At 45.0% G+C, this 72,089-nt stretch overlaps 1 protein-coding gene across 1 annotated transcript; it reads left to right on the top strand.

The window, feature by feature from the left end:
• The first annotated feature begins 13,149 nt into the window (after window positions 1-13,149).
• SIAH3 (siah E3 ubiquitin protein ligase family member 3) lies at window positions 13,150-56,876 on the top strand. The gene is made up of 2 exons (XM_068675064.1): window positions 13,150-13,878; window positions 50,844-56,876. Exons 1-2 carry the CDS (start codon window positions 13,444-13,446, stop codon window positions 51,435-51,437), a joined length of 1,029 nt encoding a protein of 342 aa, XP_068531165.1. The 5' UTR covers window positions 13,150-13,443; the 3' UTR covers window positions 51,438-56,876.
• The last annotated feature ends 15,213 nt before the right edge of the window (window positions 56,877-72,089 follow it).

Here is a 72,089-nt window from a genome sequence, read left to right on the forward strand (position 1 = left end):
AGCAGTGGGAAAGCAAGGGCATGGAAATGGCACAGAGGGAGGGCAGAAATATTGTATTGGCACAAAGCAAACACCCAACATATGGAAGATGAACAAGAGGTGGTGCCCATTCAGGTCTCCCTAAATAAACCTGCAATGCTTCTCCCAAGAGGAGAGCAGACAGATAAGCAGGAAACCTGCTTTGTCTTTCCACCCCACCAGAAGGTACTTTGAGCTGGGACTGAACTGGGCTGTCAGGGTGGGAAGCTTGTCCTGCTGTTAAATCTGCCAGGACAAGTCCTGCCAGATTCTCATTCACTTAGAAAACAGAGTTCAGACTGAGGAGGTGCTAAATGGTTAACCTTTCCATCAGACCACGGAGAGGCTCTGGCTGTGAAAACACCAGTAATTTACCTTCCATTAGGATTCTGCAGCTTCTCATCTATTTGAAGGCTGATGGAAATTGTTTTCGAAATAATAAGGCTTTCCCTGTAAAAAATACCATAGGTAATGGAAAGATTAAAACAAAAGTTGAGACAGGACCAATCTATATATTCAATCAATGCTGAATGCTGAATGCAGTCGTTCTCCTCTTCTGGACACATGCTACTAGGACCATACCCGAAAGCTCAGGAGAATTTCCAGGAATTGCTGCTATTTTAGTTTTCTTTTCTTTTTTTCTTTTTTTTAGTTCTTCTTTGAGGTCAAGAAGAGAATAATTGAAAGCTATCTAAATGATCTGAGGGACGGGTGGAAAATCTTGCAGAGCACCCACGGCTTTTCATTTACAATCTTAGCGCCACTTCCAGGCAAGCAGCACAGTTTTGGGGCCGTTCCTTTCACTTTCCAGGGTGGTTATAGAAAAAGCAAACTTTCGTAAAGGATCTGCTTGTTTCCGTGTGTAGCTGAAGCCCATCACTCCTCATTTCCCAAGACATCCCAAAGGGTCACCTCTTCATTACTGTCTTCTCTGAAGGGGAATATTACAGTTTTGTCTGGGCTGGTGATGGTACACTGCAATTTTCATAAAGAAAACATTTCTCCAGGGTAGACAGGTTTTGTCAGGAAGAAGCGAAGAAGCCCGGATAGGTCTACCCAGGATATACCCCAGTTTTACAAACTTTTTTTTCCCCACATGGTGTCTAGAAACTCAGGCGAGGGAAAAGAAACCTCTTTCTAACCCCTGCAGGTGGAGGTTGATCCCATGCTGCTGGTTGAAAAACCCATGAAATGCATCAAGGCCAGCACTGCACAGGAATGATGCATCTGTGTGTCAGAGGAGAGAGACAGAAATACCACTTAATGCCAGATTAACCCAATGCGATTTAATAATAAAGAGCAAAGGAACATAGCTGCCATTTGCCATTGGCTTTAAAATGCTTTGTGTTAACTGTATTTACTCCTCCATCCGATGTAAGCTCTGTTTAAACCCTCTTGGCATGTTCTCTCTCTTGGCATTTCCTACAGATCCCTGCTTCACTCCCCTCTTTCCTGGGCTTTTCCTTCCCTAACTTTGACTGAAGTGTGATGGGAGCAGAAAAATGGCCCAAAAGCTGCTGCATGGGGGTTCATTTCTCTTCATTCCCATTATTCTGTTAAGAACCTAGAGGCCTGGCCTCTAGGCACCAAGGCACCATAGGGCACCAAGTCATGTCCTCTGCCCAGTGCCCCACAGTGTAACCATTGCTTTATCTCATGATGAAGTAGGAGGGAGATTGCTCTGCCGGCTTAACCAAAACAAAACTTTTCCTTGCTAATAAAGCGAGCAGACAGGATGAGAAATCGTTCCTGGGTCCCATCTGCAGAGCTGTTTCTAGACTGCAGCCAGAGGTGATGGACTGACAATTTTTTCTCCACAGAATTAGGGACTTACGCTGTCTGTGCTGATGTTGTGCAGGTTTCTCCTTGAGAAACCCAGAGCCTGAGAAATAGAAACATTTTGGAGTTTCTTGCCAATGAAAGACTTTCAGATCACGGAAAATCGTTGAGAATAGCATGTAGTTGAAATTTTTATTGAGTGGAAATGCTGTTTTTCATTGGAAAATATCAGGGACAATTTTCTTCTCCACTCTAGCGGATCGAGTCGCACCTGAGCTTGAGTTCCTTTTCCACATGGCTTTGTTTCTGTTGATTTTGCCTCCTTTTCCCCAAAATGTCCCTGTTGCACTAAGGCTGGCAATGCCACGATGAGGCAGCAAGGGTGTTCACAGTGCTTTTAGTGCACAAGGGTGTTCAAGCAGCCCAGATAATGGTGTCATTTCGTGGTTCCCTGGTGTTGGGATGAAACCACCTAAACAATTCCTCATTTACTTCTTCGGTCTGAAATGCAGAGTGACCCAAATGACTGCAGGGAGCTGTGGACTGTCTTCCAGGCTGTCTTCCAGGGACCACCCAGGTTCTGCAGGCAGCAATAGCTCACGTACTCACCACCAAGCTGCCCCCATGCCCTCTTTGTCCCATGCACTGTCACTTAAAAAGTACCAGGACCTTCATCTGAAGTGTCATGACAGCATGGCTAGGGTACAGGTGGTCCCATTGCTCCTATCTCATTAAGATCCACCACCTAATGAAATTGCTATTTGCCACAGATGGCCACAGATTATTGCTTATTTACCTTACAAAATATACAAATAGGCTGGCAGGCAGAGGGTTAAGAGAAAGCAGCGGCTAAGTACTTGTAAATTGATGTAGTGGCCTGAGGGTATCTCTGCTGGTAATAAAGTGCATCTCATAAACAGATCTGACTCTGTGCTATAGTCCAGCAAAGCAAAGTGGAGTGGATCTGTCCCAAATTAACTGTGAATGAGACTGACACTCTAACACAAATCGAATGCCCCTAGGGCTCTGCTTACATTAATTACGAAGCCTTAGAAAATGATCTAGAAGGGCTTCCTCTTCTCCAGGAGAAGCTAATTGAAGGGATCTACAAGCAGTGGAAAAGGCAGCGGTGTGAAAAGCAAAAACCATTTAAATCCTCTTTCCTCATGCTTTCTCATGATGCACACCAGCAATATTAACAATTACTGCTAAGTGTGAATTCATCTGGGGGCTATTTTCCTCCTCTACAGCTCTCCCTGTCCAGACCTTCAAGAAGAAGTCCATCCAGAGCCAGAATTTACTTTTTTTTTTTCATTTTATTTTAAAGGAAATGAATCTGGCAGCCAGGGCAAGGTGAGGGGTCAGGGGTCATGACTCTTTCCCACACGGGTGGTGACACTGTGCCAGCATCACAGGGACAGCACAACCGTGCACGGCTGCATTCAAAACTGACCACAGGAAGAGTGGCAAAATGGGAAACATGAACTGGAGAGGTCCCTTACTATCATCTCAAAAGGTATAAAGCTGGGATAGATTTAAAAAGCCAAGAAAAGCCTCACAGCAACCCCAGCAGCCTGCCTTCAACAGCTGGGATACAGATGATATCTAGTGTAGTTATTTTTTCCCATGACATGGCATGATGGATGTCCTTTGGGATGGCTCTGAACCCACAAACCCGAAGTATAGAGGGATGAGCCAGCGGGGTTCTTGCAGATGATGAGGGTCAGAGAGCTCTGCCAAGGCACGGCGTCTGGTCCTGCTCCTCCGCCTGTGTTTTCTCCTACAAGACCTTACCGAGCATCACGAATCAGCAGAGGAATAACAGCTCAGTGCTTTGATTTACACACAGCTGCATGGACTTGCCAGATTCCTCCAAGCTGGTTTGACGACAACATTTAATGTTTTACGTGCTAAGCCACATGTGAATATTAACCATTTCGGAAATCTCCCCTTCAGCAGGCAGAAATGCCAACAAGGTGGAAACCTGTGGACTTCACACCCAGGGACTGAATGAGATTTGGAGCCAACATTTTCAAATAAAAAAAAAAAATCCTGATCTGAACTTCAGGATGGCAACTTGTCACTCTCTGTCCTTTTTTGTGATGGGCTCTTGAGGAGCCACAGGATGGTTTCTCATGTGCTTTGGCTCACCAAGCCACCGCATCAGCAGCAGAGGGTGGCTCTGTGCCTTTTTCTCCAGCTCTTGCATTTCTAATTTAATTCCAAAAACAAAGGATGGCATCTATTTTTTATGCTTTGTTAAGTAGCCTGTTAGGACTTTTATGATTCGACTAATATTTGTGTAGGTTTTTTTCATTGTAAGCATCAATCCAATGGTGACATTAAATAAAAAGTGCAGTCTCTTTATTGATTTTCTCTTAGTTAAAAACAAACATGTCATATATAATCGAGATGTACGCTGCCTGCAGACCGTAGAGGGCACATTTATAAAACCATCGAAAGAAATAATTAAACAGAATATATCACTGCCACCTTTCCAAATCATTTGAACAGGGATGTTACACACATAAAACGCTGATAGTCCTTCTGGCAAACTTTTAATACAATCATTTGGTTTGCACTTTAAATGTCTGGCATATTTTAACCCTGGAGATAAATTAATCTCAGTGGGATTGCTGAGTAATTAAGAAAAGTATCTCTGATGGGCTTGCTTCATACAGAGAGGTGAAATAACATGGGGGTATTCATTTGATGATTTGATATCTTTACATTAAAAGGAAAAAAAGGCAAACCCCGAGGCGTGCCATTGTCGCACAGAAATTGCTTTCAAACAAGTTGGGTTTTCAGCGTTGGGTGTATCACGGTTTTATAAATTACCATTTAAAATGTAAAATACCCTGCATCCTGAAATGAAGTCTCTGGAGACCCCCCGGAGATGGATGGTCTTTGATGTTTTGTATTGAGCTATCTGTATGCTATTTTGCTGGGCACTGAAGGCTCTGATTTTGGGGGGTAAAAAATGCCAAATTGAAATTTAAATACTGAGTCCTACCCCCGAGCCCGACCCACACACCCCCCTAAAAAAAAGAAATCAAACCTTGAATTACTGCCTGTCTCTGCGATGGGCCATGATCACTGCATGTGAGCAACACAAGTAATTTTATTCCCAGTGCTATTACACGCACATCACTCCGGGAACTCTTCCCAGGCTGTTACTGCTATCAGAGGGATACTTTCATAGCAAGGCATTTAATTCATTTAAGACATTTTTAGTTGGACTGGATGATCTTCATAGGTCTCTTCCAACTATCCTATCCTATCCTATCCTATCCTATCCTATCCTATCCTATCCTATCCTATCCTATCCTATCCTATCCTATCCCATCCCATCCCATCCCATCCCATCCCATCCCATCCCATCCCATCCCATCCCATCCCATCCCACTCCAAATAGCCGTTTTGCTGAAAATCCTCCTGAAGGGAGGCTGTGGGAGTTTCCACTTCAGCACCAAGCACCAGAGGTAAATCCCAGGCAGGGAGCAGTAGCGTTGATCTCTGCTGGCTGTGCTGATTTCAGGCTCTGCTTGCTTCTGGAGGGTTGGTTCCAGCACAGGATATGAAACATAGTCCTAGTTGAGATTTGAGACAATGATCTGGCTCTTGGTTTCAACTTGTGTCCTCCAGCATGAAAAGGATGCCAGGAAGTAGTAGGTGGATGTATCTGTAGAGAGGAAACCCATCTCATTATGAAAATAGTTCTCTGGAAAACAGACCTGAAATTAAGACATTAGGCAATTAGGACAGTCCCTTTACATGATTATTTTCAGCTAAAACACAGCGTTATTGCTGGCTGAGTAGTGGCTGCATGAACAGCCCCTTTGACTACAGTGTTTGAGAGCAGGGGTCAGAAGCTCCTGTTAATTGGCTATATAAATAAAATTAATTTAGTTAAATTTACAAAGAAAGGAAGAAAAAGCAATAAGGTCTGTTCCTGTGGCTTGCCCCAAAACAGAGGCAACGCCATCCATATTAAAACAGCTCTCCCCAGAGAGCCTGACAGTGCGATGTGGCTGCAAGTAATTATTTGTTTGTGGTCATTTCCAGTGCTACATATTTATAATTTATTTCAGGCTCTGTTGAGCCAAACACCTACATCAGTGAGCAATTACCTGCCCAGATGGAGCAGGTGGGGCCATGGGCTCACCACTACAAAGGCGAGTTATGTCCTCCCGCTCCGAGGAAATAGTGAATTAAGGGTCTGCAACCAAGGTTAATAACTCCAAATATATCCACCGCACCAGGAAGATGGATTATTTATAGGCACATATTCTGGATCCCAAACTCTCACCTCCTGCCCCTCCCCACTGCTCTGCCAGCATCCTCTGCCCTGTCCATGACTCCAACTGCATTTGAAGCAGGGCACAGCATCACTTTTCCACCTGCCATGTGAAGAAGCTGTACTTCAACAAACCTCCCCAGTGCTTCTCACCTCGGCGTTTGTTGTGTCAGCCAAGGCAAGCCCGATATCTAAGGGGACATCCTGGACATCACAGCCTGTTTCTAGCTCAAAAGTCATTTGTCCTGATGCAAAGAAAGTAAGCAGTGACTGTAGGACATAGCCCAGAGGGCTGGCCAGCTGGCAAGGGCAGGCATTGGTCTGCTTCATCTCTGCTGACATTAGCATAATTGCAAGGGTTTATTAGCCTGAGGCACAGCCCAAAAATCCACGTCAGGGAGGACTAGCCTCTTCTTTATTGATGAGAAGATCCTGAAGGTGAAATAAATGGGCTAAGAGTGAAATTCTGCCATCAGATACCTGTCTACAGCTGTCATTAGAGCACCATGTGTGGACATGGAAGGAGGATTTGGTGCTTAAGGTGAGACCCTTCTTGTTCAGTATCCTTCTTGTTCATGCTTTCTGAGCAAAAATATCTCCTGCACTGTCTCTGACCGAGGTGGGCTCAACCTCAACTATCTAAGGTCTGAAAAAATGCCACTCGCTGCCAGGGTGCCAAGTGTAGATGTGAAGGGAGGTGGTCCAGGCAGGCTGCACGCTGGTGCAGGCCATGAGGGATGGATGCCACTGAGGCCTGGTAATCACTGTAATAGAGCTTGGCGCCAGGTACTGCCTCCTGTCCACATCACTCTCTGAATCTCCATGCCATTAGCTAATTGGGCTTTGCAGCAATGCCTCAGCAGCCCTGGCATTGTCAGGCATGTTTTATAAATGAGTAAAGACAGATTAAGGAGAGCTGCATGTCCTGCCTGGCCTGTGGTTGTCAGTGGGGCTTGCGAGCCCTGAGATGGCAGCAAGTGGTGAAGTCCTTGGGTCATGGTGGTGGCTTCTGGACTCACCATGACCCCAGGAAAAGTTACTGCAGGTCTTCATCCTGGAGAATTCTGTCCCGGGGACTCTCATCTGGAGGGGACACAAAGGTGTTTACACCTTCTGTGCTGGGCGGGTGGCTGAGCACTGGCCCAGGCTGCCCAGAGAGGCTGTGGGGGCTCCTCCTGGCAGAGCGGCACAAGGCGCCAGCATGGGGCCCTGGGCACCCTGCACTGGGGGCCCTGCTGGAGCAGGGCTTGGGGACGGGGCCTCCAGAGCTCCCTGACAGCCTCAGCAATGCTGTGGTGCTGTGATTCTGTGATGCCACGGCTGGAGACTATGTACAACAAGCTTGACCCCTCTCAGAGCCTTCATCTCACCTGGTTACAGAAAGGAGCACGGCCTGTGAGAGTCGCAGATGTGCAGTCAGTGGAGGTGATTTGGTGGTGAGTCATCCAACCTACTTTAGACATCTGCTTTAACCTGAGATGCCCCAGACCTGCTTCTTCACTGTATCTCTGGAAGCACAGCCAGGTAACTAAGACATCAACATCTCTTAGAGGAAGACGCACGTCACCTCTGATAGCCGGAAAATATTCAGTGAACATCTTCTAAATCTGCCTGGACCGGATTTTGAAGACAGAAAATCTAAGGCTAGGAAAATGTGAACATAGGACCTGAAACTCTGAAGTGAGCCTGAATTATTCATTATTCTCATGACCCAGCAAATAAAAAATGCTCCATCCCTTAAAACCCACTCAGAGTTAGTGGGTGCAGCTGAACAAGCTGCTGGCCATGCAGATAAGAGGAGAAGGAGTCTCCTCCACCCCTCACCACTGGCTCCTGGTGCTTTTTCACTTCAGTACAGGGTGATGGAGGGGGCTGTGGTCCTTATGTCCTCTGCTCTGGCATGGCCCAACGCAGTAGGACTCTCCAGTGCATTAGGCTGGTGGTGGAAAGCAGTACGTCCTTTTGGTAATGTGGGCAGCAGGCAGCCACTCTGGATAGGAAATGATGGCAGTTACTTTATCTAATAACAGCACAAGAATGTAATGTGTCTTTATTGAGCTGCTGGCTTGCTGGTGAGAGCTGAAGGAGATGCTCTCTTGGGTATAGCATTTGCAGAGAGAAGTGACATGAGATATTGCCATAAACTCCCCTGCTAATAAGCAACGAGAGGCAAGGAGAACATACCAACTGCTGCAGTGTGAAGGGAAAAATTAAGAAGGTGGCGGCAGCAACCTCCTTCCCCAGGCAGCAGATGTCCCCCAGGGAGAAATTAAGAACTCCCCTCTTGACCCGGCGACTAGAAAACTCATGTACGACTAATAATAATGTAAGAAGGATGTCTTTGAAAGGAACCATAAAAAAAAAGCCTCTTGCCATATTATTGTCCTTCAGAGCCAGAGGGAAATGTAGGCTTCTGCAGAAGGAAGATTAGCGTGGAAAGCCCAGCTCAGCAGCTGTACACTGACCATGCTCTGCAAGCATCCATGGGGTGCAGGAAGGACACATCTGAGAGTGATGACCGCATGTGGCTGAAGGGGAAAAGAAAGGTCACGAAGAGCCTCAGCACTGTGAAATCGGTTCCAGTTCACCAGGTTCAGTTTCCTCCCTAGATCTGTAAAATTATCTGTGGCATTTATCACGGGCATTTTAATTGGCATGTTATTTAACTGCGTTAAGGACTGCTTCTGATACTTCTTGCCCTGTAAAAAATGGCCTTTTGAGAAAATGAAAATTGTTGCGTAGTTTAAGATCACCTTCTGATTGAAACTTGGCAAGTTCTCTAGGGTTCCCTGCTGGAGCAGGGGCTTTGGCCAGATGACCTGCAGAGATCCCTGCCAACCTCAACCTTTCTGTGATTTCGTGAAAGCATCCCTGCAATTCCAGTGCAGTTACTCTTTATATCTTCGTATAAAGCCTAAATGGATTTTTGAACACATATTTGGTAAAAGAATTCACTGCTAATAAGGTATTTTGGTAAAGCCAACAGATTTGGACAACACTTCGCTTTGGGAAAAAAAAAAAAAAAAAAAAAAAAAAAAAAAAGCAGGAAAAAACAAGTAATTTTTTAAAAGAAGAATAAAATAAATTTAATAAATTTGCTGATGCTCTTTTCCACCTCTCATCACTGTAGATACCAGGGAGGGTGAGAGGAGGGAATAACCAATTTGGGCATTTTCCAGGGAGGTTTTCAGTTGTCCTCAGGCAGGCAGCTCTGCCTCTCATGTGGTTGTGCTGAAGTGAGTGGGGTGAAGCCAAGGGGAGGTGTGGGAATGGGATCCATGGGAGCAGGACTTTGCACCCGTAGCCACGAAGCCCTGAGCTGGATGGGCCATTTTACTTCTGGATGCATCAGCTGGGAGGAGCGGGTCAGGCTCAGGGAGCAGTGATATGCAGAGAAAATGCATAGAGAAGCTGCAAGAGTGATCTGATCTCAGGTTGGAGGTGCTTTGTAAGGGAAACACTATCCACCTTTTGGTTTGTTCAAGGACAGCTCAGGCAAAAGCTGCACCTTCACATGAGGGTGTGTGGTGCCAGAGACTGCCTTAGCCCAGCAAGAGAAAGCACAAAGATTTTCTGTATATTATAGAAGCTTATGCAGGAAAATAATTCAAACCGGAGTTAGGATGCAAATTGTTAGTGGTGAAGATAAATCACCTTTGGAAGAACCTGCCAGGAGGTGCTGTGGGTCTCCTTCACGGGAAATTTCAAACCTAGGCTGTGTGGCAGAGATGGGCCTGCACAGCAGTCACGTGAAGTGACAAATGCTTTACAGGGGACACACGTTGGAGGGCTACAGCACTCCTTCCAGTTTTAAAAATTGGTTCTGCTTTGCTGATGATGTACCTTCCGAGGCACCAATTCAACAGCATTAAACGCTGGGGAAATACCAGGCAGGTGGTGGCCCTGGCTTATGTGCCAAACCAAAATGCCACCTCCTGCAGTCACTGCTGGGGACAAAGCACTGGGCAGGAGGGACCATTGCCCTGAGCCAGTGGGACATTTCTTAAATTCCTGCTTAAAATGCTGGGTGGACAGCAGAGGAAAATATTATCTAGCAGTGCAAACACCTCTCCTCAAAACCTGCCGTGAGACCCAGGAGAACAGATGGAGCTTCATACAGTAAGTTTGCATCCAAAGGATGAGGAGTGCTGCCTGATGTCCCGGCCAGCTCAGGGGAAATCCATCCTCAACATGTCCCATTCATCCAAAACTATAAAGGGAGCTGGGGTGATGCGCTCAGATGTAGACACTTACAGGAGAGGTGCCAAAGTGGCCTGAATCCTGCTTCTGCAGCTCCTTGCCAGGTGGAAAATGGACTTGGCTAGAAGTGGCCAAGGGCTTTTTTAAATAGCCAGCTAGCATCCCTAACAGGCAGGGCTGAGGGTGTAATAGGGATCATCCCGTGGATGTCGGTGTCTTGCACAGGTACAGGGATGGGAAGGAATTTGGGTTCACTGTGGCTGCAGTGTCTGGTGGGGCAGGAAGGGAGCAAGAACAGATTGTAGGAAGGTCACTATCCAGAAGTGCCCAGCCAAAAAAATAGACATCAGACTGAAACCAACTTAATGTTCAGTTTTGTGTCTCCTGGACTCTTGGCCTGAGAATTTGCGTGGTTCCTGGACACCTACAGGTGGTTCCCTTCCATCGTGGCAGCTCCAACCAAAAGCAAATTGGCAAAGTGGAAAGCTAGCTGCTGTGTCACTGGGCACATCTCCATCTCATGCTTCTTCTTTCTTTTCTTTCTCTCTCTCTCTCTCTTTTTTTTTTTCTTTTTTTTTTTTTTCTGGTGTCTCAGTGAACAAAAAATTTTAACCCTGACTTTCGAGATCCGCGAGATTTTTATGTCTAGTTGGTCCTATGAATATGTTAACAGCATGCAGCCGCACCAGTAGTTGAACTGTTGGAGGATTATAATCTCCCTCATATTATGATGATGTCCCTGGAGCTGCTAATTTGGCAAATCTGGGTCGTAGCAAGGATTTAGCCAAGGGTCTTTTGCTGTGCCACGCAACTCATATTACAGAATGAATGCCCTTGGAAATAAAGACTATAATCTCCAGAAAAGAGCAGTAAGCAGTTAAACAGGAGTTTAACTTCTGCACGGGGACTTGTTCTTCCTCTCCCTGGGTACACCAATGCAGATAAATAAAACCAACCTGGACCCAGACCTGATTTGAGGCCAGGTAGGGCAGCAGACCTTGCCTCCACCAGCCTGACTCAAACTGATGGAGTTATGCTGGCTGAGAGCTGCTTGGCAGTTCCTTCATGTACAAGCAGAAGAAGGACCTGAATTCACCATGCAGAGAACCAGGATGGCCGGGTGCCTCCCCACGACCTTTACAGCACCACCCAGCCCAGCAGACGTAGCCTCCAGCCTCTGACCTCCAGGTCTCTGAGGCTCTGGGTGAGAGCAGGAAGTCTTCTTCTAGGATGTCTTCTTTAGGATGTCTGAAGATGCACCCTAATGCAGCCAATATCTTGTTATTTTCTTTACAAGAAAAACATTTCTTATTTATTTTTTATTTATTTATTTATTTATTTATTTTGCAAACCCTCCCAGTGGCGACAATGACCAGAAATGCTGAGCACCTTTTGCTCATTCAGGACTTGAGGGGCAGAGTGCTTGCACCGATGATTTGTAGGCTGAAATTTACTGGTTTGAAGTGTTTGTGCAGCCACCAGCTACAGACTGGCAATAAATAAATAATAAACAGTCGGATGCCTGCAGTTACTTTGGGAACAGAGGAAAGGATACATTTAAGCAAATCAATTCGCTCGCTTGTCCGTAAGCCTGCCTGAAAATATTCTCCAAATCTCTTCCAACGCTGCAAAAATTATCTCCTCATCTACAAGTGAATGCTAAGAGCTGCGAGATCCATATTCCTCCCATCTTTAATGCTTTTGGGGGGAGGTTGTGTCGTCAGCTGTTCCGCTACTTGCAAAATCCCACTTATTTATCTGCCCGAGCCCCTTCTTTCTTCTTTTTATGTTATTTTATTGTTTTTACGCCCGGGCTCTCTGCAGTCTGGCAGAGCTGGTATTGCAGTATTGATTTAGGAGCTTGCAGTGGTGACAATCCGGTTCCAGGCTGAGACTGGTGCTGTACGTGGGCTGCTCTGTCCTGAGCAGAAACCTCACCCCCCAGAGCCGGGATCATGTTTAAAGAGAGGCAAAAGAAGAAAGGAAAACTACTTTTAGCTGCTTTGAAGAGGGGGGAAAGGATTACAAAGGCTAAATAAGCCATCTGAGTACTTAGCTAGCAATCCTAAATAGCACCCTAATAGGAAGTTCTGGCAGAGAGCTAATTAAATTAGCCTTCTTTGATTTATTAACAAGCAGAACAACACATCACACAGGATTGTCCCATGAAACAAATGTGCTTTCTGATTCCCTTGGCTGCTTCAGTGCTTTTGCCTCCTGGAAAACCTGGTCATGAGGAACCCCGTTTAATGAGACCCAGTGCCTTGAAAAGGATCCCTGCCCACCAACACAGACACACGCTGGTAACAATCCACAAAAGCATCTCATTTTCCTTGTCCTTCCCTAATTTATATATTTTTTTAATACCTAGGACAACCCAATGGCTAATTAGTCATTTCCCAGCCGCTGATACGCAGATGAATGACAAGCGAAAGCCTTCAGCATGTTTAATTATTCTGTTGATCCAGAAGCCACTTGTCCCCCTGTGCAAGTTCCTCTCCATGCGTGTGCCCTCATGCATCATGCATTTCATTATTTTGAGAAGCCAGCTCCGTGCCTTTCCACGCTCTTGCAGTTCCAGCATCCAGCAATCGCGTTCGGTGTCCAGCGGACCCGATGCAGCTGGCGTAAATCAGGGGGAATGTTGCTGACTTGGCATGGAGTTATACCAAGTTGCACCAGACCCCATACCTGATGTCTCCTATACTTTTTTTTTGGGGGGGGTGGGGGGGCGCATTGTCTGCGTGCTGGGAATGTCTCCGTTATGAAGCAGCAGAATGCAACATTTAGAAAGCATCAGAGTGATAAAAACCCAAAGCGAAGCCTGCAAATGCACAGGCGTGAATCTATTTATATAGCGAGCTCTACTTCTGCTTAACCCCTGCAAGGAGCTGCAACTCTCTCTGCATATTTGATTTTCCTCCCGGGCTGCAAAACGTAGCCTGCTCCATCTCGTTTCGCTACTTTCCAACAGTTTCGCTGGTGGGCTTCTTCCCTACCCCTTCCATTTAGCTCCGGCACGAGGGCGCTTGCTGCTAAATGAAGCCAATTAATAAATGGAGACGTTAAGCAATCAATTTCGCCTGCCTATCTCCCCAGCCTCCCGTACGCCCGGCTGTAATCGCAAGATAAATGCGATGTGCTGATGTATGGTAATGTTCAATAATACATTCTCCGCCAGGCTCAATTCATCAGGGACTTTCTGGAGGGGAGGCATTCGTTATTGGCTGTCTCCGGACCTCAAGGATAACATTCCTGTCCTTTCCATTGGCCGCCCCGCTGCTGCAAGCCTCTTCCCGTCTTGTTTTGATGATGAATATGAAGGCACGCTGAGCCGTGCCGGAGCGCAGCGCTCGCCCACCGCACTCCCTCCCCGGCCTCAAGGACTTCAGGGGCTGCCTGGCCGCTTCCCCTGCCCGCCGCCGGCAGCAGCAACGACCAAAGTTGTGATGCTTTTCTTCACCCAGTGCTTTGGGGCTGTCTTAGATCTCATCCACCTGCGGTTTCAGCACTACAAGGCGAAGAGGGTTTTCTCGGCCGCCGGGCAACTTGTCTGCGTCGTCAACCCAACGCACAGCCTGAAGGTGAGCCAAAGATGGTTTTTTTTCCCCTCTTCCCGATTTCTTCTCTCCCTAATCCCCAACCCCCCTCCCGCCGGCGTTTCTCTGCCCGGGGATTGAAATGATGCTCCGGCAGCAGAGGGAGAGTGCTGTTACCACCTCGCAGCCCTGGCGGAGGGGGTGTTTGCATTGTCCTTGCTGCAGGAGCCACTTCAGAGGGAAGGGAGAGCATCCCGCTGCTCAAAGCGGTCGCGGGAAGTCGCTGCTCCCCAAATCACCAAAGTTTCCCCGTTCCTTTCATCCCTGTGACAAGCAGGCATGTTGCGAGCCTTTGGGAAAAAAAGAGAGGAAAAAAAAAAAAAAGTTAGTTTGATGAATTAGCATTTTTTTTGTTAAAAGGGCTCTGGCACAGCCAGTGCTGCCGGTGGTGTGACAATGTGCTGCTGGTTAGCAGCAGGGAGCAGGGCAAGAGGCCCCCCACACACAGCCCAGGGGTCTCTGGCTGTTGGTCGTGCTCACTTTTGGGGCGAAAAAAAGCTGTTTTTGCTGCCGAGGGGAGGCTAAAGGCATTCCTGTGGTGTTGAAAGCCTCCTTCGTCCTTTGCAAGGTGAAGCTATTTTAAGGTGGGAGAATACATTTGCCTTAATGCAAAACTATTTATAGCCCCCATAAAACATTTCTCTCACTAGCACGGTTCTGGATTTTTACTGACAAAGTGTCAACAGCTCTGCCTATGCCAGAACACTGAGGCTTTCATGTAGCGGGGGGGGGGGGAAGAAAGTGACTGGGAGGCTTGAATTACTTTATGATGGTAGCAAAGAAACAACTTCACCAAAGTGAATCCTCTCTTGCTGGTAGCAGACCTGACTCGCAGAGCAGCTGATGCAAACTCAGGAGGGGATTTAAATCAGGAAAACTCATCTCTGGCTCTGCTTTTCTGCGCCGGGAAGTCTGCTGGTGGGGTAACTCCCGCCTCGGAGCAGCATCCCCCCGGTACAAACAGCAGCGCCCTCTAAAAAGCAGATTTCCAGAGTTATATCTGCAGGCTCAGGCAGGGAGAGGTGGTTTCCAGCACGACAGCAGCTTGGGGAGGATTTCCAGTGAGTGTTACCGGCCGGCAGGCGCTGTGAGGGGATGCTGGAGTGCAGGCTCGCCTCTGGTGTCATCACATCCTCGGCCACCACTGACATGAGCTGCTTAAAAATCCCGCAGCCCTGTCATTATCTTAAAGGGATCTGCCTGCCCAGATGGGTAAAGCACTTTGCAGAGAGACAGACCCGCCTTCCCGAGGGCACGGAGAGATTTGGTAAATGAATGCTTCTGTACTTGACCCCTTTTATGTGACTCTCCCGCTACTTTCATCTCTAATTTTAATTATGAGAAAAAAAAATATCTAAGCAGCAAATGGTTATTGAAGGTGACATTACAGTGTCTGTCGGATCAGACACCCCACAAGCACACAGAGGGGTGTCCATTGGTCTCTCCCCCGGTAACTAGGACAGGACCTGAATTTATCTGTTCACGTCCTCCCGAGTTGCAGATTCACTCCAGCAGAACCTGCAGCATTTTGCCAGGAAAAGTTGATGCTTCAGCATCAACTGTTAAACACATGGGGCTTTTCAGCACGTTAAAATCCCCGTGGCCAAGCTCTTCACTGCTGGGACTCAAAGCCCAGCAGAGAGATGAGCAGCCTCAGTACTGTTTTGGTGGCTCTTGAAAGCAGGCAGGTGGGACAATTTGACAAGAAACCTTGGTTGGAAAAATCAAAAATCAAAACTAAGGGAGCCACCTCCACATGAAGCAGTGACCCCATCTTCTCCTCCCTGGCCATAGAGAGGGGTCACCTCCAATGGGCAAAGTGTTTTGTCCAAAATTTGGTGTCACAGACCAGCCAGGTGACCCTGCTTCCACCCTGGGGTTGGACCTATCCCTCCGTGGTGGCTTGCAGTATTATGACTTCTTTGGTGTTTCAGAGTCTGTTATTTCTAGCCGGGTCATTTCATCTGTAACATTTTGTTGACAGCCCCCAAATCTATCTTAACAATTGACAAGTGGAGTGAAAACTGTATTAAGGTTTGTGGTCGATGAATACGAGCCTGCTAGGAAACGAGGGCCGGGAGCAATGTCATTCCTCTCCGTTCCCTTCAAGGCTTAAATGTTTGTGCTTACCCCAGAGCTGTGCTCTTTGTGAAGGGATCACCTTATCCTGGATTTCTGCAGTGCCCCAGTGAGGGTGCTCCGGGCTGACTTGGGTGAAAGCCCAGAGGGATGTGAACAGCAGGACCCCTGCTGCCCAGGGAGGTGCTCAGGAGGTGTGGTGGCATCCAGCTCCCACCAAGGACACCATGAGCATGCACCAAGGGATTTGGCATCAAGGAGAAGTGCCTGGTGAGCAGCAGAGGGCAGGGGAGCCCCCATCCATCCTGCACAACACAGGCTTGCAGTGCAGCCATGGCCAGTTGTCCCCACAGGACTCAAAGGAATTAATTAAGTTATGAGATGATGCATACGTGAAGGAGGGCATAAGCAGTTTAATCTTACACTTAAAAAGGTTTACAACGTGGTTTATTGGGGCAGTCTGTGTTCCAGGTGTTTTCTAAAGTCTGCGTTGAGTTAGGGGAACGGTTTGAATCCTGCCCTACCAGCTTGGCTCTGCACAGTGGCCAGCCAAATAGCGTTGTAATTCAGTTAATCCCCAGCAGCATTAAAGTGCTGTGGTGCATTATACCCCCATGAGACTTATTTATATATGTCCTCTAAGGGAGGAGACGGGCACTGAAACATGCGACTCACAACCCCCCGCCATCCTCCACCACCATCTCAGCACAGGTACAGATGCAGGGCTGGGATCTGGGGGCCTAGTGGCATTTCCCCATCTGAAACAATAAGATCCTGATAACTAGGGTGAGAGGGGCTTTGGCAGCCCCCTGAAGCCTGCAAGCCCAGGTTCCTGTCCCAGCTTGGGGGTAGGATTGTACGGATGCAGCAAGCAGCTGATGCTGGGTACTGGGAGCTCTCCCCTCCCCAAACCCACCGACCTGGAGCTCGCAGCCCCACACATGTACACCACACGGGGTCCACAGCACAGGGATCTGGTTGTAGGGTGGCACAGGCTTCCCTTCGAGCCTGTTGGAAAGCAGAGCAGCTTCAAGCTTCAGCATCAGAAACCACAAAATCTTCTGGGAGGATGCAGAGGAAGGGGAAGAGATGACGCTTCCAAAGTTTCTGTGTTAATACTTTTAATGCGTGTTAACTGGTGCTCCCTGGCATGCTACAGCTCTGGAGACCCCCCCAGCACACTTTTTCTCCATATTTCTGAGGAGGGGACACTTAGAAACTTTTCTCAGAAAGAATTGAGATTCTTAAACAACCCAAAAAATGGAGTTTAAAGGGAGCACGGCATCCCCAGTGCCTTCCTCCATCAGCACCTCTTGGCTTAGGATGGAATGGGGTAAAACTGAGAATCCTGCAGTATTTTCATGGGAAGGAGGGGCAGTCTTTGCCCAGCTTTACCCAGGACTGAGAGAGGCAGTGGGAGATGAAGACCAGCTCTTCTGGAGGTAATGAGGACCACTGCTGCCCCGCAGTGCTGGCTTGTGCCTCTCCTCCACCTGCTCTCTCTGACCATGGGAGCTACTTTTCAGCCCAAATGTGCACGTATGTGCTTTGGAAGTGAAAAGGATGGAAGTTGGGAAGTTAAACACCTTACCAGGCTGCTTGATTTTTCCTTCTTTTCAGTTTGTCTTTGTTGAGTGCCTTTTTGTCCAAGCTATTGTTGCATTCTCGTGTTGCTCATTGCTGGTAACACAAAATCCTGAAGGCAAAGATTTCCTTGTCTGTTACATAACAACCTTAATTTGGGCTTTTTTTTTTTTTCTTTTTTTTTTTCTTTCTTTCTTTTTTTTTTTTTTTTGTACTTCTGCTGAAGGAAATCATCACTAGCTTCATTGCAACTTCAAGTCTCTTATTTGTCTTTAAGCTCCTTCAAAAAAAAAAACAAAATAAAAATTCAAACATCAACTTGTTTGTTGACATCAATTTGCATATTGGCTGATGAAGTCCCATTTTAAAACAATCATCGGCAAGACAGGGAGTGCTGCAAAATTAAGAGATAGGTTGCAGTCACCACTGTCTGATCTCATTAGGAAGGAAGCCAAGTGCTCTACACGCCTGCAACTTGCTATTTTGGTGCACTGGGCAGTGGTTCCAGCAGGCAGGTCCTGCTGGTGAAGTCGTCGCCATTTGGTGTCCACCCAATGTGGGGAGCCACGATCATGATTCATTCATCAGTGCTGCAAAAAGATCTCTCTGCCTTGATTTGGTGGTGCAAAACCACCTTCAGCATCTTCCCCATGCTGCAGCAGCAAACAACTGAGCAGGACAGAGGCTTCAATTGGCTCTCACAACCCCCCACCAAGCTCTAACCCCCAGGCATCTTTGAGGACAGTGCTGTAGGTAAAATGTAGGTAAAATGGTAAAATCTCAGTGCTGCATGGGGATTTCCTGAGAATTTACTCTGGGTGACCTGCTGCTCGCAGCCACCTGCAGCACTGCTCAGCTCTCCCGCAGCGCTCTCGTCTAAGGAGGGAAGAGCACTCGGGCACTGCAGACAAATTGCCTGACACATACACGTGTACAATTTACAGCAGCTTTATTTATTTAGAGGCATTTCTGAGCACCTTATATAACATTAATGGGTTTATCTTTAGCTCTCCCTCTCCCCTTTAGTCTCAGCAACGGCAGGAAAGCATCTTCGGAGAGTGGCAGAGACCTCCAAGTGCTTTGCACATTTATTTTATTTATTTATTTTTTTAGGTAAAATTACTTGAACCAACTCTGGAAAGGGATTAATCACTTCTTTCCACACCAGATGTGGTGCTTTTAGTTCTGTTATTTTATTTATTTAGTTAGTTAGTTTTTCTAGAGCAATTTCACCCTGTGCTGAAATCCCTTTTCCTTCCAGTATGGCCTCCCCAGTAAAAAATAAAATAAAATAAATCATCTGCACAGCTCAAGTGCTGTTGCTGGTATCTTACACATGGAATATTAAGCCTCAGAGTGGTTGGAGAACTACCCACCAGCCTCTGGGAAATGCATGGCAGAGGAGAGACACGGGTCCTTGTGAATATCTTAAGCACAAGATCACACGCTCTCTCGCATCAAGTGTCAGCAGGAATGGGAAGAGAAATAGAGGGATAGAGCACAAATGAGACAGAAGAAGATGAAATCAGTAACTTCCCCTTGTGCAGAAAACAAATAAACACTTCAGACCAACAAGGAGGCGGCTGCCACGGAGCAGAAAACCACAGCAGCAGCGGGTGAAAATGTTCTTCCTCTCTCAGGGGCTGCCGTGTGGCAAATAAGCCAAATAATTAATAGGAGTGAAAATAGAGTCACTCACCACCACGTGGGGTTTGTGTAGGGCAGCAGGGACAAGGGGACAGCTGAGGTTACCTTCACGTTGAAATGTAACCAAGGGTGCAGTATTGGGAGCCCGATCCCAATTGGAAAGGGGGGCACCAGGCTGGTCAGGAGGCTGGGGCACAGCATGGAGGAGGAGAGGCTGAGAGGACCAGGCTTGTTCAGCCTGGAGAAGGAAAAGGAATTTCAGTCTACAATTAACTAATCGAACCATATAGAGAAGGCAGAGCCAGTCTTTTCCCAGAGATTCAGGTTGGGGGGACAGGAAGGACCAGATATAAGCCAAAACAAGAGATATTTTGACTAGATACGAGGGGAAAAGGCTTTCCCATGGGAGAGTGTGCCACTAGCACAGGCTGCCCAGAGGGTCTCTGCCACCTCCATTCTTGGATATTTTAAAAATTTGATGGGGCAAAGCCCTGAGCATCTTGACATAGCTTGGACACACAGTGCCCAGAGGTCCTTTCCAATCTGAACTGTTCTGACCCTACAGTCCTACGTAAAAACAGAGCTTGGTGCACAAGGAAAGGTACAGCATTACAAGGGTCCCAAGGGCAGTCTTCAATGTTTGCATCAGCAACAATCAAGACAAAGTGTGGGAAATATATGAAAATAAAGAAGACAGGAGACAGACTGATACATGGGAGGTACTCGGGAATCCAAGGGTCAGCACAGATGACTGGCACTGGTGGAAGACGATTGAGCTGTATCAGTTACATAAGTATCTGACAATTTAAACTCATCTTCTAAATCCTTACAGTAGTCCGAAGCTCAGGGATATTAGCAGTTAATGGAATTAACCTGGATTGAGAAGAGGGTCACCGTGGCAGGCAAACAGTGGCAAAAGAGAGTAAGATATATTTCAAAATATGCTTTGGGATAAGCACCCACATTGGTAATTACAAGCAATATGAAATAAATCCTGAAGGAGAGAGGACAGACTGTTCAACATCTATCTGCAAAGGCTTCGAACCCTGGCACAACAGTAAACATGTTCCTAAAGAGCACTGAGAGACTACCGTGGAGCAAATAATCCCCTCAGCCAAATCTGCCTTTCATTCTCCTTATGGGATGGTTGCCAGCAGAACAAACTTTCCCCGGGTTTATTCAATTAACTGCTTCATGATTACTTTCCCCCTCCAGCAGGATCCCTAATGCTTCAGACCTGCTTTTTGGTGCGTGAGTTGTGTTAATTAGCTGTGCAAAGAGGTACAGAGCAGAGGGGCTGTGTAGGTAGTGTGGTTTCCTTTCCCTGCCTGGATTTTGGGCTTGCTCACAGAATCACAGCATGGTTAGGATTGGAAGGGACCTCTTGTCCACCCTCCTACTCCAGCAGTGCCCCCAGCACAGGGTGGCCAGGGCCCCGTGCAGGCGCCTTGTGCCGCTCTCCCAGGAGGAGCCCCCCCAGCCTCTCTGGGCAGCCTGGGCCAGTGTTCCCAGTAGTCATTATGTGGCCAGAGGTTTGTCTCACTCATATAATTTCCTCTCTGCTATCATTATGGCAAATGTTTTGTTGGGACCGCTTTACCCCTGGTAAGTCAAGTGGTATCCCCCATAAATAGCTATCTCAAGGCATGCACACAGGCTTAGACCTCTCGTTATGTAGGCTTTTGGGACTGTGTGCAAAGACATTTTTCATAGCCACATGCCAACATCAGTGGAATTCAAACACAAAGAGGACAGCAATACAGCACAAGCACCTTCCTTGCAAACAGAGGTGTCTTTACTTGCAGGCAATTCACGGCTATGCCCACGCTGAGATTTAAAGTGTTGCAGGAAAACAGATAGAAACACTCATAGGAATTCACAATGGCTTCATCTGGTTTGTCCCATAGAAGCAAACAGGAAGCTTTCTTCCAGATGCAATTCCTGCCTGGAATCTCCCAAGTCTAATTCATACGGGAAATAATGCAGCTTTAAAAATAAATGAAACTTTTCCTGTGTTTCTTCTGTCGCAGAAAATGTTTCAAAAAGGCGACTCAAAAATGTTAAGGTCATGCAAGGTTGCACAAACATAACCACTGGTTTGTAAATAACTGATTATAAAGGCTGAATTTTCTTTCAGGCTGTTGGTAAAAGATGAAAGCACTATCGCAAAACAGATCTGAAGCCAGCTTAATCTCCAGCAGCTTCACAAGGCAATTGGAGATAATTTAGTGTTGCAGCTAAACACAAGCTTACTGGGGAGGCATTTCTTAATAATTTTTAAGCTTTAAATGTTTTTTCTCTTTTTTTTTTTTTTTTTTTACTTTTCTTTTTTCAATAATAAGCCAGTGATTAGGAAAAAAACATCCTAGTTCACAGATAAATCCAGGCTGTATCTGGGCATTTTGCTTTGTGCTGCTTTAACTAAAGCAACTTTAATTTGCCGGAGACCAATCAACAGCCTATAGCAAAGAGAACGCAGTTTGATGAAGCAGATGTTGGGGAAGGAAGACCTTTTCTTTACTCACTCGTAGGGAAAATTAATTGACGCCGAAAGCAAAATTTCAGCATTTTTTGTAATAGTAACTTTTGCTTCTTGACTTTTACAGCACAGAAGAAACTTGCAGATCAAGTAGCTTCTGTTCTGCTTTCCACAAAAAAAAAAAAAAAGGGGGGGGGGGGGGCTTGATGCTCGGATCAGAAGTTTGCTGTTCTCTGCCATCAGGTGGGAGGTTTGGGATGGAAGACAAAATACTTGAATCCTCTGCTATAGGTTTAGCTTCTGTATGTGTGCGAGGGGCCCATCTGCAAAACCAGCCCTGTTGCCATAAATACTGTGAAGCTGCTGATGCTTTTGGTGTCAATGAGGCTGGGGTGTGTGCTCCTCCAATCTCACAGTGGAGCTGTAAATATGTAAGGCTCAAAATGTGGATGCTGAAGCTTAATAGTAGCCACTTAAGTTTATTATTTTGTTCATTAATCACTTAATGATGATCATAGCCTGTGTGACCTTGAGTCACAAAGCTAGCCCTAGCCTTATCTAGCAAGGAATTAGCGATCCCTATTATCATTTTTGGAGGCGAGAATATTTTATACTTCTGGAGATCAAATTCTTAAAGACTTCTTAAATTAATTCTTCAAAATAAGTCTTTAAGACTGACAATACCTGCCTTCATGTTCATGTATCTTATATAATAACAGTAAAAAGTTAGAAGCCCATTTAAGACATCTTCTTGTACTTAAGAGAGAGCTTTAAAGCATATTAAGCAATTCATGTGTTTTGCAGTGACTCTTCAGCAATAATACATTTTAATCATTATGGAAATTAAATAATCTCAGTTTGGCAGGCTGGAGAAATGAGCTGACAGGAACATTGTGCAGTTCAGCAAAAGCAAATGCTGAGACCTGTACCTGGAGAGAAGAAATCTCATGTACTAGTAGATGCTGGGAGCCAGATGGCTGGAAGTGATGTTTGCAGGAAAGGTATCAGGGATCATGGTAGACACCGTCCCTGGGGGTGTTCAAGGAAAGGTTGGACGTGGTGCTTAGGGACATGGTTTAGTGGGTCATGCTGATGGTAGGGGGTGGTTGGACCAGATGATCTTGGAGGGCTTTTCAAACCTAAATGATTCTATGGTTCTGTGTTACACTGATGAGCGGCTAGAGTCTGAGCTGGAAAACGTCATGTGGAACATGTGGAACAAGGTGGATAAGGCTGAAATTTGAAAGGTCCTGTAGTTTTACCACCTAACCTAACCCACAGAAGTGGCCTCAAAGAAAGCTGGAGAGGGACTCTATCAGGGAGTGTAGTGATGGAACAAGGAATAACAGCTTTGAAGAAACAGAGAGGAGGTTTAGATTAGGTATGATGAGAGGAAGAAATTCACTTAAAGCACAAACTGCACATGGGAATTAGGGCTGAAGATGCATCTTGCTTCTGTTCTTTCCCATAAATTAATTTTAATTACCTAAAAAACAGTGTTAAAAATAAACCCAGGGCACAGGATGGGTGGTGGAGGGCAGTCCCTGTGGCTGAGGGGCAGCCTTTCTCTCAGGCAACCCAAGTACCCTGGGGGACCCAGCCCCAGAAAAGGGGTCTTCAGCCCCCCAACCATCTTCCTTCTTCCACGTGAGGGCATCTTCCAGGCATAGCCATAAAGCTGATGGCAGCGTTGGACCCACTCATGGAAATGAACCCTACTCGTCACGCAGGCCCCATCCCAAGCATTAGCTTGGAGCTGCCAGACAACATGGACATCCCGCAGGCTCACCTGCAAGATGTCCCGGCAATAAAGAAATCTGTTGTCAATTCTCAGGGGTTGTGTGAGTGCTGCTTTCCCATCCCCCAGCCCTGGTGCGAGAGATGGCATGTCTTCTGCACAGAGCCTCGAGGAAGAGCACAAGAGAGGACCCAGCCTCCTTTGGGCTGCTGCACTGGAGTGACAGGAGGAGACCCCAGGAGCCACCATGCGCCTTTAACATTTGTGAAAATAGACTGAGGGGTGAAAATAGTAGTGTGTAAGCAATTATAGGTGGCTAATTTCTTATATTAGGAGTGAGTTTCTATATCGTAGAAATTGGTAACAACAGACATGGAGAAGACTGAGGGACTCAGCAATATCTTTGCCTCTGCCTGCACTGGTAGACGGCCTTCCCACGTCTTTCATTTCCCTGGAACCATAGATGGAGGCTGAGCAATCAAAGTCCCACACAGTGTAAGTGAAGAGCAGGTTCAAGACCACTTGGTGAATCTAAGCAGGTACAAGTCTATGGGACCTGATGACATGCATCCCAGGGTCCTGAGGGAACTGGCTGATGGAGTTGCCAAGCCTCTCTCCATCATAGTTGAAAAGTCCTGGCATTCAGGCAACGTCACTGATGAGTGGAAAAATGGAAACATCGTGCCCCTACTCTTCAACAATGAAAACAAAGTAGTGAACAAAGAGCACTACTCTTCAACGATTAAAACAATTATTAGACATTTCTTCTCAGAAAGAGCAGTCAGGCACTGGGACGGGTTGCCCAGGGAGGTGGTGGAGTCACCATTCCTGGGGGTGTTCAAGGAAAGGCTGGACATGGTGCTTAGGGACATGGTTTAGTCAGTGACATTGGTAGTAGGGGGATGGTTGGGCCAGATGATCCTGGAGGTCTTTTTCAACCTTAATTTTTCTGATTCTATACTGTACTTAGAAAATATAAAGCACTTTAGGAGCATTAAGTAATACTTTGAGGTCTCATCAATCCATGGTTAGCATGCAGCCACCGCTGGGAGGGAATTAAGGAATGATGTTGCCCCAGCATTACGCATCACACCACCCCTGCCTGCCTTCAGAAGCAGAGGATGCCCAGTCCACCTGGGGCTGCAGGAGGACATGGGGGCAGACAGAAAGCAATGTTCAGAGGTGAACACCATGAGGCATACGTAGTCGTCTAACTGCCCTTCTGGTAGAGCACTGGGTTTTTGGGTTGGATCTGCACCAACATCTGGACTTTTTACTACTAAAGACAGAAGAATCAGAGTCTTTTTGCTTTCGGTTTCCAAACAGAGTAAAAATCAGCCACCTATTTTGAGTTTGAAGGTGGTGCCTTGAAAAGGCATGCGTCAGTGCAGTGACCTCTGTGCTTTTCCCTAGCAAAGCCAAACTCTTGGGAAGATAGCCATAAATCACCCGGGATTCACCTCCTTTCTGTGCTGCCCTCATTGTTAACGTGGACATATCTTTTGTACCTCCTCTAATCCAGAAGTGATGCTTGGGGAAGCAATAAATGCCATACCATGTTGTGAGGCTCCCGCTTTTCCAGGATTTTTATCTAAGCATAATCCATTTATGTTATTTAATTACCATGAAGCAGCTGCCTTATATCATCTAAAAAACATCTATTTGCCTTAATTTTACAGTATGGTAATTAACTACCAATGACTTATTTAAAACATATTTACAGAGGCATGTCAGAGGTGCATCTCTTTTTCATGCCCAGTAAATGCACCCGCAATAACCAATTTGGTATTTAATTAGCTAGCTTATGAGTTTACCTCTGAGAAAAAAAAAAAAAAAAAGAAAAAAAAATATTTCAAAGAATGTGTTAGCTATGATGCTTAGTAGGTTTTGAGGGAGAGGATGCACCAGCTGCAGGTCAGAAACAATTTTTTGGCTTTATTATGTTACAGAGTTTTGCTATGCACACAGGCTTAACAATGTTATGGCCTTCACATCATTTTTAAGTTCAACTATTAAATACACAGCAAATCAATATGCAATAGAACAGCATTCATTAAGTGGACCATAAATCAACCTTTCTGTTGACACAGTAGGTACCAAAGACTTTCATAAAGCTCCTGGCCTGTCACGGCCAAAAAAGAGGACACTGCTATCAAGAACAAACCATTTCTGGGTGAAGCGATGCACAGGCACTAACAAATATTAATTGGGAAGGGAATTTGTGTCTGCCAGCATGGCTCTTCAAGGGTTCCTTGAGGAACGAGTTAAATGTCTACTCCATTCCTGTAAAGTGCTCAGGGATATAGTCCTCCTGATACCAATCTCTCATGTGGGGGTCATCCCACTGTCCCTGGGGATCACTGAGAGGTCTCAGCCACCAACCCCAGGAACTGTGGGGCAGCACATTTGTGCCTTCCTTGACCTAAAAAGGGTGCAAGTTGCAAGACAGCATCTTCAACTTCTCACCAGTGACTTTGTGTTCTCACAGCATGGTTCATCCATTGCTAAGGAGAGGCATATGGAAGGGGCCTGCAAAGCTGGAGATGGGTAGGCAAAAGCAGGGTTCCTGTTTTGAAACATCACTGACAGAACAACAGGGTGAAGCTTTGGTGCACAAAGTCAAAATCCTTTTTCAGGAGCTTAAGGCCATAACTTCAGGTCCTAGACATCTTTTAAAAAGGTCTCCAGGGTAGACACAACGTTGATAAAGATCACAACATGCCTATGGGCAAAATATGATAGAAATGACACTGTCAGCAGAAAAAGGACTACACTTGATTGCCTCAGAAGGATTTTGGGGAAACTGGGGAGGAGCTGTTCAGTGTTTTTTGTTTGTTTCTGAATGTTAAAGAAACAGCAGCAACTTGGCATCCTCCACAAAAGCCTGGCAATTCAAGTATCCCTCCCCTCCTGCTCAGGGGAGCTTTGATATTCCCACAGAAAGGTTGCGTCTGTTGTAAAACTCAAGCTAACTTTGCTGGGGATGGGTGAAGCAATGAAATAACCCCAGAAAAATCAATCGCAGCTAATCGAGAGCAGAGGCTGGTATCGATTCAGTGAGACTACCCTTCCTCGGGATAGTTTCGCAGTAGTCTTGTGTTCCCTCGGTGCTCTCTGCACCAACCCATTCCCTCCTCAGCGGCTGTTCCCCACGCTCCTCTCCCTTCCAGCCTCTTCAGGTGTGGTTACAGCCCATCTCAGCCGCTGGATCAGCACTTCTTGCCCTCTGAGGCGTCATGAAAGTCACCCCAGCTTGCAAAACCACTGTCTGCAGCGGTGCTTCAGCACTCTGTAAAAAGCAGCAAAGTCTGCAAGTTGCCACTTATCTCATGCGCCAGAGTCACAGCTCTCTGCACACTTTGCCAGACTGCTGTTTTTACTTTTCATCCCACAACAGCACCCTGACCTGTCCAATTTCTCCAGCCAGGAGCAGCCAGAGAGCACCTCTCCCTGCAGAGCATCTACCCTTGGAGCATCTCTTGTCCCGCTCCTTGTGGGACCAGCTGTAGGCTTTCCACTCCCTCATCCTTTTGGTACCAGCCTTCATGTCCCATTTTGAAATGAATATTGCAGCTCCTGTTTCCAGGGGCTGGATCTTCATGTGCTTTTTTTTTTTTTTTTTTTCTCATTCTGCAGCAGAGAGGCAATGGCTCATTGGTCTGGAAAATATCATGCTTGTCTTTGGCAAATAGCCAGACTTTCATCAAACGTTCCTCAAGTAGAAACCCCTAGCCTGCTTATAAATACCATTACCTTCACTTTAGAGCTGGAAAAACTAAAGCCTTTCTGAGGTTAAAGCAAGGTCTGTGCTGCAGAAAGGAGAAGGTCCCAGTCTCCTCTCTGTTAATGAAGGAGGCGTCCTGAGTAATTCTGTGGAATGAGAGATGAAACCTCTTCTGAAGTCAGGGAAAGTCTCAGGGGCTCAACGCTTACAGGTTCACACCTCGTATGAACAGAAACAAGGGGATTTATTTTATTTTATTTTTGAAGCTGATCAAAATAGATATGATTTTGAAGGCACAGAAATCCATTAATTATGCTGTTTTAAAAGATAATCAGTCCAGACACCTGCTACATACAACAAACTGAGATATAGTGCTAAAAGAAATGACAAGTAAATGTAAGCTGATTGCATTTATAGACAAGAACATGTGCCCCTTGGAGGACAGACCCCATTCCTACCTCTCCTCAAAGTTCATGAACCGTGAGCTTTGTGAGGACTTTCAGTTCCTGATGGGGTGCTCATGCCAGCCCCAACAGCCTAGAAAATAAATTGTGAAAGTTACTTTCAAGTCTGTGTGGCATCATCTCATCAAACTTGTCACCCAAACCACAGACAAAACAGAGATGCTGTTGGGTCTCCAGGGGCCAAAGTGCAAATTTCATGCAAGATGCCTTCTGTTTGCCCCTGGGCATCACTCGCAGGATGATGCTTTCCAGCTCTGCCTCTGCTGAGTGATAGCCATAGAGGAAAAAACTGCAGCAACTGCCTTCTGCTGCTTATTTATGAGGAAAGGGGGAAGTTTTGGCTGAATTACATCTGTGGTAGAATTTACTTCGGACCAAACGGCAGCTGAGTTTTGTGTTTTTCACAACTGGGAGTGCATTATTCTCATTTCCTTGAGATTTTAGCTGCCTTTGAACCTGGAGAACTGGTGTCCTCTGGGGTTGGGAGATGGAATTTAATAAAGGCAAAAGAATGGAAATGGGAGGCTGTTTCAAATGCCAAAAAGGGAGGCTGGATTTGGGTCCCTCACTCTGGATGAGTGTAGTTACTTCCCCTTGGGCAGAGGATGACCCAGGACAGGAGACAAACCAGCTCTGAAGCTCCGTGTGGCTCCTTGGCCCTTCTGCAAACCCAGCTCTCCCGAAAGCAACAGGGCAATGCTCCAGCAGGTGGTCAAATCTGCATTTTTCTGATCATTCAAATTCACAACGAAATTGATGATAGTGCAGGGCTTGTATTTTTCTTTTTCTTTTTCTTTTTTTTTTTTTTTTCTTTAATACAGCAAAGTGGTCTGCTGTTAATGGGCATGCATTAAACTGCTTGGCACAGCATGTTCAGCACCGAGAGCAGGAAATGATCATTTCAGGGCCCCTGCAAAGAAAACCTGTTGAAGTGTCTTGGGGCAGAGTGAAAACCTAGTACTTGGGGATTAATTATCTGGAATATAATGAGGCCAAAAGTCAGGTAGCAATTAAATCTCTGTAGATGGAGAGAGTAGTTTCATAATAGACTTCAGTGGTGAGGTTTAAAAAGTTCCTACTCTCCCATCTCAGTCTGTTACCAGTATTACCATTTTGGGGGCTGCGCTGTAAACCAGATTGCTGGAATGATCTGCATTGCAAAATCCTTCAGGGGATTATATTTGAGCTGTGGCATTTCAAGAACAGGCTCAGGTTTCTGCCAAATTGGAGCAATGAAGAAGATGTGTGTGCGTGTTAAGCGTGCGTGCATGCATTTATTCACATCTCCGTAAATGTGTTGCAGAAGTGATGCTTGCACACAGAAAGCACAGTATCAAAGTCCAAGATTCACTGGTTAAGTCTGTGACGCTAAATAAAGGAGGAGTAGGGACCAATCTCTTGCCTGAAGTTAAATGCCACTGGCTTCTCCACCTGGTTACAGTTAGCTATTGCTGTAGCAACTTCACCTTGGAGAGATGTAGCCAGAGTGGTCTGAGCAGAGCCAGGGAGTGAGCTGAAAACTCAGCCATGAGGACAACAGGGAGTCCAGTGTCCAGGCTCACAGGTTGATCTTTGGTTGGACATCACTGAACATCCCCAGCTCCAGACACTGTGTTTTTTTTCTACAGTAAATTGCACTTTGAATAAGTCAAAGGGTAGTCCTGACTATAAGCTTTTTCCTTATTTATGTTAATAAATATGTGAGTGGTTTCTATGTGAGAAAGAGGTGCTTTTAAGAGAAATGTGGTGCATGACAAGATTCCTGACCACAGTATCATCTGCCAGATAGCTGTCTAGTTTGCAATCGTCAAAACCCAGTCCTATTCCCCATTTCATCCAGGCCAGTTTTTCTGCAGCGTTCGTGTTTCTCTCTGAGTACAATAACCATATCACTTCAGTTATTGCCTGTCATAGTAAGGAGATCAGACACGCTCCCTGACTTCTCCGTACAATATATCAATGGTGGTTATGTAAAATATTACAATAAATTATTACATCAAACAGGATGCAGACAACAGGATTAAAACACTGTGGCATGACACATATAATATGAAAGTATAGGCGTGTTGCTTGAATAAGTATATGTGTATATATTAGTTTGTATGTGGGTCCTAGGAAAAAATATGAGGAATTGGAGACCATTTTATTTATTTATTTTTTTATTCAAAAACCAGAATATAACCATCCAGGGCTTGAAGACAGCCACTTCTTGTCTCTTACAAAAAGTCTGGTGGTTTTCTTACAGCCATGGACCAGCTCTCCGTCACGTTTTTATTTTTTTAAGCTATAATGAGATCAGCCATAGCTCAGCTTCCCTTACCTCTCTGCAGGCTTGTATTAATGCAGATGTTCATGGAGAAGAGATAATGGTTTAAAAGCTCTAATTTTGTTACCCTCTCCACCATCTGAGCTGATCCTAATGTGATTAGGAAAGCCGTTTCTTACTTAGGCAGGGTCAATTTGTCCCAGAGGAGGCAGGGAAAGGAGACACTGAGGGTGCCAGAGCTGGCTCCATACTCAGAAATGTCAGTGTGGTGGCCAGGAGACTTTAACGCAGTGTCCTTCACCACATCCAAAGGCAGGGGGGAGTGACCCACATTAGCTATTCCTTCTGTATTTGCATTTATCTGGAAGCAACATGCTGCCACGTTTCCGTAAGTGCACTTTATGCAAAAAAAAAGAGACGCTCCCAAACCCTGTCACTGCAGTTGCAGCAGACCAGGTTGGGTTTATTTATCACTTGGTCCCTCCTCAGTGAGGTGGAGAGCAGCAAGAAACCCAAACTGCATAGTGCAGCAAGCTGCTAAAGTGATGATGCAACACGTTTGCCTGCCAGACCTCCAAAGCATTTTCATCACACACAGACAGACCAGGAGATGCTAATACACTCATAAGGAAGCTGGCTTAAGGCCAGAAAATAGCAGGTTGCCAACAGACCCTCAGAAGCTCTTGTGAAATAATAATAGCAACTGGGACAAGGAGGGAGCCCTGAAGACATCTTGCTGCAGTGTTGGCCAGTGGGATTAAGTTTGTGTAATTTTTTAAAGATGGTGTTACCCTGTGCCTACAGCCCCCTTCTTCATCCTGGCAGCAGGCAGATGCTCACCATCACACCTGAAACATAAGCAAGCTACCACAGCGTGGGTTAACCCTCATCTGCTGGGATGAAGACCACAAATCCAGTCTTCACTACCAGCTCAGCCCATTTCCTTGGGGGATGCCTCCTACAAAACCAGTTTGCCAGACTTAGCCTCATGCCACTCACTTCTCAAGAATTTATTTTCTGGTCATCCTGACACGAATCCCAAAATAACCCTGGCAATTCCAGCTCAACACTGCTTGCTGCTCACACGGTTCCTCCACTGCATTCAACTATTATGCATCAAGTGTTCCCTGTTGCCTTTTCCCTATAGGTGTTTCTCTTGTAGGGCTGGGATTGCTGCTGTCATTTGGGCTGATCGCACATCTATCAGTGGTGGATGGCAGGGACCAGCTCGTTTGTTGTTTGTCACTTCTGCCTTGTGTTAGTGTTGTTTCACGAGGTCCTTCCCCACCGCTGAACTGAGCAGAAAGATGGCTTGGTGCTCTGGGCTGTCTTTTCCATAAACAGCACAAATGTGTTTGTTTCCAACTGTGTCATTCTCAGCATTACAGAAATGTTCACATTCCTGCTTTTTCAGTCTTAGCTTTGGGTCACACTGCAGCTTAGTTTGACAAACTGCTCTTCAGTAAGTGTGAGTGCCTCCACAGCTGGTGCCATTCTAAGAGGATATTTGGGTTTATAGTAGTAATATCACCGGGACCTTATACAAGGTGGGAACACTTCTTCATGTCTGATGCAATCAGGTGTTATAAACTTCCAGTAAAATAGCTACTTTCAGGTTGTGGCTCTTTGCCTGCTCTGTGGCACTGGAACCCTGGAAATGTCATTCCCATTTCATCATGTTTCAGCAATGCTGCCAGGCAGACTAGAGGGTTTGATTTATTTCATGCAAACATCTATTTTCTGGTCTTTTCCAGAATCTGGAAATTGAATTTCTGGATCCATTTCCTTTCGGTCTTCTGTAAGATGTATTTGCCCAATTTGTTGTTTCCAGTGGATTAACCCTGCCCAGCCACTAAGCACCCAGCAGCCATTCCTTCCAGCAGGGGCTGGGAGAGAATCAGAAGAGAAAAAGAGAAAAACTCATGGGTCAAGATGGCAGTTTAGTAAGTGAAGGAAGGGGAAGAAAAAAGAGCAACGGTACAAAAACTACAACTCACCTCTTCCCACCAGCAGACTGACGCCCAGCTGGTCTCCAAGCAAAGGCCACTTTGGCAAGACTTCTCCCAATTTTATTGGTCAGCATGATGTTATGTGACATGGAACATCATTTTGGACAGCTGGGGTCATCTGTCCCAGCTGTGTCACCTCTCAACCTCTTGTCCACCCCCAGTCTGCTTGCTGCAGGGGCAGGGTGAGGAATAGAGAAAGCCGTGATGCTGTACAAGCACTGCTCAGAGACACACAAAACATCAGCTTGTTATCAAAATAGTTTTGGTCACAAATCCAAAGCACAACACCATAGGGACTACCGTGAAGAAAGCTCATTCTTTTCCAGCCAGACCCAGTTCACCCTTATTTTGATTTCATTTCACAGTCTTGGTGACTTCTGTTTTCTTGTCCTTTGTTCTTCTCCTGTGCCAAATAGAGAAGATACCTGGCTAAATGCAAGGTTCCATTTTACTGAGTGGAGGGAAATGGGCACACCTAGGTTAAATGCAAAAGCAGATCAGAAGACAGACTCAGAGACCTGCTATCTCCTTTGACTTTTAGCCTATATTGTCTAGTTCATACGCCTGCAAACCTGTGATGTTCAGTAAGATGAATCACATTTTTCTTTGAGTTGTTTTGGAATTCTTTCTGTGATCTCCAAACTTTGAAACACAGAGTATGGAAATGTTACCAGACTTCTCCTGTTGAGATTATAGATACTGTAGCCCAGCAGGCTGTCACCTTCTACTAACTAAATAGTCTAGATCTTCGAAAGTATTTTGTTTTTTGACTTAGTAAAATCTGATTTTTTTTCTATTTAAGAAGTCTCAACATCATGGCATGCCATTTGCAGCACTTCCCACTTGTGTGCAAGTAGAAATACAACCCTGGCTGTATTTTTTACCCCTTTCCCTCTGTGGTTACCCCCATACACCAGCAAATCAAAATAAGTTTCTTCTTTTAATTGGCTGGAGACAGGATGAAGATGAAGAGAGGGTATATGAACAAAGAAACTGAATTTTCTTCTATTGGTCTTGCTGGTTTTCTACACTGGAAAAAGAAAAGTGTGACCCTTCTTTTCTAGGTCATCTTTGTTCAGGCACCCTCGCTATGCACAGACAGACTCTAAGTAGGAAGATTTACAAAACTTTGAAGTATTACACAGTTATTTATTGGCTGATACAGACAAGAGACAGCTGGAATTTAATGTGCTACCAGGCTAAGCATTAGTATGCACAATGTCCCAGACAACACACCTGATGAGTCCTTGCTGGCCAGGCAGTGAGCCGTCAGGTGGGGCAGAGCACGTCTACTGCATTGCTGCTGTGTTTCCACTTTCCATCTCCCTTTGTGGCCTCCTAGTACTTTATAATTTCCCATGTTGATGTTTTTCTTCCTGAACCCTTTATCTGCTGCATATCCTTGCCTCAACTTCTTCTGTTTCACCATTCTCATTTTGTGAGTCTCTGCTCTGCAGGCTCTCCCAGTTTCTCCTCAGTGGTCTGAGCCGAGAGTGTGTAGCTGGGCTGAGCCAGAGCCAGGAGCTGGACTCTGGGATCACAAAGAGTGATGTTTTGAGGAAGAGAGGAACTTGTAAGTGTGTCAGGGCATAAATGACATGGATGTACCCATCCACAAGCAATTTTTTTGCTGCGTGCCAAGATCTCAGTGCTGGTGAGGTCGTGTCTTATTACTGAGAGGTCATGTCACCATCCCAGGCTTGCATGGCACTGGTATTGTCTGCACCACAGTTAGGGAATACCCATATTAGCATTTCAGACTGCATCCTTGCTCTTGCTGAGCCTAGTATCGTTCCTCTCACCCCTTCTGCAGCTACAACTAACACCAGGCTCAGTCCCATTAGCAGGGGAATGACAACCTAGGAGGCCACCTTGCTCAGCTCAGCTTTGTCCCACTTTCTCTGGGTGCAAAATCAGGCAGTCCCACGCTCCTTGAAGGTCTATATCCTGTATTTAACCTGTGAGTGTAGCCAACACAAGGTGACAGCGCGGAAGGCAGAAGACACCACTCCCTGGCAGCAGCTTTCAGTCTACTTTTCATCCACCACTTGCAGAGAGACTTTGAAAATAAAAATCCCTCTCATGGGATGGGAACCACATCTCTTGCTTCCCACAGGAGTGCTCTAAAGGTAGGAGGGATTGGGAACAGTATCACACTGCACTGTTCCTGTTGAAGTCATCACACAGCAAAGAGAAACTTCTTGGGGCTAGAAGAAACATGAGTCTTTACCTACGTCTCTTGTGGATACAGTGAGCTTCAGCTTGGATTCTTTCAGCTACTGTCTCCTCTAAAACACAATCCACAGAAACTAGGGCTAAATCCTAAATTTATCTTCCCTCATGTCACTACCCAAACTGTGAAAGCCTCCACGGTCCCTGTGCTTGTAACAGCACTGCTCAGTCGAGTAGGAGCAATGGCTACAGTGGTGGCTTTGTTCAGCCAAGAATTTGGATTTATGGTGGTTCTTCCTTTCCATACAGTCCTTCACGAGGTATCTCTTATATTCGGCACTGGAGAAATAATAACAGCAGAAATAATGAGGGTGGCACAACAGTAACGCAGCCATGTGAGAAATGCACTGCTCCAGCATAAACGAGACCCATTGCGGCTGCTCAGCATCTGCTGCTGTCCCCCAGAGACGCAGCTCCTTCCCCAGCGATGTCTACGAAACCTTGAGGTGCCTCTACTGAAGCACGATGTCCCCTGCGTGCAGCTGAGCATGTTCAACTGAATGTGACCCTTCGCCAGGTGTCTGTAGCTGTGCTGATGGGATTTGGATGTATAATGAGGAGCCAATTTTACTTGAGATACCCTTGCTCCCGAGTGCCAGTATCAGGAAACAAATGACATAAAAGGAAAGTAATGCAGTCCTATGCCTGTACTATACACTTAAGATTAATTCCCTGTAACTGAAACTGATTGTTCACATAAATCTCACCCTGCTTTTAAGCTAGGACATAACCTCAGCTTAATTGATATTCGTGCTTGAAGAGAAGACAAAGAAATCAATTTGGCACGTCGAAAGAACCTCTAGGTTTTTCACGGAGAAATCCTTTCCCCAGCAAACGAGCTTGTCTTTTTATAGGCTCAGGTTTGTGAACACAGATGATATGGCTCTAACAGTTACACACGTAGATGTAGTTTTCCTTGGTGGGCTTGGAAATAAAAACGCCGTCTGGATATATCTTTACAGTGGTCTCCTCGGCTTTCACATGCCCAGGCACATGAAAACTTGCACAGATAACTCCCATTCTTACCCTCACTGTCTAGCTGTTCCACAGTAAAGTGCACATTTATAATTATTTATTACTTCATACACAATCAAGACCCATGGTAGCACTTACTAAAACGTAGGTATGGCACTTCTATTCCTGTTTTAATATTCTTTAACTGTTGCCCACCCAGTGACATCCTCAAGATTTAAGTGCCCAAATTAGGTAGGGAATCTCATTTTACCATTGAATCTGCAGTGTGGGTACATCAGCATTAAAAATATGAATATATGACATGAGAAAGCTCAGCCCCATTTCTGGCTGAGCAGAGTCTGGATGGGGTTGCCCACGTACCTTCACAGGCACATCCACCCTTTAAGGCTCTGAACCAAGCAGGAGAAAGAGCAAGGTGTCCGTGCTGGGTTTTGAAATGAGCTTGTACAGCAGGTTCGCTGCACGCTTATCATGCCTTGTAACGCGCACTGCCTCCGTGTCCTACAATTTATGTGTTAAGTATTTCTAATATAGCAGCTGCATTGATTTCAAGGGCAGTTTGCAGAGCAGTGCTCTTCAGTTGACAGGGAAGGTAAAGCCCGAATGCCCTCTTCTAGCCGCAGAAGGGCTGCGGTGCAGCTGAGGAGCTGAAACTGTTCCAAAAGAGCTGCTGACACCGCATGCACTTGAAGGAAGGGATGCTTTTTTTTTTACATAGTTCCTTATAAAAACACACACGTACCCGACATGTAGCTGCATCTTGACATGAGATGTCAAAAGAAAGATGGGAAAGGGCTTATTACTTTTCCTTTCCAAATGCCCAAGTGCTTAGGGAAAGTGTCAGAAGATGACCCTGAAGGCTGACAGACTCAATGCAACCATTAACCTTCAGGCACCACATGAACTCTCCTGATGTGACCGCACAAGCTGAGCCTTCTTTGAGCTCAGGAAATTTAGGTATGGCTGTATCCACCAAACCACAGCAGGCCAAGGCCCAGCCACGTGCTGGCTGCCATCCATGATACATGATGGCCAGCACTCTCTCCACATTTAACCCATGCCAGCAGGTGCCTCTCCTAAATGGTGGCCAACGGCTGGGAGAGACCAAGGACTGCTCCCAGCAGGCCACACCATGTGAGTTGTGAGTTGAACCACTGAACCACCTGTCCACAGGGCCAGGGAAGCCTGTATAAGTGTATCTTAGGCTAATAAATTAGAGATAAGGCCTGAGTTTGAGGTTTGGGCCTTGACCTTCTATACCACATGATCCTTGGCATGCATTCAATCTGCTCTGTGTCACTTCAGGGAAAGACTAAGCCAGGTTGTGTCACCTAAGATGGGTACATCCACCCACAGACCTCCTTCATTTGGCAGTCTAGGCCTCGTACATAAGCCCAGTGCATCACTGCCCTTTATAGGCTGCAAGCCCTGCTGAAAACAGGGCTGCTTGCTTTATCACATGAAGTCTTTCACATAAGGGACCACTAGGTATAGAGTTCATCAGCCAGAGAGTCACTGTCAAGGTACATCCTCACACAACAAAGAGGGCAAATGGAGGTACTCCAGCCATCTAGCTGAGATCCTAAAAGTGTCTGAGTTCAGAGTGGGATGCTGACAGCAGCGTGGTTAGAATAGTGTTCAGTGAAAAGCAGTGGTGTCAGTAGGAGAACCTAAACTCATAAAAACAGTAATCTTAAGAAGAACATAGGGAGATGGGGACATGTTTGAGGCAATAAGGGGACAAGCCAGTGTGCAGTCAGACAGATGGACCAGAAAGAGGCAGAATTAAAAAAAAAAAAAAGGGGGGGGGGGGGTGAAGAGGAAGCTTGGGAGCCAAGGCAGGGTGGGTTTCATGTTGGCTAAAAGTGGGAGCAAAAAATCAAATGTCTGTATCTAAGCTCAGCTTAGTCCTGTTCAGCACCCCTTACAGTTAGTGGAAAGAAACAGCCTGGTGATACCAGCATCAGGATAATGCCAGGCTGAACTGGAAGGGCGTACTAAACTATAACTTTGCCGTTTTACAGCTACTGATGATCTGAACTGCACATGGTGCTATTTCATATATAGTCTTCTCTAACTTTTCCACATATGTTTCTCTACCAACAGTCAGCAGGGCAAGGCCAATTGCAAGGATCTCCAGCAAAAACACATCTGCAAGTCACTTTTGGGTGATATTGATGTCGCTGATGTTCATTTTTACGTTTATCTGTTAAGAAATAGTTGTAGCTTACTTCATATATTAATGTAAATTTGCTGCTTAAATCTCTTTAACTTCCACTCCTCATCCTGAAACATTCACTTTCATCTTCTACCATGATGTCCACTGCTTGGCATTATGGTTGTGTTTCCCCTTCCCTGCTCTTTTACTGTCCTTTTTACTTCACCACCCGGGTTACATGGCCTGACAATTAGTAGCCAGTCATCACTGTTACCAGTGTTTGACACCTTGCTAAGGGCAGAAGAAAATAAAATATTGAGTGATAATAAGTGTAAATGAAACACTGAGCAATATGGCAGATGACCGCAATGATGAGGTTCTTGAATCATAACTTTTTTTTTCCTTGAATCATTCTCAGTTCACAAGGTCATCCACACAACTACTGTGAAACCTAGGGCAGTACCAACCCACAGCTATTTAACACAACACAGAGTCTTGTCCATAACCTATTGATTTGGATGATCCCTGGCTAGTTTAAGCCACAGCTGGTTTAGATCCTGTACACCTCTGCTGCTGCCAATTGCCATTCTGATAAACAGCAATGGAGCAAAAGGAAGAAAAAGCATAAAATCATAGAATCATTCAGGGCCGGCTCCTCCATTTACTTAATGTATCCTCAATAGCATTGCCCCTGTAATATATCTGTTCATAATCAATACTTGGTTATAATCTCAGAAAATGGTGCTGGAGCAAGCCCAAAAACTAAAACAGATCTTCATGTAGGAAAAAAAAAAAATAATAAAATAAAATGGAACAATGAAACAATGGGCATAAATGAGGAGAAAGCTCATGTGGGAAGCAAAATGGAGATGTGACTTACAGGTCTGAGTTTGCAATGCTGACCTAGCAGCCTCGAGAGTCCTCCAGAGAGACAAAGAAGCTCTGGGGAAACAGAGCGTTTTGTGATAAATGAGTTGGGACTGCAAGGACAGAAAAGGAATGGGAGCTTTCCCATTATAAGTGCATCAGCACTTTCAGTGAGAACAGGTTCTCCTTTGCCTCCCCTGAAGTTAGCTGCTCACACCAGTGCTGACAAAGCCCCAGACAGGGGTAAGGTAAACCATCTGCATCCTAAACTGGTAAGAACTGGGACTGCTGAATTTGCAATGGCAGAGGCGCTGTGTTCCTATGGCCTTCTTCTGTGCTGGAGTGTACTGGCCTAAGAGCTATGGATGGAAGAAAACAGTGAAGATACAAAGTCCTTCACTGATCCTTTAGCTTTTGGTGTATGGTCTGAATCTGAATCTCTTCTTGACGTGTAGCTTCAAACCACAACCTTGCAGAGCCTCTTGTTTCCTGTGCTTTCCTGAGCCCATGAAAACAGGACAGCTAGTTCTGCTGATGTGCTCCAGAAGAAAGACCAGTCAGCAAGAGGTTATAGTATTAATTTCCTTCCATTCCAGTGCTAAGATGAAACCCTGAAAGAAAGAGGAAGATACAACCCAACTCTACAAAGTAAGGGTAGGATACTTCTCAGAGTATCTTTTTCTGTCTATTGATGCACTAAGGAGACATCTACGATTTAAGGGCCTTTGGACAGTTTTCCATCTTGCATTAGATTAGAAAATTAAACAAACAAACAAACAAAAATTAATAACTAGCTGATAGTTGCTAGGGGCAGCCTATTCTTACAATTCTGACAAATTATTTTTCTTCAATACATGGGACAACGTTGGCATGACTGGAAATGCCTGGTGCATTGGGGTAGGTTGCAGGGAGGAATGATGCTGCTGGATCACAGATGGCTGTCAGATTTAAGGGTCCATGGTGCAGCTGGAGTCCAGAGTCTCAGACAATGAGACCACAGATCACTTGTGTGATGTACAGCCAGCAAACTGTGAGGGCAGGAGGGGATGACCAAAAGCTAAATACATCTTGACATGAGACTCAGCAGGACTTCTAAGGTCTGCTTTTGCCTTCTCATAGCTCAGAGTCCATATGAACAAGTAGGTCATGATGTTCCATCAAGCAGAACAAGCAAGATCCATGGCATTCTTTGGTATTTCCCTTAAAACTTGAAATTATTTGTTTCCCAGCACCGAGGATGCTTTTGAAGGAGATCAGCTATGTTACTTGGCAGCAGGGACCAGCCTGCAATCAGCATCATGCTAAGTGTGCAGGCTCTGGCAAGGCGGCTGGTGTTAGGAATGAGCTGGCCTATCCATTTACCTCCTTTTGATTTAAAACCTCTTTGGTGTGCAATTTAGCTGCAGGTAGTGATAGAAGCAAAAGGCCCAAGTAAGTATGTGGTTAACTGTTCCTTTGTCTGTGTGAAATCTAATTCCTGGTGGCTAGATTGCACTTCCAGGTAATAATGGAAGGAAGCCAGTGCAAGTGGCAAAGTGGAAAGTCCCGCTGGGCTCCCACAGTTCAGGCCTAGAGCTCAAGGTCCTGTTGTCTCTGGGCTTTTCCCACAGGCAATTCCAGAAAAAGCCTCTGGTGCAGGCAGTGTTCACCTCATTATCAATTCAATTTCTGTGACAGCCCTGCTAGGGCTCTTAATTTCATGTGTTAAAACAACAAATGAGATGACCCAACTGTAATCTCTAATAGGTATCATGGGTCAGTAATCATTCATTTGTTATAGTGCCTCTCACCCGAAGGACGGAGATGAAAATTTGTCCTCCTAATGGCAGGAGCTGTAAATTAGTTTTATTTCACTGTTAAACCTAGAAGCCTGAAAATTAGGATTTCCAGTCCTTATCCAGGAAGAAAATGTGTCAGCTCAAGGGGTTTTCTGCATTAGGCAAATAGGCAGCTCATAATCACCCATTAAACAGTCACGGTGGCTGTCTCCCACCACCCTTCGCTGCTCCGAGTCATGACTCTCCTGCTGTACTGAACGTGGGAAACTTTCCAGGGCTGATGTCCAGTTCTGGACGGTGACCCCAGCTCTACTTCTACCCAACGAAAAGAAGTGAACATCTCCTGTAGCCACCACACAGTAGTTTCCTCTTTCCCCGAAGATGGGGATGCTCAACATGGGATGATGAAGTGCTCTGTGGAGGTACATCTTATCTCTATATTAAGGGAGCCTCAGGTGAGTAGCTCAGATTTGAACGTCTTTCTTTCTGACATAAAAAGGTGAGTTACTTGGTTTTACTGTGGATTTGGAAACTTCAGGGTGAGCCATCGCTGTATACTCATAGGGTGAAAGTAGGGAAATGAAGAGTTTAATGACAGATGGAAGATATATTGACACAACGTGGAGACTTGTAGGTGCCTAACAGCCTTCACTAAGCAAGTAGCTCCTGCCTACCCCGCTATATCCCCAACCCATTCCAGCTGCTTTCCTAGCCCAGCCCTGCTCCTGGGGCACTTCTGACCACTCAATGACCAATTCATCCCACCAGGACAGCATGAAAATGGGCTAGTAAATCAGTTTTTAAAAAGGGAATCATTTTCTGCTGGTTTAGGAGGCTGAATCAACTCACCAAGTAGGTCAACAAAATGGCAGAAAAATAGGAGGCAGAAAGTACAAGAGCATCTTATTTGGTAGCTGAGACGTCTTGTGAAACCGCTCCCTTTCCTCCACTGGAGGAACCCCAACCCCAACCTTAATCCTCAGGAATGGTAAGGGTAGGATGGAGATCCAGAGACCAAAGCTGACAAAAAGAGCCCATGGTGCTGCAATCAGACCTACACAGCCTAGCCAGTGGATTTCCAGCAAGGGTCTCCCCAGCTTTAAAATTAAGTAAACTATGAGATGTGGCTCTGCTGGGCAACAGGTGTCCTGCATCTAGATTGTTCACTGGTGAGACCAGAGGATGCCAGGGCTTTCCTTCCCCCAAAAGACTGTGCTGCAGGATGGGAAGCATGGTGACTGACCTAACCTCTCCTGGCTAAGGAAGACTTTTGTCTCAGATTTAAGGCATTTTGACAGGACAGGGTGGAAAAAAATGAACACTGTCGTTCTCTGCTCTGCTAGTTCTGCAGGAAGAGAGAGCACTGCAAACCTGGGAGATGTTGAGCTGGTACCTTTCCATAAGCCTGAATGTTAACTTAGAATTTTTTATTATTATTATTATTGCTTTAAACTTCAACTCTATTAATAGAGATAATTTTCCTACCGTAGGTGGAATATTGTCTTTCTGGCTAAATTGAGCCTCCCTTTCTGTTCTTTCTCTCCACCTGCATCCTCCCGGTATGAAGAAAACTTCTAGAAGAACTATTCTTTGAGAATTTGAGGGGGAGGAAGAAGAAAGTACAAGCTATGATTTGTACAAAATTAAAAGAAGTATTTGTGATACAAAACCAAATGTGTCCACAAAAAGGGATGTGGAGGAGAAAGAAGAGTTACTCTGAGTACAGCATGATTTATTTCCCTTTCTGTTCTCTTTCTAATGTTCCCAAAACCAGAGCACAATCTCCACCACACGAGGCCATATAAGATGTCAGTGGTGTTGCATGCCCTGTGGTCTCTCTCTGCTCCACCTACACTGCCCCAGCCCAGGGCAGTTGTGCATTACCCCATGACAGCTGCAAGAAAAATGCAATGTATAACCCATAAAGCACACCCTTGGCCCTATTTGTGTGGTTGGGATGGGTTTGGAGACATTTCTCCCACCGAGAGAGGTTGTAGGTTTGCTCAGCAACCACCCCCTCATCTCCTTCCAGCAGATCCGCAATGCCTGTGCCGTCCTTCGGCGCTCCTGAAAGAGCAGTTAGTGAATTTAAATGTCATATAATTGTGATAGCTGGAGGTTGCCTGATGGAAGGGAAGCATTTTGATTGTCTAGGGGTGGATTTGGTCTAATTATCTCAGATGAGACCAGCAAATCTGCTCTTCTTGGAGACATGCTGTTACTGTAGTAACTTGTAAATGAATATTGGATGATGAGTTATTAAAGCCAGTCTGAACTGGTAAGTTTATGAGCACAGTGGGCAATCATTTCTTCTTCTTCTTCTTCTTCTTCTTTTTTTTTTTCTTTTCCATATTAATTTCTTCCTCGGTGCGAATGTAAAACACAAAATCAACAGGTCAGATATAGGGCTTTTATGAACTCTGCCTTCCCTATCAGACAGAGCAGATGCAGCCAGGAACTACTTTATCACGTTGCTTTTAATTAAAGCCTTTAATGGTTTTGCACTTTGTTAACAGGCTTTATACAAAATACAAAGTGGATAAAGCATGAAGTGAATCTTAAGATAACTCTACGTTTTGGATTATCTCCTTTTACATATGCAGGCTGCTCACTGCATCACCCAGAGCCACAACCAGCACTGCATCAAGAGAGATCTGCTGATAAGCAGTGGTTATATACCACGTTTCTGGAACAAGAGCTGATAGCATGTACCTTGGCTCCTGATTCTTTCCCTGTGTGGCCAAAGGGGATGGTGTTTAGAGGCATTGCCCTTGCTTTGAACAAGATATAAAATCTTTATCCTGTCCAAAGAGAAGAGGGTAAACATCCCCATGCCCCTACCTATCAGCAGCTGTAATGTTACACCAAATACTCTGTACTACGGTTTCTTGTTACTGCACTGTGCCCAGTCCTAAAATGCAGCAAAGCGAATTCAAGTTGCAGTTCAGGTCCTGAGTGCACATCTCACCCTCCTGCCCAGCTTCTCCTAAATCCATAATGGCTCCAGCCCTGCTGTGAGGCTGGGCAGTCTGTCACCATTTGCTGCTGCAAAGGGACCCCCAGAACTGCCCCAAAGAAGCAAATGCTCAAATTATCTCTAAACTACCAAGAGAGGAGGAGGAAGACCATGTTTCTGACTGTCAGCTTCCCAACCTTTCCACCTCTGGTAGCTGCAGCTCAAGCTCTGGGGCCTGAATTTGCCCCCAGCAGCCATCTGCAGATCAGGGAAGCTCCCTGTGCTGGAAGCAGAGTCTGTCTACACTCCTGCCATGGTCATGATGGTAGATCAGCTCCTGCAGAAGAAGACTTACAACCAAAACAGCCTCAGTTCAGATCCTTGCTGGGGTGCCTCTGCAAAGGTCTTAAAGGGTAAAGGCAAGAGGACCCTTGTGGCCTTGCTCCCATTTGCAGCTTTGGCTGAGGTGGTTTGTCTCCAGCCTGAAATCTGTGAAGTTTCAGAAGTTATCCACATGGGAGGTTCGTCAAACTTGGTTTTAGAGCAGGAGAGATGGAGTTCATGACCTCATTCCACCCCGCTGATGTCTGCCTGGGTCTCCCTAGGAAAGTCTGTCTGAGACAGAAATGCTTTAGTGTGGAGCCTGTTTATATTTCATTATAATTACGTTGTTTGCAATGTATTGAAGAATGTCAAGTTTCTTGATATTTTCTTGCTTGCATTTCAAAACTGCATGACAGTTTATGTTGAAAAGCCTGATTTTTGAGAAGCAAGCAAGGCATTTTAATTCGAGAATAATGTCTTTCTTTCCATCTGGGATATGCTGAAAATGCTGTAACATATTTTTGTTACATCTATAGCTAACACTAAAAAACAATTTTCCTTTTTTCTTTTTTTTTTATTTTTTTTCCAAAAATATCTCTGAAAACGTGTGGCCTCAACTAAAATTCAGGGTCCTCTGCTGCCAGGATGTGTGGTTGCAACAGTGTGGACGCGGACTAAAGCAGGATTTTCTCTGCATGCTCAGAGGTGTGTCATTAGCATGAGGAGAGCCATTAACACATACTGTGCGCCGTGTCAACAAGTCATGCTTGATTATGTTGCAAAGTGAGATTAGCAAAATGAGCCTGGAGTTGTCCTCTCGCTGCCACTAGATAGTGCAGAAAACAACTACTTCCCCACTGCCAAAGCCACAGCTATTATTCAGTACTTAAGAAATTCAACTGATGCATTCATAATGAATAGGATTCTGTGTAATTAAAATTTTAAATAAATCCCCAACATGAGCCCTGGTCTGAACTTCTTAATTTCAGATATGGAAGTAGAGCTTTTGACTAAATAGGTTGAGGGCTTTTTTTTTTTTTTCTTTTCTTCTCTTTTCTTTCATCTGAGAGATTTACAAAATCTCATTAGCATACTAAAAAATAGCAGAGGAGAAATTAACTGGAGACCAGGATTAAAAGACTCACTAGTTTCTTCATGTCACCTTTATAGCTCCTTGGAGCATCTGTCCCTGTGTGGTGGGTGTAAGTAGCATGGGGGTGGATGTTAGTGGGTGGCAGAGCTTTTATGAGGCAGAAAGAAGCTGAGAGTTAGGAAATTATTGGAGCAGTTTCCATACAGATGAGAAGGGACCAGGCTCTCAAAAAAAAGACAGGTAAAAGGAGGAAGATGGTAAGAAAAATGAGTAAATAACACATTTCACTGCCAATTTGTTTAAATAGAAACTCTGAAAGTCACTGTGGAGCTCTCACCAAAAGCATCTGCTGTGGTTAAGGGACCTGGGGGGTAGGATCCGACACTTGCTTTTGTTAAACTTCATATTGTTGGTGATTGCCAAGGACAGCAAAAATAAACACGTTGTCAAAATAAATGGGACTCCATCAGCCAGGTCCCACCTGCAGACTTTTTTTTAAATAAAAATGTACCAGGATGGTTTAGCCTGGACAAAGCGATGCGTTTTTACCACTGTGTTATTTTCAGAAATGCCTGATACAGATCTGCAAGTGTTATGAGTTTATGTACGATAAGGGGGGGTGTATTTGTTTGTGTATATGTATGTGTATTTTAATATATATATTGAAGTCAGTTTGAATCAAGTACCCCCTATGAAGAGGTGTTATCCCAAAAACTCAAGTTGTTATTACCAAGTCCCTCGTAATTCAGCTAAAAAGCTATGGTTGAGGAGGAATGAGTTTGGATCCACAGAGGAAGCAGATACTGGTTCCCTCTCAGGAGAAGGATTAAGCTGCAGTGTCCCAGGGTGTGCTAAAGCTGGACAGGGGTAGAGAGGGAGCATTACCTGCTGGTCTGGGATGGCTGTCTTGTCCAGGCATTCAGAGTTCACCAAGCAAACACCTCAGGTTTTATGTGAATTAATGAGCGTTTAAAAGGATGTGTGTGATCCCCAGATAAAATGCAGTTGCACGGGTGTGAAGTGTCTGGAAAATGATGATTACTCACAGCACCTGCTTTGCTTTCAGGAATGTTTATTGACTAGGCAGTGAACGAGTCATTGTCCTCACTCCTTGGGATCTTCTCAGCACTCGCTGCAGTGTTCACAGGCACATAAAGCTCATTTTTTGCACACGATATGTGTTGCTGTAACTAAAAGTATGAATGAGCCATCTAGGCTCCCTGTCTGGCACTGGGGAACACTGGGAGTTGCAGAAAGATGACATTTAACCTTTTATTTGAAGAACTGAGCAGCAGTATTTCTTCCACAATCTGTCAGTGCTGTCTGCCCTCCTTTCACACCACACCCTCAGGGTGTGGGTCCTCTCCCATGGGGTGAGAGGCCTGGATTCAATCCTTCTCTCATCTGCAAATCAGGACTTTAATTGCAAGGAGCTGGGTTGCTTGGGACAGCCTCCTGCTTGAAGAAATGGGGGCTCAAGGAGTCATGAAGTAGCTGGTATCTGCACCCAACAGGATCAGGAGCTCAGCTGGCCAGGGTTGCTGCCTCTGTTTCCACTGTTTACACCACAGATGACTTAAAGAGTTTGCTAGATAAAACACAAAAGATCCCCCACGCAAGAAGAGTTGTACCAAAGCCCTTTCTCCTGGGTGGAGGCCCCGTCTTTGAGGCTTTCAAATCTGAACTCAGAGATTTTTGTGTGTCTTCTCTACCTCTTGTTGACTCTGCTTGAATTTTGGAGTTCACAGTGACCAAGCTCCAGTGCAAGTCCCACCAGTTATTCCACACCTGGCTTAGGCATTCCTGGGCAACTTCCTGGGGATTTGAATCCTTTTCTAATCAAAGTCTTTAACTGGGAAACTACTGTGAGAGTGGACAACATACACTGGTTTTCAGGATGTGCTAGATTTTTTTTTTTTTTCCAAATTTGCTAAATGGATTAATAACCATGCTTCAGACAAGCTCTGAGTAGATTTTCTATCAAGTCACTGGTGACCAGAGGTGTAACAGTGCAAAGGACACAGGGATTTACCCCCATGTGTGGACAGCCACCCATTTCTCTCTCCACATACTCTGTTGTCTCCAGTACAGCAGAAGAAGCCTGTAGTGCTACAACTTCCTCCTGTCTAAAAGGGGGCTGCCCTTGGTTAAAAAATAGAAAAAAAAATAATAAAATATAATAAAAAAAAAGGAAAAAAGGAAACATGGATCTGCCCTGAGGATGGGAGTGATCCCACCTGTGTGCAGAGAGCAGTGCACATGGGGACTTCCCTTTGGTCTGTCTTGAGATAAAGAGCACTGCACTCTGGAGCTCTGCATGGGTTGTAAAAGGAGCTGATGCACTTCAGACTTAGCCACCCACTCCTCAAATGTCAAAGTTAGAACAGATGAGTCATACCTGGAGCAATTTGTTGAATTTTTATTAGAAAGTCTATAGAAGGATGAGGCAGGACCCAGAAGCAATGTGTCCCAGGTTCAGATGTAAGTGTGTGTTTAAGAAAAGTGCAGTGCATTTGTAAATTGCTCTTTGCCAAATGTACAAAGAATTACACTGTAATAAGCTACATCATTAAAAAGAAATTGTTCTGTGAGCAGCAGATCCTGCTTTCCTGGGGTTTCGTGTCTCGTGACTGGATTATCGCAGGTCTAATGAGGAGTACTCTGACTGAAGCCTTTTCTCCTGCTCATAAAGATGCTGTCTCATGTGGATTTTCTGCTGTCTGATATTACATTTGGACTCAAAGTGCAGTGTTTAGGCTCTCTCATATTTGAAAATGTGATTTTGCCCATGTGGCAAGCTATTCTTCTCTGGAGACACAAAAGGGTCGTAATTTTCAACCCTGCTGCATCTTTTCGCAAAAGCAGTCAAAAAATGAAGTCTTTGAGACTTCTATCACATGGTTAAATTTGACTGAAATTGGCCAACAAGCTAAAAGATTATTGAGAATAAGGTTGGACTAATAAAACAATGCAATAAACTTAATTTTATTAGGTAATCAGGAAACAAATTATAGAAAGTAAATATTGGGGAAGCTTAAACATGTTAAAAAAAAAAAAAAAAAAGTCCATAAATATTTAAGTATTTAAATGCACTCAAGGTGACCATTTTATGCCTCTTTTGTCTTTCGATTTTAGAGGTTCAATTCACAGCCATATGAAAGACCAGCAATGGCACAGGCACCCGAGTAGTTCCACTTATCCCCAAAGTGAAATAATAGTTTTCTGTGAAACATTTTGCACAGAGATGGGGAAAATTAAAATGTTTCTGTCAGATTATTACAAAATTCAGTAGTTAGAAACAGGAATGTTGAGTGATTCAGAAACCAGATTTTGAAGATTATTCTCACCTACTCTGGGAATAAAAATAGATCATCTGGATTGTGCAGAAAATCCAGAATTTTCACCAAACCTGAGCTGACTGAAGTTAGAGCAAAAAATCCTTTCCTGAAGTGATTCATGAAAAAAATTTCAAAACTGAAACATGCTGAAGGGAATTCTCATTTGTTTGTGCACACACAGACACAAAATGAATAAATAAATAAATAAATAATAAAGGAAAGATGCTAGATACAGTGAATAAATTGATCACTGAAAATTACTTTTCCAGTTTTTGAGCCATGAATCATGATTGCCATATCACGATTTTGACGACACTTGTATTTTCTTACCTTGAGTACAGCTTAGATGGATGATCTACCATTGCTGTCCAAGCTTATCAAATTAGGAGAATGCATTTTTAAATTCAATTACATCCTCAGTGGAAATGGTTTCTCTGACTCTGATAATCTTTGGAGAGGAATTATACACAGTCTATAAAGCTTCGCATTTCAAAACCTAATTTTGAATGTTATTCAAGAGGTTAATTTAAGATTCATCTTCCAAAAGAGGAGTTAAATAAAACTCATAGAAGGCTGGAACTTGTCGAGTGGTTGAGAGGTTTATCAGCATGTGAGTATGAGTTCATTAGTTTTAATTAGTATAATCACTAATGTTGCATTAACAGTTTGGTGAGAGAAAGTAATTGCTCACACCCACTGTATTAGATTGGGAGATTAGAATTCATTTTACGAGGCAATTAGCATTTCAGGGATTTTTTAAAAAGCTTTTACGATCTAGCATTGCAGTAGCTTCCTTCACCAAAAGAGTTTAAATTAACCATAACTTTCATCCTAATGGGATGCAAAAATTAATGTGGAATTAAGCGTGAACCACTCCTCTTCAGCAATCCCATCGCGATAAGCAGGCAGCTAAAGCCACAAACCTCGATTAGTTTATAATGACCTGCTTTATTTCCCAGACAATGATAGTCATTTATCCGTCCTCAATTCATTATCTTGTTGAAAAGTTTATACTCCTGAATTTTACACGGTAAAACAACTAAAAAAATAAGAAAGCCAAAAAGTAGGACAGAACTACTTCAATAATAATTTTCCAGAGAAAAAGCTATGAAGTCCAGTAACAGTGCTTAAATTGTCAATTATTCTTCATAGCAAATGTCAGAGGAAGTAGAAACATCTTCCTTTAGTGTCTTGGGAAGAGCCATGCATTATGCAGCAGCAATCATAACCCTGCTCTAGCTGTCATGTCCCTCAGACAACTACTGACAAATGGAGATCCTGAATGGACACCCAGAAATGGGTCATCCTGGTTGGCAAGGAAGCCCCAGTTATCCAAGAGTTTGGACAGCTGATCCATGAGGTTGCCTTCCAAAATGTCCTGGAAAGTAAAAATGCAAGTTTTGGGGGGAAAACTGATGGCAGTAAGAACCACTGTGAGTCTGGATGTGGCATTGAGAAGGACAACTGTTAGATGCTAGATCCATGTTGCTCCTGTTTTATTTTTTGGGTACAAATGTTTAAATGAGTAGACATGGGGCAGAAAAACTCAAAACACAACATTGAGGTAATTTACATAGATGAGGCTAGCAGTTGAATTTTCAGTTTTTTGTTGTTTCCTTTGGTTTATGAGCAGTTATAATGGTGTAATGTGGGAAAACAGAGGTTGGACCTCAGGTATGGCATTGCCCCCGTAGTGACTGCCCCCAATACTGCTCATGGTGGAGTACTCCCTGCACTCCCCACTGCATTGAATGGGCATGTCTCATGGCTTGCACCTCCTACATCTTCTTTTCCAGGCTGTGCAACTGTGTACATGGCAGGGTTTTAACCATCTCATATTTTCTAGCCTTCCCTCATAGGTACCTGTACAGAAACCTCCTCAATCTTTTAAGGAAAGATGCTAATAAAAGTGCAGGCTATGAAGAGGTTGGATCCATGCATGGATATAAAAACCTTGGTTTATCCCACCTAACCACTCCACGTTATAATCCCACAGCAGACTGCAGTCACTCTCACTTGGGTACCTGGGGAATTACAGGAATCTTCCTAAAACATATATTAAAACAAAATGTACATATTTATATATGTACCCTTAATTTTTACACTCTTTATAAGCATCTCCAAAGCAGTTCAGAAGGAGACAGTGTCCTCCTATGTATGAGCACCTAAAACTGAGGAACAGCCAGACAGACTGGATCTCAGCCTCGGTCACTCTGGCAGTAGCCGGTGCCACGTTTTGCAGGTGAATTACTCCAGCTAAGGTCTGAATCAGTCGGTGGAAAGGGCTGCATCCCTCTATTGACTGCAGAGACAGTCTTAGGTAACCAGGTTTCTGTCTCAGATGGCTGAAGTAAATGCTTAAAATTAGGTAGGATGAATCATGACCGTCATGCTCATGCCTGAGGGTTTGTCTACGCACAGAGTTATTGCAGCAGAGCCATTACTCTTCCTGAATAGCATTACATGTGGACACACTTTGGGTTGAGTAAGACTTACTCATTTCTCTTCAGCGATGTCCGCTTGACAGAAGCAGTGCGATTTGCTTCTTAGTCCTCACATGCAATCGTTCTGCAAGAGCCTCTGCCTTTCCATTTAGCTGCCTTACCTTAATCCAAATTAACTTTAGCATAAAAATGCCCTAAATTTGCCATCTATCCACCTTTGAGAGCCGGTTAAGATTTATGTAGGAGAGCTCATCAGTTAAGCACAAATACATTGACCAGAAAAAAAAAAATGAAGGCACCGTATACAATAAAAACTGACTTTTATTTCACAAATTATGGGTGTTATAAAGCATATCATTTCAGGAGAAATGCCTGTATTTGCCAGTGTGTTTCATTAAAGAATAATAAAGCCATACATATTTCATTTCCTTGTTCTGAGCTGCAAGAGCCATAACTATATAAAATGCCCCATGCTGTCCTAGTATTTTTGGGCTTTTCTTTCTTTTTAATCAGATTTCCCCCCCTGAACTAATGAAATCGCTCTTTAAACACATATATCACTTTCATTTAAAGTGACTTATCATGGCTCAAATGGTTTTCTCTCTTCTCCTGGAGAGCAAGGCAGCCGCCAGCACCTTTTGCCGTGCAAATCCAGGCCTGGATTGCCCTTGCTCTCAGTCTGGTTTCAGGAAGTTGGGTTCCCGATGTTGACTCTGATGCTGTTTGAGGTGGGATATTGTGTGCCTGCATGTGTTCCTTGTCCTGCTATCATGTGTAATTTCTCTCTTCTCGCAGTATGCACCGACCCGCTGCGCAGCCGCGCAGACGTCCACGGAGCAAGGCGGCCTTCCTCCCTGCCATCACCACGAGGCCGTGCACGACCCCCAGCTGGTTCCCTGCACGTGCCCGCTCTTCTCCTGCCCGTGGGAAGGCCACCTGGAGGTGGTGGTGTCCCACCTGAGGCAGACCCACCGCATCAACATCCTTCAGGGGGCAGAGATTGTCTTCCTGGCCACGGACATGCACCTGCCCGCACCCACAGACTGGATCATCATGCACTCTTGCCTTGGCCACCAGTTTTTGCTGGTCCTCAGGAAGCAGGAGAAGTACGAAGGCCACCCGCAGTTCTTCGCCACGATGATGCTGATCGGCACGCCGACCCAAGCCGACAACTTCACCTACCGGCTCGAGCTCAACAGGAACCAGAGGCGCCTCAAGTGGGAGGCGACCCCCAGGTCGGTGCTGGAGTGCGTGGACTCCGTCATTTCGGATGGGGATTGCCTCGTGCTGAACACTTCCCTGGCTCAGCTCTTCTCCGATAATGGGAGCCTAGCGATAGGAATTGCAATAAGCACCAGCAAAGTTCACAACGGCGAGGCTGAAATGTGAGGGGAAGAGGAGGAGAAGGAGAAGGAGGAATCACGGTGCTCCTGCTGCCTCGTGAGAGCCAGAACTTGCAGACGTTTTGGGGGGGGTCTCAGGTCTTTTATGGTATTTAGTACTGGTCCACAGTGGGCATTATGTAAACATCCTGTGGTTACGGTCTCTGTGTAATGTACTCACCGTTTTGTTAATACAATTTTATGAGAAATTTTAAAGAGGCTAATCCATTTATTGGCGCCCTCCCAGCAATATTGGGCCCTTTCGGGTTAACACTGCTCTCCTGGAGAGTGCACCAGGGGTGACCCAAAGAAACCTTTGGCCTGAGAATGCCATGAAAATGGGTTTCCTTTGTTGTCTGCCTGATTCGTTTGGTATTAAGGAGGCCCCCATGCCTGGTAAAAGGTAAAGTATTCCACCAAGGTACAGGAGCACCCAATTTGCAACAGGTTCCTTCATCACTGATTCAAGAGCAGCTTCAGAGGAACTGGTGCACTGCAGTGAATGACCTCAAGTGAATAGAGTTGCAGCAGGTTTCAGACTGTCGGAGGAAGTTTGTGCCTCCCCCCCACCTTCCTTTTGCACCATTTACTGACCTCCTTGTGGTTTTTCCACACCAGCACCAGAGATTTAACTTTTGTACTATGATCACAACCAAGCCCCAGCGAGTTTGTGGCTTCCGAGCTCCCTTTATCTCCTGAAGAGGCAGCATTCACCAGCCAGACTGTGAACATTTCAGAAGAAAAAGTCATTCTTTCCACTGAGCCTGGGCCTTGGAAGCTTCATCCTGCATTAAATCAGCCACGACAGCTAGTGGGTGGTCGCTGTGAGCATGGCTGAATCTCATTCATGTGTCACGATGCAGTCAGAGTCCTGATAGATGCTCTGCTGCCAGGATGGAGATAACCATAACCTACAAACAGGACATTCACCTTTTTATCTACTGTTTCCTCATGTACTACAAATGAGATTTTCAGAACATGAAGTGGCAGGAAGTCCCTAATTTGTGTACTGATCTTATTATTGAATTCTGTGCCCCTTAGCCCCCCCAGCTTGTGCTGCTAAGTATTGGTTGATTTAAAACAACAAAGCTGGAATAGCTGTTTGCAAATTGGCTATGAGATTTGAATGTTCTCCTTTAAAAAGGACCTTGATTTTTTTTTTTTTCTTCTATATACCTGTGGGGTTATGATGGTCCCTTTCTTCTGCTGAGTGTACAGACAGCAGTGGTCAGAGGCACTCCTCCCTTGGGTGGGGAGTGAGTGAGCTAAGAACAGTTCTCCATCATTGCAAAAGGCATCTCACATAGCCAGCTTTGGGTAGGGAAGAGCCTTGATGCCAATCTCTTCCACCTGCTGCTCTCCTGGGAATTACTATAAATGATGCATGAAGTAAAACAAATTGCAATTTTCCTGAGAAATGCAGGTAGTGCACCTTCTGAGTTACCTCCTCACCTGGGCTTTCATAGCAGGTCACCTCTCAGAAGGGAGCCAGGTCCTCTTCAGTAGGCTGCTCATGACCAGATAAGAATGGAGGCTGAGGTCTGAAGAAGTCTCGGTCCCTCTAAGAGTATGCAGAGACATACCCACACAGCTCTCCCACCTCCAAATCCTGCAGGGGATGTGCTGGTTTGCAGCACTTCACTGGAACATGCAGGCTTCAGAGTGGCTTGCTTTTTCCCTGAGATGTTAAATATTCAGAACCAGCAACTGCTGCCCTTTCCCTAAATGATGGTAATAAATAAATCATTGGCATTTTTGTGGACTGAAACTGGCTTCTCCAGCTCCTCTGGCAAATATTCTGCTGCTGAACTAAAAGCAAAAGCAATAAAACACGAAGAAAAACAATTCCTCTAGCTTAAACTTCCCGAGTTCTTTGTAGTGACCTAACATCAAGCTGCTTGTGCTGTCCGATCACAACCAGCTCCAGAGGAAGGTGTATTCCTCAGGTGTTCACTTGTTCCAGACCATTTACTTCTCACTCATTGACACCTTTTCTTGAAATGAAGAACGCAGTGTTTGTATTTTGGGGCACGCCCCTCTCCAAAGAACCAGTCTATTTCTATCAGGATGAGCATGGTGGCAGCAGTTCTCTGGGATGGGCATCTCCATCCCTTGCCAGTGTCCTGGTTTTCTAGTTTCTGTGATGCTGGAGGCCCGGTGGAAGTCTGACCTCTCCAGCACAGACCTCCTCACACCTCACACATCCTCTTGTCTCCTTCTGGAGCTGCAATGCCCCAGCTCTGGCAGGGATTTCAGAAATCCAAATACCTTTGAGTGCTGATGAAAATATGCCCAGGAAGACTCCCAGGACAGAAAAGGGAGACACATTTAGGGAAGAACAGAACTATGGGTACCCAAAACCAATCCTAATAAGAATTTCTACATAAAAATCAAAAGCTTAAGGGTATATTTAATGACTTTCTACAACGTAAGACATTCTAATTCCCTCATAATTCAAAGCCTATGAGCAATTCTTCACTGCCATAAAGTGAAGGTGAACAAATATTCTGCATGATGGGACATAAATCCTGAAAAGCTGGCAAGTAGGATCAACACTGAAATTTGGTTTACATGCTCTCTTTCAGTGCCTATAATGTAGCACTTTTTACAGCTCTCTGATCATGGCTGGAAGGCACTTGTAACTTGGTTTCCCAAAGGAGATTCTGAATTGTTAGGTTCTAGAGTTAATTTTGTACTATAATATTTTCTATCTTTATAATGTATTATGACCAGTCACTCCAAACACCTTCAGAAACATGACGAACACAGCTTTAAATCTCTGTGAAGTAAGAAATTACACTTATTCTGATACAGATGAAAATGAGATCTTGCAAAAATTGCTACACAGGTGTTGTGAAATTCTGCTTTCCTACCTACCTGAGAGTATTGGTCCTATTTTTGATTTATTTATTTATTTTACATAGACAAGATAGGGTATTTAAAAGTTTTTACATATTTGCGTTCATTGACGGATTTTCGTCTGCCTAGATTAGCAAATTGTGACCATAATTTCATCAGGCTGAGCCACCAGACACACTAGAAAACCTACTCTGGTTCTTCTGCTCTATCCATCAGGCACAGTGTGAATGTTAATGTCAGGTCCGCAGTAAAACAGCATTAGTGCTTTTAGCTCAATCCCATTATGAATTAAGCTCGCATCATATATCCACGACTCCTTATAAATCAGCTGAAGCGTCCCGGGTCTCATCATCTTCAACATGACAAAGGATCTTGCTGTGTGCAAGGAAGCAGTGCCAGCCTCGGGGTTTGCTGAGAAGTAGGGCAGTAGTCCCCTTCCCACTGGACTGCGATATCATATCCTACATTTCAAGCCATCCTTTATGAATACAGGCCGGTAAGCTATTAAAGAAAGGAGCGATGGTAAATTCTGGAAAATGAAAAGGCTATAATAAAATGAATGGGCTACAATAAATTGCTGGGAACTGCTACATGACTCTCTCTTTTGGGCTTCAGAGGAATTAAGGCTGATTGACAGCGCTGCAGTATAGGTGATTTATCTGCTTTTCCAGCCCATAATACAGCTGAAGAACACTTTGATGGGAGTGGGGTCTGTCAGAAAGGACACAGAGATGCACTTCTGCTCCAGATGGATCAGAAACAACTTTCACACAGAGGAGCTGCAACTTGTGAACAGTCCAGACACAAGCAAGAGTTTTTATTTATTTATTTTCAATAGAATTAGTGCTGCATGCTCACACCAGCTGAGCAAAGGGCAAACAGCAAAGCCTGTATTCTGCTGCACGTACCATCACCAGAACAGTTAACAAAAAGTTCTGCCCCCAGCAGCTTCCAGGTGACCCTGAGAAAAAACAGGGGGTTTTAAAGTAGGGTAGCACAGGGCAGCACCTGCAGCCAGCTTTGCTATCTTTCACCCCTATAGCTCTCACCAAGGTAGGGAAGTATCAGCTGAAACCACCCAAAAAGTCTTTGGAAGAACCGAAAATTACATGTATACCTCCTACCCTTTGTTGTGACTCTTCTCACCTAGTCATTCTTTCCATCTCCACAAAGGAAATAGATTAGTGCATAGCTTCTTTATCCCCCTTTTGGCACTGTCCCTTCACAGCAGACATGTGAAGGATTAAGCAGGCAGTGATAATCTTCAAGAGAAGGATGAAGGCATTCATTCATTGCAAAAATGGCTGTTTCCACAGTACTTTCTTTCACAAAGGGATACCAGGCTCCAAAAAAGAGCCTAACATACCTTAGTGGGAGGGAAATGGGAAACACCAATTACAAAGACTGCTGTCTTTCATGTAGAATGAGCTTTATATCTTCCAGGTACTGAAAATCCTCCCGAGACACTGCCTATCTGAATACATCGCTTAATCTTGTAGAAAGCCCCAGGACTGAGGGGTTCGTGCAGTTAGAAATTGCATCAAGTAACCTTATTGAAGACAAATGGCTTTGAACTTTCATGGCAACAATGACGAACTGCTTTAACGTCCATGTAGTGCAGGCTGAAAAAAAAAAAAAATGGGGGCTCTTAGACAAAGAAAATAAAACTTATTCAAAAGAAAATGTGAGATGTGGGGCAGAGTCTTAAAAGCACTTTCCTTCTTGCCACAGACTGGATGTCTGCTTAGCGAGAGTCGTTTCACTGCCAGTCAAGTCCCACTGGCTTGAGCTCAAGAGAAACGCAGATATCCTTGCTTTCTCCATTAAGGGAGACCACTTTAAAAAGTCAGCAAATACAGCTAGGCATGAAACAACTCTGGAGAGGATCTTGTTTTTCAGACTGGACTGCATGGCCAGCGGACTGTGGGGACAGTGTTGCATTTCCTACCCATTCAGGGTGAAGCCCCAATCTCATTTGGCCTGATAAAGAGCTGCAAGCACAACCAATGTAGACATTTCCCTCATGTTACGATCCCTACTTCACCTATAGGAAATAACATCTGTCAGGTAGCTGGCTCAAAGCCTTAGATGATTTTAAGACTGCTCCCTAAAAAACTACTAATATTGACAGAGATGGTTTTAGGGCTTGAGACACCAAGGCTCCACTGAGGCTCTGCTGAACTCAACAGTGTGTATGCATGAGAGGGATGCCTCTGCCTTATATCTTTGCCTCTCATAGCAGGAACACAAAATATACCCACAGGGATCTGTTTGGTTCTCTTCTAGTAAACCTTGGTAAAGGACTGGACCACAGAACTGGATGAGACACTGGATGAGTTTTGGAGATGCTCAGCCCAACAGTAGATGAAATCAATGATAGTCCCTCCCTTAGCTTTGAGAATTAAATAGGATCTTGCACAAAAACATTAGGCTGTTTCAGATCTCCATGAGAGGGCTCCTATTTTTGGATACAGGTTCCTCTCTGGCTTCCGACAATGACAGCAGGCTACAAAACATGGGAGGTCACACTGTGTCTTCCACAGTGGGGTCCTGAGCCTCAGAAAGGTCTCTGGGAACTACAGTAATATAAATAAATAGCGGTATAATACAGCAGCATAAAATAATAATACAGTGAGACCTTTCATGGCTGATAACATCTTTAAAAATAGCAACTGATTCTGAAGGGGATCATTACTCAAAATGAGCTCCAGGTGATGGCTGTGCTTTTGCTTTATTGAGATGTGGAAGAAGATATCTTGAAGAGTGACAGTCTCAGGGCTACCCTGATTACTCAGTGAAATGCTGAAATGAAAAAAAATGAGCTAAGAGAGTCCTGAGTGAAGCAGAAATATAGCATTGTTGCCTCTGGGCAGTGGTTTCTCGTGACGTGTCCTTGGGAAAGGATTTCCAGCTGCCAGAGAGGGCTGAACTTTGGCGCATGATAGCCCCCACTCAGCCACTTCTGGAGTATTTTCAAAGAAATATTTAACTGGGACTGCAAGAAGAGGATAAATATCCACCGAAAGGTGTGACCAATGTGAGAGCTGCCAAGGAGATTTATTCAGCCTCCTCTGGGTAAGCCTCAAAGCGGCCACTCTGCTAGATTGGCAGAAGGCAGGGACAGCCCCGGGGTCTGAGGAGGGCTGGCTGGATTCCTGACAGCCTGTAAATTGTGGCTGTTGTACAGCAACTCCGTGTGATACCTCCAGCACTGAAAAACAGTGGGGATGGAGCCTTGGCCCTCCAGCAGTGTGCATTTGTACCAGCTGGTGTTGGCTGTGGGTTACAGCAAACTCACCAGCTCTATACTGTTATCTAGGAGGACTGACACATGTTGATTGTTGGTTGTGCATATAGGGGAAAATAATATTAAAAACACATCTGCATTTGATCTGTCCTTAGAGTATTGAGGGTGAGAACTTAACCATGCTGTCTGTGCTGGGCTGCATCACACCCACGTCTCCTGATTGCTCTTCCTCCATCAGCTGAAAGCCTGGAGGAACCAGAGCCAAGTCACCACAAGCATCAGAAACCATCCTGGCATTACAGTCCCACCACTTCACTAGGCTAAGCCACTTGTTCAGCCCATAGCAGTTCAGCCATCCATCCTGGAGCTAACCTAACTCTACAGATCACAGCCATCTGCAAGACCGATTTACTGTCTAGTGTGATAAACCCTATTTTCCTCTCCTGATTGCCTCGAGCAGACACATCTAGAAACAGGTCTGAACCTGCACAGCCAGGGTAGGAGCTACACTGCAGGTGAATGTTGTCAGTGGGACAAAAAGTCACCCAAAATCTAGCTCAACTACAAGTGATGGAGTTCATCCATGGCTGAAAATGGGAAGAAATGGGAGGATTTTGATGAGGACAATTATAGCAAAGTGTCTGAAAGCAAACGTGACAAGAAAATACACTCCCAGGCTAAAGGTCAACATTTTTTCCTGGATCACCCTTTAGTTTTGGTCACTATGCCCTGGCAGAAGGCAGACACAGCTTGGCTTTCAGACCTCTTTGGCTGGGCAGCAGCCAAGAGCAGCATTTACTCATTACATGTAAACTGAGCAAATTGCCTGGGGAAGAGAGAGAGTCAATAAACATGGAGCCTCACGGCATCGTTTGCACAGAGTGACCTTTCCAAGTATAATTGCATGTTAAAAGACTCGATGGCAGTCGTCCCCCATCTGAGAAGTGCTAACTGAACTGGCTTGGGCTCTTATTTGTCACGAAACAGGAGTGTGTTGGGACAGAGCTGTGTAGACCGAGGCTGATTTTGGCCCCCACATGAGGGCCTGCGGTTCAGGAGAGGCCTTCCTGACTCAGCTGCATAAATGTTTGGTCTCATGTCCTCTGGGGAAAGGCAGAAAAAAGAGTGGTGATGGTGGGAAACATTTTCATTGTCACTAAAATGCCGGTTGCTTACTGCTCTCTGCTCATTTACATCACTTCTGCCAGGGGAGGTTTTTGATTTTGGTCACGGTGATGTGCGATCCTCAGCATCGTCATCGGTCGCTCGCATTGCAGCCTTCAGATGAAGCTCCAGCTCAAACACGGGTGGGTAGGGGGTCACCATCCCTGAGGAAGAAGAGCTGGTTGTCCCCTCATCATCCCAGCAAGAGGGGGAAGAAAACAACTCAGACATCAGATCCCATCCCCTGCTCCCCTACTGCTGATGTTGAAGGCTGAGCCCTCTCGCTGCCACTGCAATCAGACGACCTAAATCCCACTCACAACACTGGATCCAGTGGTTCCCAGTGGCTGGTACCCCCCATGACCATCTCCAGTCCTGATGCTCCTGGACACCCTGCCATCAACATCTATGCTGAAGAGCCTCCTTCTAACTCCTTGGGTGCCAAAGATATTCAGTGTAAGCACAGCCCTAGAGCAGTCTCCTTCCCTAGCAAACTGCCTTGCCTCCAGAGCAAACACCTAGCCTACAAAACTCCTTATTCCTCCACAGGCAGCAGCTCTGCCCCATTGCAGGGCTCAAAGATACTCAGTTCAATTCTTTACCAAGTCTTCCTAGATGAGGAAACCTTAAATGGCTCCTTTCCCCACTGGGACGTTAGGCTTAATTAACAAAATGTATATGCTAAGCATGTGTTGTCACTCACTGCAGACAGTGATCGAGGCAATTTCAAGTCACTCATGGTTAACCCTGGTTTTTGCTGCTGAGATGGAGCCTGTCCATGCTGGTTTGCAATGCTGCATGGCTGCAGGTGTGCAGAAAGTCCCAGCAGCCCAGGGCAATATTAAACTGCAGGACAGCTTCCCTCATTTGTCCCTAATGAAACCACAGCCTGTTCTAGGCTTTTTTATTCCTGTGATGCTTTTAGCCCCTGCTCTGCTCTGTGAGACACTTTTTTTTTTTTTTTTAGGGAATGGTTGCATTTGTCACTGTAATTGCACAAGACTTCTTACTCCCAAAGGGTTAGGGGATCCTGGCTATCTCTTCAGCCTTGTGCTAGATGCCACATGTCATAACACAATGTCATTTCCCAGGACAGACACATTTAACCCTAAGGCAAACTAGCACAAGGCATCGCAAAACATGCAGCAGGCAGAAAAACAGCAAGAGGCTGTGAGACAGGATTCCAGTTTCAGATAGAAAGAAGCATCAAGGAGTGCAAGGAGTGCTTGGATCTGAGCTCCAACTGGAAAAGTGGGCAATCCTGAAGCACTCCGAGAAGAGAAGAGGATCTGGAACATGAGGACTCCATGATTTAATTACACGGGTCACCTAATCTAAATGCTTAATTAACCTCTGAGATGCTGAGGTGTGCCCATCTGTGAGCATCAAAGACAGTACCTGCAAAAGCACATTTTTTGCCTTTCAAAATTCAAACAGCGTCATTGCCCTGCTAATGTTAATTAACAAAATTAATCCTCTGAGAAACTGAATCTACTTCTTTTTTGCATGGGCAGTACGTGGCTATGCCACTTGAGACCCTTATGATGGCAAAACCCCTAGGCAGCTGCTTGCTTTCAGGACCAATGCATAGCAGCTCTTTCACAGGACTTAGTTACGAGACCTACGAATTATGCTTAAATGTTTCACTGAACAGGGAAGGACTAAGCACAGAGATAGGCATGAGTAACCTGCCCGAACCCAGGTGAGTTATGCTAGATTGGAATTTAAGTAAAGGAACTGACATGGCAATGGGTAAGGAATTTACTGTACAAATCCTCAGCAGTGTTTTCTTCCACACATTTCTGATATATACCTGTATTTGTTGGAGCCCATATTCCACTGTCCACCCTCAAATTTTTGCCATTGACCTAATATATTGCATTGTACGAAGTGCTTTGCTTTAACATGCAACAATATCTCAGAAAGAATTGCTTAATCTGTACCGACATATATAATTTTCTATAAATTCCTATGATGATGTACTACGTGAAAGAGCAGCAATAAACCCTTCTATTGGTATCTGTAAAACATTTGACAATGTCTGCCACAGAAAAACACCATTAAATCCTAGTTGGTATTCTCAGCTTGTATCACCTACTTGCGTTGGAGGGCTACTGTTATGATGAGGGTAGTGCATCATGAGAGGGTAGAAATGAAATATTAGGAAGAAAAGAACAATTGCCAAAGTACACTGCCTGCAAGAGCCTGCCTTGCAATTTGTTATTGCCTACCTTTAATCTTCTACAGTCGTAACCAGTTTGAAAAGAAAAGTGTCACCACCGCCACAACAGATGACAAAGGTAAAGCCCAGTTTGGGCTGCTCATGAGCTGGATTCAGCACCCTCAGCATTCGGTGTCAGCAGCTTGAAAACCCACATGGGAATCTGGGCTTTGCAGTCTGCTTCTGTGTCTAGCCCAAAGCTGGTCATGGGGTGGGGGGTAAACAAAGAAAGGGATTCTTGGCATTTTCTTATCTTCCTGTTGTTTGACTAAATAGTAGAAACAACCCCAGGCTGCTCCTTAGGGCTTGGAGGCTTTGGGAGCTGTGTTTTATTTGTTTGTTTATTTGTGTGTGTGTGTGAGTATTCTTCTGGCACAATTGACAAGGAATAAGTTGTCAAGGACCTTCAGAGACCAACCCTTTAATTTCAGGTTAGCTATCTGCAAGATCAGAATTGGGAAAGATCTCTAACCCTATTGCCTGTCAATTCCTTTTAACATCAATCTTCTTCTTTGCTCTCTTATTGCCAAAACCTGTTTCAGGCTCACATGAAGCCTGATAGAAATTGCCTTGAGAAGAGCTGAGTGATCAAAACTGACCAGATGTGCAAGATGAATATTCATGGTTTACTGGAGCTACCCCCACCCTCTTCCCAGAGCAGGGTACCTCCAGCTGACCTGTTGACTCTCATACAAATTACAGCCTCATTACCATTCATTCCTCCTGGAGCCTGGCTGTAAGGGACATTGAGCTCGTGTTAAATAATTCAGCAAAACAGTGAAAGCAAACTGTACCTGATTCAGGCTAGACTCACCTGAAATTTCCTGCCATATGTGCAAATGAAAGGGGACTTGAAAGCACTACAAAAACCAACTTCTGCCCTTGGACATGAAGCGTGGATATCATCTCCCTTGGTTATAGATATGTGGAAGGCAAGTGCCTGCACCTGCATGGGTCACCCTTAGTTTTCTTTATAGGGAGGCAAGGAATAAAGTCATTGTATTGCTCACAAAAAAAAAAAAAAAAAAAAATTAAAAATAAAATTAAAAAAAAGATGAGCTGATGATGGAGGAGGAAGACCTGGCAAGTTTCCTCTACAGAAGTGGTAGCAGAGCAGTCACTAGTTTGCAGAGAGGGATGCTGTGCTTTAAAAATTGAAGCAGAAAGGGTCAGAGGTCTTTGGCTTTCTGTGGACTGAGATGATGCTTGGGGAAGGCAGCGTGTCACCTCCTTTAACACAGCCAAACATCACGCGCAGCAAGAAGAGGGGCTAAAAATAGCCTGGGATGCTAATGAGGGCCTGGCACACACCACACGTACAACGAGATTATGATTCTTTTTGAAAATGTAATAATTTAAGGGGTTATTTCATTTTGTTTCTTGCTGCTGCTGCGAAGTGTTCAGAAACATGAGGCTGTTCAGGCCTTGATTTTTTTCCTCCTTAATCTTAGGAAAATGAAATGTTAATGGACGAAGGGGAAAATGACTAGAAGCAGGAGTTGCTTTATTTTTCCTGAAGCTGCACGCACGTGATCAGCAAACAAAGTGGGTCAGAGAGCGCTTTCATAACATTTCAGATGGCTTTCCATACGCTCCCAGATGGGGGACTGAGATATTTCATACACAGAAGAACTTTGATCTTCCCCAATTTGTATGTGCTAAGGGCTGAAGCATCTACATCTTTATTCCATCCCAAAACTTAGGCAGGTGGCTTCTCTGCAGCATCTCAGCACCCACTTTTCCAAACTCTCCAGCGTCCCCCAGGAGCACACATGATGCATCGTGCCCTCTGTTGCAGACATCACAGGGAGCTCCCTCCCCAGCTTTGTTACCCTTTCCCCTGAAGCCCTCCCGGTTAACCCAGGACACCCATTTTTATGGGACACCCAATTCCCCAGCTGCCCATGCAGCTCACACATGGGTTTCCCTAGAGATAGGGCATTGCATATCACGGGGCTGCACAAACCACAGCTCAGAGGAAACCAGGCTGAAAATCAGAGCAGGAAGCATTTATGAAACATATCTTTTTTGCCTGTCAGAGGCAGCCAACTACCTGCCTGTTAGCAGCCTACATCGGTGAACCATAAAACATACAGCAGATCGGGAGCTGTTTTCTGGCACACACACGCTCATCTCCTATAAATACTACTCCAGGAGGGAGCAAAACAGGTATTGTCTCTTAATGTTCCCATTAAACACAGCCACACAGATGGTAATTAATGCATCATGACATGCCTAAATTGTAAGAAGAAATTGCTGCAAGAAGAAGTCACCGCAAGAACAGCAGGATTCGGATGAGTGTTCATTTTGAGACCAACTCTTTTTCTCCTTTGCTCGAAGAGCGAGGGACCAGCTATTCCACATTATGAAAGATTTATTCATCTGCTTTCCTGAGTTTCAGGTCATAATGGAGCTTTGTTATCTTTAATAGATTCATGTACTCCTTCCCTAGTGCTTTGTCAAATAATAATACTTACAAGGCAATAAAAGCAAAAAGAAAACACAGAAGGAAGAACCACTCCCTGCGCCATAAGTCTGGGGCAGGTGAATACGTGTGTGCATTTTTGTGGGCATGTGTATGGGAGAGGGGTTGTTTATTGCACCAGCCAGTGCAGAATGAAATAATTTATGTACCATCTACATGCAAATGAATCTTTCATTTAGGTAATAAACTGCAGCCTTGTATAATTTAGCCAAACAATGGAGCTGTGAGGACACCGCTACTAATCTTCAGAAATCAACTGTGCCTTTTCAGAAAGGATTTTTGTCTTTCTATGAATTGATCAAACCTGACAAGTAATTTCAACCTAATGTTCACGGCTATCCTCCTCTCTCCTCACCATCTGTAGGTGAGAAATCCTATTTTCTGGAAGTGACAGGGTAATGCAGCAGGCTGCAGACATCTGTAAGAAAAGAAGTGGTTTTCCCAGGGCTACAGGCAAGATGAGGGTGAATTCAGGAAGAATACGAGTAGGGTTTCTTTTCAAACAAATGATAAGGTCTTCATCCTGAAACTGTCCATATGGAGATAGGATTTTTAAGACACTAAGTTTAATGAGAGCAACAGAAATTAAAGCGTCTCTGTATTTCTAATACTATGGTAGAAATACTCCAGTGGAATAGCCTTGTTCTTGTTAACAAACGTAATAAAGACTCAGAAGAAATTTGTTCTGCAAACTTATTGCATCGATGAAAACTGCATAATAGACAAAGAGACTGAATGTAAACTCAATTTGCTTCCAGATCTATTTATAAAAAAAAATCAGCTTTGACTGAAAGCTGCTCAGTCCTACATCAAACAATGCGGGAGAAATTAGAAAAAAAGCTGGTTATCATCCAGCCAGAATCACTCACAGGACTGAGATTAATCCAAAACAATTTGTACAGCTACAAAAGAACCTTGTGTAAATTTCATTTTTCTTGTAGGAAGTATGATGCCAGCCTTTTTGGACCCTTTTGCCTGTATCAGTACACTTCAGGGAATGCAGAGCAGCCCCTGTTCACCAGTGGATGGGGATCCTGGTGTCCAAAGGCTTGAGTATCCAACCCTAAACATAAACGCAGCTGTGTGCAATCAACATAAATATCTCAAAAGATGAGGGAATCAATTTTATTTTTATTGATTTTTTATGCAGAAAACTTCCTATTCAAGTGCTTCCCCCCTCTTTGGATCACTACTGCTCTTGAGAAATCACTTGGGGCTATTTTCCACAGCAAACAGGAGGTCCTCATGTGGGACACCAGGTGCCTCACGGCCCCCCCAGGGTAAAATTGTGGTGGTTTCACCATGCATACATCTAGATAACTGGGCCCAAATCCCAGATCCTGCTGCACATCAGTGTGTCCTGCCTTCAGGAGCCCCAACCAAACTCTTTTCCCAACCACACTCTACTTCCTTCTACTTAGGCAGCCCCTAACTCCTCAGTTCAGCCCGCTTTTGGGGCTGATATTGTCACCTCTGGGACAGACCTCCTAAATATAAGCTCAAGTACTCGTCTCATGGTGAAGTAAGGTAAGGCTGGGAGGGATAAGTGGAGGGTGACAGTTCACTTCGGTGTCACAAGAACCAGAACTCCTGAAATCTACTTTAATTTTCCCACTAGAGGGAATCCCAAAGCTTCTGAAGGTTTTCACTGCAGGGGATTATGTCAAAATGGATTGAAAAGGTCCTTTGGAAGACTGAAAAGGTCAGGTCTTTCTGGTCTTTCCATATTTCTCCCCTTTTGTTTCCCTCCCTCAAGGATACAGCCAGACAATCCACCTCAAATTTCACTGAAGTATAATGGGAAAATGCAATCAAAACAACATATGACCACAAAATATCTTCTTCAAGAGTTCAGATTCCAACACCAATGAAACCTTCATTTTACTCTGAGAAAAAAAAAAAAAAAAAAAAAAAAAAAGCAGCAGCCTATATAACTGCTAATTTCCATAAAGCCATAAAAGTTCGGCAGTGTTGGTAAGACAGGATCCAGTCCGTGGCTCCTCATTATTCAGAGGGATGGGCAGATATAGACTCACCAGAGTGACCTGGAGCAGGCGATGAAAGTTGTCAAGGCTCTGCTGATTAAACCTGCAAATCCTACAACCCTGACCCTAATCCCCTGCTGCGAAAAGGGAAGATTAGCTTGGGTCCTGGAAAAGATAACTCTATCTATTGCTCAAGTTATGTGTTAAAATTCAGCCTCCTCCCAGGAGACGGTGTGCGTGGATATTGCTTTTTCTCTCACCCTAATTAGCAAAGTACAAGAAAGTAAACACCGCTGATTGCCTGGTAGCAGGAACAGCAGAGCAGGCTGTCCCTGTGCTGGCTGACTGCTTTATTAACACACCCAGCTCACCGACATGGCCAAGGAGGCTGAATGAAGGGAGCCTGCTCAAGCCTTTGGGGGTCATGGTTTTTGTCAGGATGCTGAAGCAATCTGTCCGCTTCTCCTCCCTTTTACACCAGTGCAAATCCATAGGGAGATGGTTCGTCTCCTCCCTGCAGAGGTCTCAACAACCTCCTCCCACTGTCTCTCTGGTCATTAGGAGCAAATTTTTAGAATGGGGTTATTTTGGGCAATGGTTTCCTTGCCCGGCGAGGCACAGCCTTGGCAGATTTGGCTCACTTGACTTTTCGAGCCACCGGGTGCAGGAAGGAGGCTCAGGGTGATGTCTCCATAAGGACCTAATGGTCTTTATGGAGTTCAGCAGAAAAAGACAAGTTCCAGAGGGTGAGGTGGAGCAAAGAAACCTTCCTGGTGAAGCATGACTTCATGGAGGAGCTCCTAGAAGAGGAGCCAGGAGAAGACGACAGCTTGCATTGATGTGACACTTTTATTTTGTCAGCTGGGATCTATGCTTTGATGGAGACAGTAATAACTTGGTATCACATTTTTTCCCAAACTAAACATGGACGAGACCTTTGCAATCAACTAGAAACCCTGCTGACATCTTAAAAATATGTCCATGGGAGGAATGTGAAGCATTAGCCATAATATTTGTACGGCGTGGCACAACTGTCTTTTGGGAAGGGGATGCCGTGCTCATTAGCAGCACAAATGTACCAACATGTGTTTTCAAGCTATTAATATGGTGTCTAATGTTGATGGAAATGTAATGGAACGAGATGACTTTAAAAGTATGGGATTTAGCACAGCCAGAGGAAAAAAAAAAAAAATAGAAGGAAAAAAAAAAAAAAACGTTAATGAAAGTTTAATGAGAAAATCAGCTTGCAGTAATTTTACAAGTAATGATTATTTCCCTGATTTGACTAGCCCAAATAGCTTTGTCTTTGGTGGGATGTGCTTGGGAGGTGCATGCACTTGAGGACACTGAACATTTCAGGCCACATCTGTGCCTGTCCTGGAAAAGAAACACGGCTTGGGATTTTACCATCTGCCTGGATGAGAAGTAGGAGCCTGACCACCTCCTTCCTGCTGAAGAGAGGGGAAGGCTCTCAGATGTGCTTTGGCCACTGGCTGCTAGTTGCTCGTCACCTCACATCCCTCTTGATCTGTCCTTGGAGTCACCCACCCTCCTCCTCTGGAGCTGGACTTAGAGCACCTCGTCCTCCAGAAGCACGAGCACCTAATTAGATCCTCAGTGTAAACTCAGTTATTCACGGGATCTCATTACTGTTCACACATGTGTGCACACCCTTTTAGACATTTCCTCTTTGCTAGAAACCCCTTTTGTAAGCAGAAATGGCATTTCACGTTTAACACGAGTTCTTTTGGACCTTCCCACTAGGTTATGTCCTTCACCTTGAAGGTGTCTACCTACCCTCACTGAAGACAATGTTGACCCTATGGGGAATTGAGATCTACCCTGCAAACATGCTATGTGAGCCCAAACAGACACAGTCAGTCCTCCCAAAATCCTCCTGAGGAAAAACTGGGTGTATCTATCTACATCACACTTCTCTGCTGATGGCATTAGCAAAGCCCTGGGACTCATGTAAAGAGCAAGAAAGCTGCAGTTTTGGGGATGAGTTGAGGTGATTTCCATACCGTACACTGTAGTTAAGGCCCTCTGAGGCAAGAAGATACCTCCCTAAGCCAACAGAGGTGTTATCAGTGTGGTCTTCTGCTTGGATCACATCTCCCAAAATCCCACATAAATCTCTGTTTCAGAAGCTGTATCCACGTAGCACAGTGAAATCTGCACGCATCTGAAAGGACACAGCCCCAAAAGAGGCAGCTCTTGCTGTTCCCGACGCCTGACACCCAGCATATCTTCTCACCCTCTCCTGGTCCTGTAGCTGGTGTAAAGAGACACCTTCTGATGTTCTCGGATAGTCTTTGGGCCCCCAGAAAAGGCTGGATCGTGGCAGTAAGCCAGCAGAAAAATCCCCTGTGGCAAAGACTTTCTCCCGGATAAAGCTCCTGGTGCCAGCCACTGCTGGTAAAAGAGTCCTACATTTTGGGGCCAGAAGTGAGCTAATGGTCTAGTCTGAGCTCCTTGACGGAGTGCAGGGACATTTCATTTCCTCCACCGAGCTCAGGACTCCTTGCTGAGCTGGCACATACATTTTGGGAGGACGTCCAAGTGCATTTCTGAGGTCGCCAGTGAGAAAACACAGACGTGAGAGTATTCAAGAGCGGTGCTGCTGTGGTGTCCTTTTTTTTTTTAGTACCGGTCACGCTTTGCAGCAAAAGTAAACTTAAGCCCTGTCAGACTTAAATGATTTGTTAATTTTTTGTTCAGTGCTCTCTCCCCCCTCTTTCTGCTCACTCAGACCAATGATGAATGAGCCCCAACGTGGGCTATGTGTATATTGGCAGGCTGAAGCCCAAAGCTCTTTTCTTTTATGTTTTTCCATTCTGGACTGAAAAAAAAAATAAAATAAAGAAAAATGTTAAAATGAGAACTGGAAGCCAAACCTTCATGCCTGAACTGCAGTGATTGGAATACACCGAAATAGCTCTGACCAACTGTACTGCCCATGAAATCAAGTGGACACCTCCAACATTTGGAAGTCACCGGAGAGACTCTCCATCGTTGTGTTTTCCCCAGTAGATTTATTCTCTCATTTGCTTTTGTTTGTTTTCCTCCTGGCATCCTATGAAATTTAAAATTAAAGCTCTGCTCTGAGGGGAAGGGAGTGCAGGAGATGTTAAAAATGATCTTCACTGGTAAAGCAGAAGGGGAAAAATGCAGTGAAGATACTGTTTGTCACCTGCCCTTTAAACTGGAGTATATTACCCTGCAAGGTACACCACCCTGCAAGGAACCTTTATTGCCATTCGCAGCATTGCTTCAAGCTTGGTTGCTTGCAACTTAATTTCTCCAGCAGTTCCTACTTAACAGCAAATTGCATATTAGGAGATAACACTGCAGGCATGGATCATGCAGAAAAACCTCCCTGCGTCAGCAGAGGCATCAGTCACAGAACCGCACAGAAGTGATGGGCCTTTGCAGGGCTCTTGTTTCCCGACGTAGGCAGAGCCAAAAGCGATCAAACAACGTCTCACCGACTCGCCACAGGTGTTTTTTTTGTTACCCCTCTTGTAAATTTTATTCCGGTGAAATGTAATCCCATGGGATTTCATTTTAGTCGTTGTCACAGGCAAGGTAAAAATGGGTAAGTTACTTCCTCTTTTTCCTTCCGTTTCACCAGCTGAATTTTCTATGAACTTGTTTGCTTTAGGTCCTGATTCAGCAGTGCTCAAACACGCGTTTAATACTCAGTGGGTTATCAGTGGAATGGATTGTAAAGATTTTCAGGACAGAAACATATGGCTGGTCTAGAGCCCTCTCTTTCTACAGCACTGGGAAACAAATGCAAATGTGGAAGCTCCTCATTTATTTATTTTTTGTTGCTGATGCTTTTCTTAAGCACAAAGTTGGACTTTGAAGCAGCAGGTCTTGTCTTTGAGAGGTCTCTCAGACAACTTCATAGTTTACGATGCAAATGTTTACATCTAAGCCAATTACTATGTTTTTTTCTACAGCTGAGGAGGAGACCCCTGCATTCACACCGACGTGGGGAGCATGCAGCCACCCATGTGAGGGACCTGCACAGCAGCCACAATGAGTCCCCACAGCCTTCCTCAAGGGTGAAACTTATCTCTTCCATAAAACTTGAAAAAAACAAGCAAACAAACACCCACAAGTTCTCAGCTTTGAGCTCAAGCCATTGATTTCTTTCCTTAGCAAACAACTGAAGTGGTTTGCTGATAAGGGCAGCGTTTCCTCCTTTGTAATCCGTTTGAAAGAGGCAGGTAGCACTACCGAGTTGTTTTGCTCACAGGATTTATTTGTGTTTTCAGCACACTCTGAAGCTTCAAAGTGCTGTGTAAGTATTATTGGGACTGTGTTCTCAAGACTGCCCATTGCCAGCCTTATGGCTGTATACTTGAGGATATTGCTGTCCTCTGCACACATCCATGAAATTCATCTTGTGAGGGGTCATTACACAGCTACCTTTAAAAGATCTGGAAAAAATTAGCCAGTGTGTGAGGATTAGCTGTGGGTAAGGACGCAGTGTGGCATCCCAAGACCTGGGACCCATTTCTGTAAGGCTGGGCACACTACACGCTTAAATCATTTTCTGAAGACTGAGAAGTTGTTAAGGACCCACATCTCCTGACCGTCTCCCAGGGCATGGTGAGCCCTCAGGTAAGACACACCACAGTTAACACACCTGCCACCTTCAGGAGGACTTTGTAACCCATATGGGACCTCAGAGTACCGATGTTCCTAACACAGGCATCAGCCAGGAGGCAGACCTGGCTGGGGGTGGAAAGCAGCTCTCATAAACATCTGTCTAAAGAAATTAGTGCAGCCCCAGTTCTGAGTGAGTCTGCCTTGCTGAAACATTAAGAAGCAAGTTTAGAAGAAGGCAGGTTCCTGATGTAGCTGTGCCACCCTGAACCATCATGTCCCACATGCTACATCATGTCCCACCACACTGCAGCGACAGACTTGTGGCAGGACCCAACCCTACAGATTCACTCCCAGCTGCAGAAAATATTTCAAACAGGGTGAGGCTTGGCCCTTTCTTGTGCCCAATGACATTTTTTACCCATTAACTTTTCAACTTTGTGCTTTTGCTTGCAAAACTCTTCCCAGTGGACATGCACCTCTCCCCATCCTCCTGTACCCCAGCAAAGTGCTGGAGGTGGCATCAGGTTTTATTTTCTGAGCTTGCATTTTGACCCCAGGTGGAAAGAGTGTGTAAAATGCAACTCTGACCTTCTGGAAATGAGGCCAGGAATTACTCGTCTCCTGTATTTAACTTCTGATTCACCATACGGTAGGAAGATAAATTAGATAGGTTAATTAGGAGGCCCTGGAATTCTGTTCATCACCGCGCCATGCAATCAGGGACACATCTCGCCTTCAGGAATATGCTGACACGCTGCCTTTGCTGCGTGCCAGAGCCTAACGGCATCTCCATCACAATGAGGGAGTGGGAGGGGGAGATGGTTAGAGTAGCCAAGCAAATCAGGAAAAACAACCAGCTAAATTGAGTGCTTTCTAATCTAATGCATTTAAGTCATACTCAATAAAGCTTGCCAGCAATTCCTGGCCTCTCTGCTGCAAAGATCACAGAGGCATCTGATTAGAATAATGCATGTCTTCTAGCAATCCTCTTTTGAAAGGATTTTCATTTAGGATATGCAACACATAAGTGTTCAGAACCACCCCTTTGTGAGCATGGGGTGAAGGGGACAGCCTCACCCTGCCCCAGGAGTCCTACTGCTCTCTCCCTGCCACAAGACAGAAAACTTACCAGATATGGCAAGTCTTTTCTTCCCAGGCAAAAATAAGTGAAATAGCTCTGATAAGACCTATATTCAAGTAATTTTCTGAAGCTAGTTTTGGGCCCTAAAAGCCAAGTCCAGGTTGTTTGGCATTTGTTTTGTTTGTTTGTTTGTTGAAAATTTTGAAATCCAAGCCCAGTTTTAGGTTCGAGCAAAAGGAGTGATACATCAAAGGGTCCCCCGGAACCTCATGCCTCAGCAAAGTATGGATTTCATGTGTACATTATGTGATCCACAGTAACTTGTCCCAAGTAAGTCTCTTGGAGGTTGGGAGGTGAGAGTAGGCAAGGATTTGAGGAGAGATTAGGAACTTAACAGGGAAATGGGTAATATATGACTTCTGTTAAAGCCAGATCAGATGAAACCTTGGTTACATGTTGTGAGAGACTACAGATCATGCAGCACATGCTTTTTTGTGGTTGTTTGTTTGCTTGCAGAAGAACAATTCCATGGACTGTGTGCATCCATGCTGTGTTTATTCCCAGGAGTCTGAGTTTTCCGCTTACAGAATAGCTGGTGTCCGTGCCAGAAAACTATTTTCTTGGTCAGTCTTGGTCAGGCTAATGCTCCAGCATTGGAGATGTTCTCTAGCAGGGTCACCTCGCTGCTTCACCCCAAATCTTGGCAGAGAACATCAGCCAGAATAATGCTGTGAATGAGGGACCTGCTCACGCTTTCTTTGGAAAACTGGACAGGAATGAGGACAACTTCCTCGTAAGGGGGTGTCGAGAGGCAGGAGACCTTTTCTCCATTAACACCAGCGACAGGACCCGCGGGAACGGGGTTAAGCTGAGGCAGGGGAAGTTTAGGCTGGACATCAGAAGGGGGTTCTTCACAGAGAGAGTGGTTGCACACTGGAACAGGCTCCCCAGGGAAGTGGTCACTGCACCGAGCCTGACTGAATTTAAGAAGAGA

The sequence above is a fragment of the Anas acuta genome, chromosome 1 (assembly GCF_963932015.1).
Source record: "Anas acuta chromosome 1, bAnaAcu1.1, whole genome shotgun sequence".
Taxonomy (NCBI): Eukaryota; Metazoa; Chordata; class Aves; order Anseriformes; family Anatidae; genus Anas; species Anas acuta.

Coding starts and splice junctions, on each gene's coding strand:
- SIAH3 (XM_068675064.1), top strand. CDS start 13,444: ATGGTAATGTTCAATAATACATTCTCCGCCAGGCTCAATTCATCAGGG. Junction 13,879..50,843: donor ACCCAACGCACAGCCTGAAG/GTGAGCCAAAGA, acceptor CTCTTCTCGCAG/TATGCACCGACCCGCTGCGC.